At 35.9% G+C, this 72,089-nt stretch overlaps 3 protein-coding genes and 2 pseudogenes across 4 annotated transcripts; 2 read left to right on the top strand and 3 right to left on the bottom strand.

Annotated features, from left to right (window-relative positions):
* Window positions 1–2,275: 2,275 nt before the first annotated feature.
* Window positions 2,276–3,170, bottom strand: LOC116137545. The gene is made up of 2 exons (XM_031423241.1): window positions 2,856–3,170; window positions 2,276–2,545 (listed from the first exon to the last, which is right to left on the bottom strand). Exons 1-2 carry the CDS (start codon window positions 3,168–3,170, stop codon window positions 2,276–2,278), a joined length of 585 nt encoding a protein of 194 aa, XP_031279101.1.
* Window positions 3,171–23,865: 20,695 nt separating this feature from the next.
* On the top strand, window positions 23,866–33,589 carry LOC116137549 (DExH-box ATP-dependent RNA helicase DExH1). Of its 2 annotated transcripts, XM_031423245.1 has the most exons (16): window positions 23,866–24,253; window positions 25,290–25,435; window positions 25,855–25,954; window positions 26,043–26,258; window positions 26,391–26,486; window positions 27,256–27,531; window positions 27,743–27,946; window positions 28,101–28,256; window positions 29,131–29,223; window positions 29,589–29,803; window positions 31,053–31,212; window positions 31,335–31,608; window positions 31,692–31,884; window positions 32,013–32,199; window positions 32,458–32,826; window positions 33,169–33,589. In XM_031423245.1, exons 1-16 carry the CDS (start codon window positions 23,939–23,941, stop codon window positions 33,298–33,300), a joined length of 3,132 nt encoding a protein of 1,043 aa, XP_031279105.1. In that variant the 5' UTR covers window positions 23,866–23,938; the 3' UTR covers window positions 33,301–33,589. The 2 variants fall into 2 exon arrangements, with proteins under 2 accessions (XP_031279105.1, XP_031279106.1); XM_031423246.1 differs by lacking the exon at window positions 23,866–24,253 and having other exon boundaries at window positions 25,297–25,435; window positions 25,851–25,954.
* A 297-nt stretch (window positions 33,590–33,886) lies between these two features.
* Window positions 33,887–34,720, bottom strand: LOC116137544 (L-type lectin-domain containing receptor kinase IX.1-like). Its single transcript, XM_031423240.1, has one exon. It carries the CDS (start codon window positions 34,718–34,720, stop codon window positions 33,887–33,889), a length of 834 nt encoding a protein of 277 aa, XP_031279100.1.
* A 318-nt stretch (window positions 34,721–35,038) lies between these two features.
* LOC116137543 lies at window positions 35,039–42,793 on the top strand (annotated as a pseudogene).
* On the bottom strand, window positions 42,666–51,097 carry LOC116137542 (annotated as a pseudogene).
* Between the last annotated feature and the right edge of the window lie 20,992 nt (window positions 51,098–72,089).

The following is a 72,089-nucleotide window of genomic DNA, read 5'->3' as shown; positions in this document are numbered from 1 at the left end:
CTATCTGCGTTTGATTGATCTTTTTCAGACAAAATATCTTTCAAAGTTCTGTCAAGAGCTTCAAAGCAATACCTGTTTGTCATGGGTGCTTCATCCCAAATGATCAAAGCTGTTTGCGCAAGTAGTTTTGCCAATTGTATCCCCCTTTTTGATATCACATGTACTTTTCTCAATGATATCTAAAGGAATTTGAAAACGTGAATGTGCTATTCTTCCACTGGATAGCAGCAATGTAGCAATTCTTGATGTAGCTACGGCCAGTATAATTTTACCTTCGGATCTTAATTTGGCCATGATTGTTGACCATAGGAAGGTTTTGCCTGTTCCACCATGTCTGTAAACGAAAAATGGTGTTCCACTTTGATTGTTGACGGAATCAAGGATCGAATCATATACACGTCTCTGGCCATTGTTGAGACCCTTGTATAAATTACTGTGCACTGTTTTCATGTTGTCGATATCATAATCTAATTCTTCGGTAATTAATCTATTCTGTGAATTCTCAAAAACAAAACAGTCCGGAATTGGCATTCTAGGGAAATCAGCCAAGGATTTTTCTCCCTTTTTCATGAGCTCATCAATCTCGAACAATGCATGATTGTGAATCTGTTCCTCAGTGCATCTCAATTCTGTCATCCGCATTTTCTATTTAAGAATGTAGGAAATTTCTTCAGATAGACATTCTGCATTTGCTCTCCAGAAGCCTCTTGGACTCACCACTTCATTATATACAAGAATAGTTACAAAGAGTTGTCTTAACTGTCTTCCGGTAGCCCATGTTGATGCTTCATCCAAGCAATCATTCCACTCTTTATCATCATCGAGCAATCCTAATGCATAACATGCATCTTTGAATGTAACGAATATTTCTCCGTTGACAGTTAGAATATCCTCAAATGATGTTGCTCCTCTTACTAAGTTCAGAAGCATTCACAAATAATATTTCTCACTACTACTTGGAAATGCAAAATACACCTTGATTTTTGTCGTGGGGACCATTGTCTTTTTGTATCCTTCCAAACCCATTCACTCGAAAAATCAGGATAAGTTAATGATCTTACAGAATGGTATCGTTGATTACACTTCATCCATTTAGTCAATTTCATTTGTGTAACAACCTTGCTTTCCAAAAGTTGAACCAAACAGTTACTTGGATCGAAAATAATTGTTTGTTCATTCTCTAAGTGGAATGGCAATCTTTCAACAGCTGGTTCTTTGTAATACATATCAAACTTAAATATCCTCCAGCAAGCTTCCATAGAAGAGATATATCTGTAATGTTTTATATTGAATTACTTAATATCTTATTTATAACAAATATCAACAAACAATATAAAAACATTATATTTGATGTATTTTGTAAATACTTGCAGTCCAGATATGCCTTTATTTCGTCTTTGTCCTGTAAAATCTCGCATTGATTGTTCTATTGACCATTGTTTTCAATTTCCATAGAAACTCTCGTTCTGTCTGGCCTTTTGTTGACATACTTGAATAGATACTTGATTGATCTATGTTGACTACATACCTCAATATTTATGTGAGCATCAAACTTAAGCAAAAGATTCCTATTATAAGAAACAACAAAACGGTTATCCAGTTTGATACCCTTTTTCTCAACAAATGCTTCATTATTTTGTCTTCTATACATTAGGTATCCGTTGTCATCCATAGATGTTTCATTGACAAATTTATTCGAAAAATGTTTTTTACATCTTCCTCTTTCCATACATAGTGAATTCTTGTTAACATCATCGCACGGACCTTGGATCATGTGATTCTCCACAGCTACAAAGGCAAAGGCAACACCATCAGTTTCCTTATTTGGAATTTCAGTAGAAACTATTTTCATCTATTTTGGATGCTAAAGGATTCTTATATTGGGAATGTAGAAAAACCAATATATGAGCATGTAAGAGGCTCTCTTTTGGAACTCGATAGTGTAGATAACTGATAGAAACAATTATAACGTGTTCAGCAATAGTTGGTATAACATAATTTCATATCATAAATTATCAACGAACTACAATTTGTAAAAAAAAGTAGAAATATTATTCGTTGGAATACTTACTTGCCATGGTTTCACCAAAATATTCACCTTTTTTTATCTCTCGCATTAGCTTAAGCAATTTGATCTCAAAAACTCTGCAAACTGCTATTATTCTACTTTCTTGATCACATTGTCCAATACAATTCTATAGATATTGTATCTCGAGCCACTTGGGATTACAGGTGAACGTCAGAAAAATATTTGGATATCCATAACATCTGCAAATCACCATTGCATCTTGATAATTCTGAACACGATACCGGAGACTGCTAGTGTGAGACGAAGGGGCAACGCAGATTTCCCTAAATGTTGTGCATTAACATCAACCTTTGAAATGGCATCCATCAGCCCATTGTACAAATCACTCCTCAATTTTTTCTGATTGTTTCTAATCCAACAAAATCCTTCATCTTCAATAGCCATATATGCATCCACAGTATATTGCTGCAATAATCTACCTGATTTCAACAGAGTATGCCCTTCACATAATCTATACTGCAATCGAAATGCATAATATTCTCTCATGCTTAACATATTTCTCTTTGAAGACTTTTTTTCAAGAAAGTCTTTATGGTTAATGTCAATTATGTATCCATCTTCTCCATATGAAAATAATATTGGATAACTTAATGCCATAAAGCTTGGATGCAAGTCAAAAGTTCTTTGAAGACCCTTTTTCGAATGATGAACAATAACATCTTTTCCAGTTTTTGAAATTCCAATATCACCGACAATTAAACCCGCAATTTCAAATTCAATAGGCAAATTGTATTGTCTTCCATCCTTTTCCCTTTTCATTTTTAACCGCTCTAATATCATTCCAATGGATATGTTTCCTAACAGAATGAAAACTTTTAACAAATTCATTGTTCTCATCAAACATCAATTGCAATTCTTGTACTAATTCCCTATCAACGGTAGCATCGGCTGTATCACCTCGTATAGAATTTAATCTATGACTGGTTTCATACTCTGTGTCATGAATATAAAGCTGCACAAACTGAGGTTTCCTTCCTTCAGGTGGAAGTAACGATCTTATTTGGTGGTAATTCTGTCTGCAGAGTTTGAAAACGTATGGACCACCCCTTTGGTTCATCTCATTGTCAACATGCCCTCCCATTGATGTAAATGAGAACAATGAATTTTATATTCTTATTTTACTCCTGAAACTAATCCTTTTGTTACCACTAGACACATCCAATAAACTTTTTAATGGTTCTGGCGGTTCTTTCAATAACAACAACTGAACTTTGCCATCCATACAACATAATGAAAACAAAGGGATGGTTGGCTCTTGGTTCTTGACAGTTCGCTCTTCATACCACATGACTGATCCACAATGAATGCACTTGTAGAATGGTTTACCAAAGTTCCAGGACTCTTTTCCCACTGTGCAAAGAAATAATGTGTTATTTTTAGAAAGTAATTGACGCGTTATGTTAATTTAGAAACTCAGAATGACATTTTTTTTACTAATATTAATACTTGAGTTAACATTTAAATATGTATAACTAACAATGTGACACTTGTTACCTCTTTCTGTCGAGCGAGATTTTGAACCTCTATTTGTCTTCGATAAAGATTTCTTTTGTTTTTTCATTGTCTGACTTGAGAATGAAAATAACTAAAAAAAAATCATCTCAATTTTCAACAACCCTTGCAATGTCAAAATTGTTCGGCAAAGTTCTGCACCTTTATTTTTACAAAATAATGAAATAACATTATGTTTTTAAGATATAACAAACTGAATGTTTAACATGTTGTTAGATTCAGGGCTCACGATTGTATTGTTCTACATTAGTAATTGAAATATTAGAGTCAGGCTCTACACACGGAGAAGCACTTGAAAAACATAGATTTAGTTAGTCAATTTAAGTTATCATAATATAAAAAATATAGGTAACCACTAATATAATATTTTTTACCTCTCTTTCTTTTTAATACGGACATTCTCTCTGTTATATTTTCCTCACGTAACTCATTTACATTTACAGAAGCATTTGAAGAACTTGTAGAACACTTCTCTGTGTTTGATACACATTGTTTCCATTCTTTAGATCTCTCATCTGAATTTCAAAATAATAATAACAGAATTAATACTATACCATGCAACAAATTATATAATTGAAAAGCTTAACCAAAAGCAAAAACAGTAATTAAATATCTCATTTATATTTACAGAAGCATTTAAAGAAATTCTTGGATCTTTCTTTGTCTTCGATACACAAGTTTTATGATTGAGACTATGTTACACAACAAATTATATCATTAAAGAAAACAAAAACTGATTTACTCAACCATGTAATATACAAAATGTTTGTATGACTATAACAAAATAAATAAGGTAGTTACGTTTATTGGATACTTTATTATGGATCATTTTGCTGTGAAATTCATACATCAAAACACCGATTTATAGTTCATGAATAACTAAAAGAACAAAGATATAGACTGAACTCGTTTACTTTTTACATAATAATTATACGAAGTGCTAATATTAAATATACCTTTTTTCTTTTTGGAGATTGACTTTCTGACTCGCTTTGGAAATCTAGGCCTTTTTTTGTTCCATATAAACATTCTCAATTTTCTATTCTCCTTGCATACTTTTGTTCTGAAATCAACAATACTTATTTGTCCAGAATCATATGCCAATCTATAGTTTTCAATCGCTTGCAAATATAATTCCTGAATGTATGACTGTATAGCTGCTGCATCTTCATCTGTAAGAACCATTTTATAATCTTGCACCTGACCAAAACAAAAAATATATTGTGTTAATTGCATTCTTTTTTTCACCTCTGTCGAGTCCAGATATTTATAATTGTATGCAAAAATTGATAACAAATGATTTACTACAGTTTATTTATGTAAATTTATGGATGGACAAATATTTTATTAAAACTTTATAGCATAGAATATTATGATCTTGCAGCAAGATTTGAACTGAAACAGAGCTTCATCTGTTACAGCCACACATTAAAATAGTTCGGCAACATAGAGATCTTTGAACAAAGGAAGCATTTATTATTATAAATATGAATAAGTTGTTGGTTCGGCAATGGTCCATCAAAAGTATATCATCCATTTGTTTGTTTGACAACTGAGAATATGATCGACTCTGACATTAAAACGAAAAACATACTAGCATTTATTACAATTATACTTATGTTATGGTATTCTTCTTAACTTGTCACAATTCTACAGGCCAATTCTATATAAATAAATGGTTCATCAATTAAATTTTGATCTCATGGAAATCTTAATTGATTACAATTCTAATGAAAAATTATGATTAACCATGAAGTTTTGAGTTTGTTCTTTATTGGTTTTCCAAGAATTTATATGAATATTTTCACAAATTAGGATCGTCAAATTCACTTGTATAAAAAACTTGAGTTATTTGAATCTGATATCATAATCAATATTCAATTTAACAATTGTGAAAAAATAGTTCATAGAAAGAATATATTCATTACCTTTAATAGGAATCACATTGTAACTATAAGGAGCAATCGTTTCATCCAACTGTATATATCTACATTAACAAACAATAAATTAAAGATGTAAGAGGAATACAATGGTAAGAAAGATGTAAATATTATTATGCATAAATTATTTAAGAAACAAAAGCAGTACAATATAAAGAAAAAAGAAAATGTAAACCTTGAAGTAGATCAAACACATCATACATAAAATAATATCAGTCTAACATTCAGATGAATGTCTCTCTCTCTCTCTCTCTCTCTCTCTCTCTCTCTCTCTCTCTCTCTCTCTATATATATATATATATATATATATATAAATAGCAATGTTATTAATATCAATAACTAGTTAAACACGATATTCTATAACATTTACAATGTATGAGTCTATTGAAATTTACATAACTATTTATATATTTATTTATAAATGCCTTGTATTATACCTCATCATTTATTTATAGGATCAGATTCATCTCACTTGCAGTTTATTAAGAGCAATACATTAATGAGCAAATTAAATTTTACAAAATAAATCATTAGGAAATTAATAGTTCGATATATCTTTATATTTTTTTTTTAAAACAATAATGAAACCATGAAGTTCATAATTAATTATATTTTTATCAGGTGTAATTATATTTGGAGTTGGACATCTTCTGCTTGGTTAAAACATCATCGTTTAACGTGTTCATCGTCTTTAAAGGCAAATTAGGGAATAAGGGCATTTTATCGTTGACTTTGTAATCACAGCTGCACTTCAAAATTGATTGTTTTTATCGACTCATATAATTGTTCAACTTTGTTTTTACTTGCATCAACCAACAATTTGTGGGTAATTTTAGTCTTTCCTACTGGGTTTTATCTATATCTCATTTTTTTGTCTGACAATGTCGCACATAGAAATTCCTAGCACAGTTACCTGTACCGATCTTTTGCAATTTCGAAAACATTACAATATCGCCGACGATTTTGATCTATTACCATGTGATGGTTTTAAATCTTTTATAAATTCGGAGACCCCTCCTGGGTTTTTCACCTTTTTTGAAATTTTTCTCTAGTGTGGTCTTGTGCCTCCTTTCTCTTCGTTTGTGGAAGAAGTCATGATTTGTTATAACGTTGCATCCACTCAGCTCCATCCCAATGCCTGGAGATTAATTTTGAGTTTTGAAAGTCTATGTTTAATGCACGATATTCTACCCATGTTTTATATTTTTAACTATTTCTATGCATTGAAAAAGAGGCCGAATAGTCCATTTTATTTTATCGAGGGTATAAAAGGCCAAGTACTGTTAACAGGATTATCAAATAAAGTGCGAGGATGGAGTGATAGATATTTTTTGTTGGGTTGCAAAAAAGGTTGGGGTGGACTACCCACATAATGGACAAAAGCTACAATACCCCACCAGAATCTTGGTAAAATAGATGTGAAGGAACCTGGTATCTAGACATTAGAGAAGTTTATTCAAAATCAACAAACATTCGATGTTTTCAATATGTTGGAGAAATACTCAATTCTTCAATTCAAAAGAGGTATTACAGTTTTTTATATGACCACTTTTCATTTGTTTATTAACCGATTCTCATGTAACTTTTTTTTTTCGCTGGTTGTAGTGGATATCGACATTGAATCCCCAAATTTAAAAGCTTCAACATCAACTTCTACACCCAAATTGATGGACGGTATTTCTGTGGGACCATCTACATTCGAAAATGAAGATAAATATGAAGATATATAAGAGCTGCCACTAATAAGATGAACCAAGCATATAAAGGTGTGTGATGAGGCAGTTCAAGTTACAGCCCCTCCCAATAGGTTAAAAACAATGTCTAAAAAAGATCTTGAAGAACTTACATCGGAAGAGGTGAATTCTGTGATTTAAAATTGATGAATTTGATTTACTTTTAATTTATTAAAAAAAATTATATTATTGTTATTGTTGTTGACATGTTTGCGGCACAAAGAGTTATGGCTTATTTGGAAATCAGAAGGCGATGACTGGCCTCCGATAAGATCATTGAAGATTTGGAAAGAAACAAAAAAAAGATTTATTATTTAGAGGGACAAAATCACAAAGGAAATAATGGATTTAGAGAAGCAGATGGCAGAAGCTATGAATGAATTGGAGTTTCATAGGAATAAATGATCAGTGATTGAAAAATCATGTTCAAATGCAAAGTTAGAAAATGATGTTCTTGAAAGAAAGGAGAAAGAATTGTTGGATTGCAACAGCAAGCTAAAATCTAGCCTTGTTGTAGTTGAAAAGTAAAGAGATAGAGCTTCTGATATTGTCTCACACATGTTCTTGAACACTCGAGAAGTATGTTGTGATGCATTTAAGTCCAGATTTCTTGATGAAGATTTCAGTTTCTAAGAGAATTTTGTTCTGCAAGAGGAAGAGACAAATCTAGTAAAAGAGGATTGAAACACAGACGTTCCTTGAAGTTTGCTGTTACTTATAGTTTGTCTACGGATCTGATTCTTATAGTACTTCCATCAAATTTTTTTGTTCAGATCTGGATTTTTTGTTTTGGAAATATCAATTTTCCCAAAGGGCGATTCGATTTGCATTTGAGGGGTGTTGAATGATAATCTCTAAGAGAAATTTGCTTAAGTTCGTGAAATTGTTGATAAGTAGGATTACGTAGCCATGGGTATCGAGTTTGCTAGTGTTGTTCTGTGTTTGTCTGGGAGTTTCAAGAATATAAATATGAGCGATTATAAGTACCAGACGTTGAAAGTTATGTTGAAATTCATTTGATTGGGGCTAATGTTTTTGGACGACAATGGAAATTTACCTACTTGTGGTTTGCAAGTGATTCAGTGGAGATGTTGCAGCAAAGCAGGATTGACTTTAAGAAGAATATTGAAAAGCGTATTGATGTGAATCCATCTGGTGAGCTTTTGATGTCATCAAGGATTTTGTTGAATAATGGTGTTTACTGGGTTACGTTTCATAGTGGTTTATGTTTGTATCTGTAAAAATATTCCTTGATATATTATTACTAAACTATGAGCTATTGTAATTGCTATACAACCTATACTTGGTTAATCACTAGTACAATCTTAAGAATATTAACTTGGATTGTATCAACAAATATCGAAATATTGGTATTACAATATTGCAATCCTATTGTTTAACCAATGGAAAATAATTTCAAAGAGTAAACAAAAAAAAAAAAAAAAAATTATACGAGAACAGAGATTTGTTTAATATATTTTAATATCAAAATACATGTGTACATTGCCTTATATATTTATCAAGGTTCGAAAAATGATGTAGATTCAAGTTTTGTAGTCATCTGACCAGAGCATTCCGATTCTTCTTTTTTGAGATCAATCGAATACTCCAGTGTATTAAGACCAGTAACGATAAGCTTAACATTGTCCACGATTTCAAATAAAGCATCAATCATATCGTTGCATTTTTCTCTTGTATCATTTAGATTTTCAATGTTGCTGCGAACATTTGGTAGTATCTGTTTGAACTCTTTTTGTTTGTAACCCATTGCCGCACCAACAGGTTTAAAAAAAACAATGAATTTCAATAAATATTTAAACATGCTAGAAATACAAATTGCATTATAACTGTATATATATGAAAATAATAGCATAATATAAAATTGAATTCCAAATAAATAAGTCACTGAAATGTTTAAAGTTTATAATATTTTTTGTTTAGTTTTATATTACATAACATTCGTATTACCTTCTCTCTTGACGTCTTCCCATTCCAAGTTGTTCCTCATCTGCAGAAAGCAAAGTATCCTTTGCTTTTAGATCCGAAACAACAGTGACTATATAATTCATGACCTGCACCAGCAAATGCGTGCCTTCTTTTATTTTTGTTTTCGCAGTATTTATATCGGTAACATTCTGGTCGATGTCGCTCAAAATCTATTGTATGTCTCCCTTTTCTCCAGCCATTATTGAACCAATTAAAGCTAAAACAAATAAAGAGAGTGTGCAAACGTATAAAAGTTATATGAATAGAAGTTGAGATTGATACGTATACATACATATAGTTTCAAGAATTACTTAAATAAGAAGAGAAAACAAACAGATATGTCCTATTAAATGAATACGACGATTGAAGAACCCCAAAACATCAAAAACCCAACCGAGGTAACATGCACTGACTTAAAACATTTCATCAATTTAATAAATTATTACATCTGGAAAACCAACAAAAGAAATAGTAATAAAAAATTATAATAGTACATGTCCGATTGTTTTCCATACGTTCGTTTTCTCTTCTTATTTAAGCTCTTCTTTATAAGTTATTATTAATTGTTTAGTAGACCAATGGTAAGAATGTTATAGTTCAATGAAGGATATAATGTTTATAAACATTATCAAACTCAATTAATATGAAACCGTATATTAAAGTAATTTGTTATTTTAATTTGATTCATGGTTTTATAATAATTAGGTAAATAGTTTATTAAATTAGTAATGACATTTTAGTTTTTCTTTCCAGTTATATTTTGCCGGTTGACTTATTCGAATTAAATATATTTCACATAATTTTTGCAATATCTAACAATAATGTTGTTCAGAGTATTCGTAAAAAAATTAAATATTATTTTATTAAAACGTGCACCTGCTATTTCAAAAACATCGGTCCAACCGGTTTTCCACAGTCGGCGGATTAGCAGTCGTTTATGTTTCATTATTATATTTATTTATTTGGTGTTTCTTTATCTAATGCATTTTCTATTTCTTTAAGCCGTGTTCACGCCCATTGTTTGTCAAACACGCTTTCAGTGTAATCGTTTTGGCTTTCTCTTCTGTAAGTGTCGATTTTCTCTCAAAAGGTTTGAAGCTTTCGTGTCGAGATTTTCTACATTGCCGAATTAGTTATTGTATATCTCATCCCTCTTTTCAATACTATTCTTTGTTTTTGGTAGTAGTTTCATATGTTTGTTTCTGTAATCTATCGTGAAATTTTGTTTAATGTTATAGTATACAGTTGTATTTGATAGGCATTCCTACCAATTGAAGTTATTTCTATGCAATTATAATACCTGTACAAAAATTTGAATTAAGCGTTATCAAAAATGAAAACCTAGGTTTACCATTCATAAGAAATCAATACTTGAAGGGTCACAAAAAGGGAAGAAACAAAAAATAACTTGTTACAACAATTTTTAGAGAGAAATTTCTTGTTTCAGAATTTACATGTTTGAGATAACAATGCTTTTCTTTGTTTTTTTTTTACCGGTTGTTTTTCTCGTTAATATATTTCAGTTTCGTATTTGATTGCTTTATTATGCAATCTTAATAGAATGGAAAAGGCGACTCACAAAATGATGACAAGACTTCAAGGAATAGTTGCGGAAACTAAACGTAAGAAAGTTGGTAGGCGCTCTGCAAGACTTTAAGGAACAGTTGTGGAAACTCACAATGATAACATTCAGCGTGTGATAGAATCGGTGGTTTTCACTGACAACGACCAAGAGATCGAACTGCAATCACCTTAGCAGATAAAAGAGCCTAACACAAGTAATACAACTAAAAATTTGAAAGCAAAGGTTGAGCATTTGATACACGTAATCAAAAATCAGCAAACCAGATATAGAGATTTGTACTTCAAATCCTAGAAAAAGGTATAGAGATTCTGGTAGAATATCATTTGCTCTTTTAGATGATTTAAAATGCTATATCTATTTAAGTGCTGTTAATCTTAATGATTTTCTTTTCACTCAAATTCAACTCAAATTCAGGTGTTAATTTTTTTATGTGGACAGCTGTAATTCTTATTTAAATCGCATATGATACAAACGTATACTATTATATGACATAAGCAATACCATATATTTCATCAACACTTTAATAAAAACAAAATATTAAGAACCACATTAAATATAAGAATACTAAACATCATCGTAATACCGAACACATCAATAAAAAAGAAAGTACATTAACCCATAATTAAAGCAAAATTCTGATATCCTAACCATTAATACTAATATCACATTGAAAGTATCACATAACAGTACACTGTACCACAATCTTATTTACTATCACATTACCTGTAATAGGAACTATATCTAAACTATGCCAGCAATTTGTTTGTTTGTTTTTTTTTTTTTTTTTTTTTTTTTTTTGAAACAATGATCTGATGATTACTTTCAATTACCTTACTATTCCTCTTAATCGTGTATGACAACATAAACAACCACATATATATAACAACACATTAATTTCAAAAGTTAGTATAAAATCTTTCACATTCAGATAAACACTCTTCACATTTCTCATTCATTATCATGATATAATTAATTACACTTATAATTTCTTATAACTTTTCTAGGAATAGTGCAAATCGTGGATTTGGATATTACCCATGATTTAAGTATTGACAAAATTTGGATAGCTTGATATACGAACTAATGATGTACAAACTCATTAATTTCAAGAGTTATGTATAAAACCCTTCACATTCAGATAAACACTCTTCACAATTCACATTAATTTCGCGTTAACAATAATACATAGCAAATACAATATATCAATCTCTTCCAGATAAATATCTATCCACAAAATTGCATCAACTTCAATAACACTTAATAAACAACATAACAATAAAAAAAAAAAAAAATTAAATAACGACTAGGATGTTTTTATTTTTTAAATTTTTTATGTGGACAGCTATAATTCTTATTTAAATTGCATTTTACACAAACTTATACTATTATATGACATAAACAATACCATTTATTTCATCAACACTTTAACGAGAACACTACATTACGAACGACATCAAATAGCAGAATACCAAACATCATCATAATACCAAACACATCAATAAAAAAAGGAAGTACATTAACCAATAATTAAACCAAAATTCTGATATCCTGACTATTAACAGTAATATCACATTGAAAGTATCACATAACAATACAATGCATCAATCAATTTTGAATAAATATATATCTATAAGTATTTGCAGCGTCAACAGAATGCACCTATAAAATTATTAATAGTACAAATCCAACACATCAAAGAGGAACAATTGTAAAGCTACAAAACACGATATCAACAGACTAACACTATTAAGAATAGTATTAAAAATCAGAACACCAAACATGATCAAAATATCGAACATATCAATGAAAAAGTAAGTGTATTATCCCATCGGGCTGCATGATTAGTTTGGTAGCTTGTTTGATACAATTTATCTGCATAAAATACCATGATTTAAAAACCACGGCTTTGACATATTGAATAAATTACAGCATAGCAAATGGTTTATTACAATGCAAATGATAAACATTATTGTTTATAGACTGATACTGAAAATTTCATCTAGGATAGACATCGAGCCACTTCAATTTTTTCACTAATATTATAGTTCGGCAACTTTGCTGATATAAACTCAAAGAGAAATTAAGTCACTCCATGTTTTATTAATATTATAGTTCGGCATCATTAAAAATTTGTCTAACGAATTGTATGGAATTCGTTGCCTAACCATTGTCCATAATTATAATTGTTCAAGGCCTGCTATGATCAATAATTTCACTGTCAAACCATCGATTTGACTATAGAATGGTAATAGCGCAAATACCGATCCATAATTTATCCATCATTTAAGAATGCTTAGAATTTCATCGAGACCCAGATTCCATCGCTGAACCATAATCATGATATAATTAATTACATTTATAATTTCTTATAACTTTTCTAGGAACAGTGCTAAACCATGGATTTGGATACTTACCCATGATTTAAGGATGTACGAAATTTGGATAGCTTGATATACGAACAAATGATGTACAAACACATTAATTTCAAGAGTTATGTATAAAACCCTTCACATTCAGATAAACACTCTACACAATTCACATTAATTTCATCTTAACAATAATACATAGCAAATACAATGTATCGATTTCTTTCAGATAAATATATATCCACAAAATTGCATCAACTTCAATAACACTTAATAAACAACAAAACAATAATAACAAAATTAAATAACAACTGGAAGTTTTTTATTTTTTTTATTTTTTTATGTGGGCAACTGTAATTCTTATTTAAATCGCATATGACACAAACTTATACTATTATGTGCATAAACAATACCATCTATTTCATCAACACTTTAATAAAAACACAATATTAAGAACCACATTAAATATCAGAAAACCAAACACATCAATCAAAAAGAAAGTACATTAACCCATAATTAAACCAAAATTCTGATATCCTAACCATTAATACTAATATCACATTGAAAGTATCACATAACAGTACACTGTACCTATCAATTTTGGATAAATATATATCTTACAGCAAATGGTTTATTACAATGCAAATCATAAACTTTATCGTTCACATACTGATACTGAAATTTTCAACTGAAAGAGACTTCAAGCCACTTCAATTTTTTTATTAATATTATAGTTCGACAGTTATAAAAAAAATGTCTAACAAATTGTATGAAATTCATTGCCTAAACATCGTCCATAATTATGATTGCTCAAAGCCTGCTGTGGTTGATAACTTCACTGTCAAACCATCAATTTGGCTATAGAATGGTAATAAGGTAAACACCGATATATAATTCATCCATCATTTAAGAATGCTTAAAATTTCAACAGATGAAGGTATCATCGAGGTCTACATTGCATTGTTGAACCATAACCATGATGTAATTAATTGCCTTTATAATTTGTTTAAAAAACTCGATTTGTTTGTTATAATTCATTCCCATAATATATCACGATCCAAAAAGCACACCTTTGATATATTGCCTGAGTATTAATAAATACATAGATGTTTGGAACACACAGTTGAATATCTCAAAATCACCTTATATTGAATACAACCAACAAATCTTTACATCATTAAATTCCAAACTACAAATGTTCATGCAGGTAAAATAACTTGCACAAAAGCAACTATCACAATCCAGCAACACTGAACCGGAATAACCAAATCTTATGTCGCGGACTTTCCCATTGACTAGGACGAATCGTTGACATCCACAATGACCAACTCCGATACAAAAAGATTCCATTCATAAATCACAAAATTGAACCTCAACTACTATCGGATAATGTTACTTTGTGACAACAGTGCACCGAGCAGCACAAATCGATAATAGTTGAGGGCCGATTGTGTCACCTAAAAACAGAGCCAACAAAAACAATCCTCATACAAGCCTTGTTAACATAAAAAGTTCAGTCCCAAAACAAATACTCACATATCGACTGGGACAAATAGATAGCATGATAGAAAAAACAGTAAAAAAATATTTAAACAAAATACAAACTATCAACGCTTAATGTTACTCAGCGTCAACAATACAGGGAAAAACTAATTGCCCATAGTATGAATATACCGACAACAAATACTCACTGTTCGGTCGAAACTGGAAGCCGATCTATCATGTTATTTCATGTAGTTCACACCGATCGGCTGCAACCACAGACATACCAAATCAATAACCTCACTGAAGACTTAATAAACATAACTTGATACATAACACACTGACCATTGTATGAACACGTCAAGTTTTTTCCCTATAACTTGAAAACGAAATCAACAAATTAACATCTCATGCCGGTTGATCGGCAGAATGGACGTAACGTAAAAATGACTCTACAAACGAAATAACAAATGCATATCCTCATCCCTTTGAAAACAAACACAATAAAACATAATCGACCTTTATATCAACATCGATAACGAACAATTATCCATTCATATAAAAACTGGTACCTAGAAATGACAACAACAAAATTTAATTAATCTTCATATTAAAATTATCAAGGAACAGACTCACCGTTCGGAAGGAATACAATTAATCAATCAAATAAATTGACCGAACAAAAATAATCATTCAATCTAACAATAACCTTTAAAATAGATAGGAGACATACTTACAATTTCACATTAAAATAGTTAGAAGATATACTTACAGTTCAGAAGAACAAATCAAAATAACAACTCATTTGACAGTGTCAATCATACATCATGCCTTTATTCCGTGCCGATTCATGATCTTTGACCTATAAACAACAACAAAAACATAAATAGTAAAAAAAAACATGAAGAGCAGACATATTATTGACACAAACTAACATGACCTATAAACAATTAGCAAAAGACCAGACGTATTGTTGACACCAATTAACAAATTGTGATGATCCACAATTGAACATGCGCCTCTTTTATAACCCCTTATTTAGACCTTCCGAATACCAATGCAATTAAATACGAATTCAATACGAAGAGAGTTTTCCAATGTCAATACAATGCAATAAGTAATAGCAATCTAATACACCTGTATACTTGTTATTAATTCACATCTTTGGAATGCTAATGCAATACACCTGTATTATCATCATCATTATTAATTATTAATTATAGATGACATAATAAATACCAACCCAGCGTGTCAAGATAGAGCAATTTGACTGTCCAATGTGTCAAAATTGAGCAATTCTAGATCTTCCAAAATGTGCCACATGGCGAACAATCCGCATGGGTATTCATGGCGAACAACTAGCATGGGTATTCATAAATCTTAGAGTTAAAAATATCTCATTAAACCACACATCCAACGTGGCAAGAGAGAGCAATTCTAGAGCTCCAAAATAAACCAATTTTAGAGCTAAAAAACAGAAAAGAAAAGAAAAAAGTGTCATACGTGTCACTCAAATAGCTATGCTTTTACCTTTGGACTTGGAATACCAATTCAGCAATTAATATCTCTCTACAACATCACCAATAAAAATTCAACCACATAGCAACCACAAATCCTATGTGTCAAAATGAAACAATTATATGAGTTCCGAAACGTGCCACATGGCGAACAACTCGCATGGGTATTCAGCTTTATATATATATGTTGTGTGTGGTTTTCCTGCCAAGCTCGGGTCGACGCGAGGATATATCTCGGCCTAGAATGATCTCGGCAACTATGATTGATCGACCCAACATAAGCTCATCGAGCCATAGCTCGACCCAGCACAAGCTAGTCACAGACAATCCCAGGAATTAATCAATCAATCCCCAGATTACTTTAGATCCCAGATATCGCGGGAATGACTGGATCAACAGTTATCGTTGCACGATCAAAGCACTCAATCACAAGGATATCAGAATTGTGATTCAAATCATTTGTAATCCCCTTAATTTCGCTCTTTCCTTTATGTGAATCATGTATATAAACCCCCTAAAATGATAGGGAGGGGGATACGAATTCTGGATTAAAACTACTCACAACATATACACAAAACATAGTAGACGTAGGCAGTTAACTTTGCCGAACCACTTTAAAAGTTCACTTTGTCATTTACTTTCTAGCATTATCATCCACTCATCGCTGATTACCCATAATCATGCACACATCAGTTCTGATCCTAACAAGGTTGTTCGGATCTCACAGGTTGGTACATATTTATGTATCAACATTTTGGCGCTAGAAGGAGGGCTTCCGCCACTATTTCAAAGATCCCGACAAACGTTCACCACGATTTACCTATCCTAGGACCAAAATGGTGTTCACCAGATCAAGAACTACCGCCAAAAATCAAGAGACCACCCACCAGGAGGTGTAACAGGAAAATGTTGAACGCTGACCACCTGTGCCACCAACTCAGCATGCTGCATATAATTAGGGGGCAGGGACATCAAATCCTGAGAACGGCCAGCTGATGGAGATGATCAGAACAATGGTTGCACAGGCGATGCAACAGAACGTGGCTGAGCTGAAGAACCAACAACCAGTCGCCCAAAACTTCGACCAGCTGCACTTCACGAACGTTACCTCAACAGGTATGAATTCTGCAAGTTGACAGTCCATTTCGTCGCCGCTAGGGGGCGAACCTCACAGGCAACTCCTCACATATGAGCAAGAGTCCCACGGGCAAACAAACCTCGGGAGGCGACTAGGGAAGGAGCTGTTAAGAGAAAGCAAAAAGGACGGACACCACTGAGAAGCTCGACGGTATCCCCAGCATCAGCATGCCGGTTTTAACCCACGCCCAAGATAAGATTGATCTTCGCAGGCTCGCGAAGCGAGCCCTGTGTGTTGATCTGCCAATAACCGACGTTCCGGCTATGACTGACGTCAGGAGCAATGCACCGACGAGCATGATAGAACCTACCAACCCAATCATCATGACTCGACATCGCATATCAATGTGCGCATTAGAGGACCTTCGCAAGCGACAGACTTGCGAACCCACTTGCTCGAGGTACAACTTAACAGAGCCAACCAGGGGAACCAAAATGAAGACTTGGATCGCATGCAAATGATGCTCGACGATCTAAAAGCTTGCCAGAACAACTTGGTGGAAGTTCGCCAAGCCTTGCTTCCACAAGGATTCAAGGCACCAGAAAGCAAGTTTGGTGGGAGGAGGGACCTTAGAGATCATCTCAACAACTTTAATGACCTAATGGAGCTACATCAAGTCAGTGACTTAGTGAAATGCTAGTGCTTCACAGTCACGTTAGTTGAAGATGCCAAGAGGTGGTAAAAACGGCTCAAGGCGAACTCCATCAACTCCTCATAACAATTCTCTATGCTATATCTATAGTAGTTTTAGGCAAGGAGATAGTTCGCAATACTGCTTAGCTACTTGAGCAACATTCGCCAAGAGTGAGACAAATCGCTAACCTCATATTTAACGAGGTTCCAGAACGGGCAAGCAAAAGTTGCTGATGCCCCCCGAAGAATCCATTCAGACTCTTCTGATCGCAGAGATCAGACCAACATGAAGTTGTGGAAAGAGCTCCAGAATGAAGACCATGTGAGCCTGACCAAATTCTACCGGATAGCCGAAAAATACCAACGAGTAAAGAGCTTGTTAGCGGCACTAGCCAGGAGCTCGAGGCAGGGGGCCTCGGACAGGAGACAAGATTGCCCCTAGGATAATTGTGGGGGCCAAGACTGCAGTGATAGGGATCGTAATAGATTCCCAAAGAAATAGAAAGTAGATAACCGCGGAGACAAGTAGCATTTCCCACGGTATGCGAAGTACACCCTCTTACTCAAGACATCGCCCACATCTATAAGGTATCCAGAGAGGCGAAGAGGCTGCCCACTCAGGAAAGAATGAGGGGGGCTCTAGGAAGAAGAGACTGGCTTAACAGGCTCCGCCAAACCCTAGTGAGGTCTTTATGAATATAATCTACGGAGGACCGGATATAGCGGGAAGCTCGAGAAGAGCCCGCCAGCAATACGCTCGGGAGGCCAGAATGAACTCAATCCCTCAAATAATGAGTTGCAAACAAAAGCCGCCCAAGTGGCCTAAATAGGAAAGTGAGGTAATGGGTTCACAGTAGACGAGTGTGAAACATCCCCTCGTCACAATCATGACGCGATTGTAATCGTAGCTAGGATTGGCAACGTAAGAGTATTAAGGGTTATGGTTGACAATGGGAGTGCGACAAACATTATTTTCTTAGGAGTCTTCCGAGGAATGGGATTCACAGAAAGGAACCTACAAATGTGCCCTTCGCCGCTCTATGGGTTCACCGGGGACAGCCTGGTTCCCAAAGGTACTATTGACCTTCCCGTAACACTAGGGGCTAAACCAAAGGACAGAACTGTGATGGGCGAATTCCTGGTGGTGGACTGCCTGACCACACATAATGTCATCCTTGAAAGGCCAATCTTGGATGATTTAAGCGTGGTCACGTCGATGCGCTGCCAAGCAATGGGATTTTCGACTCCCGGGGGAGTTGCGACAATCAGGAGCTACACCAAAGAATCACGAGAATGTTATAATCGGGTTATAAATGCCACACAGAAATGGCTGCACCTAAAGACCATGATCATCGCAGAATCCAAGCCAAACCCCGGATCGCTAGAAGACACCATAGATCCTCGTAGCCACAAAGAGGAGTCCACTATGGGACAAACTAAGGAGCTGAAAGGAGTAAGTGTTAGTAAGAAGGATCCAACTCGCATACTGAAGATCGGCAACAGCTTGAGCAGAGTGATGGTCGATAATCTGGTCGAGTTCTTGAAGAAAAACCTAGACGTATTCGCGTGAGTGCATGCTGATATGGTTGGGATCAGCCTCGAGGTGATATGCTATGGGTTAAACCTCGACCCACAAGCTTGGCCCATAAGACATAAAAGAAGGGCCATGGATGTAGAGCGCTCTCAAGCGCTCAAAGATGAAGTCGACAAACTCCTAGAAATCAACTTCATTAGAAAAGTCAGATACCCAGACTTGCGTTGACTTTACGGACCTAAATAAAGCCTATCCGAAAGACAACTTTCCGCTACCACGGATCGACTAGCTTGTAGATGCGACAGCAAAAAATACACTACTTAGATTTATGGATGCGTGCTTGGGATATAATCTGATCCCGATGTACCAGCCCGACGAAGAGCATACTTCTTTTATTACTAACCGTGGAATTTATTGTTACAGGGTTATGCCGTTTGGCCTCAAGAACGCTGGCGCGACCTACCGGCACGACCTACCAACACTTGGTGAACAAGATATTCGCCAATCAAATCAGCCATTCCATGGAAGTATACATCGATGATATGCTTGTCAAATCAAAGGTCGTCGAAAGTCATATTGAGCATCTAGGGGAAATGTTTGACATCCTTAGAAAGTATTGAATGAAGCTCAATCCATTGAAATGAGCTTTCGGAGTGAGCTCCAGGAAGTTCCTAAGCTTCCTCGTAAACCAACAGGGTATAGAATCTAACCTGGAGAAGATTCAGGTCTTGCTTGACATGAAAAGCCCAACTAACATTAAACAGGTATAGAGTCTAACTAGACGTGTGGCTGCGCTCAGCAGGTTCGTTTCCCGAGCCACGGACAGGTGTTTACCATTTTTTTAGACCTTAAAAGGGAAGAAAGGTTTCAAGTGGACAAAAGAGTGTGAAAGAGCCTTCCAAGAGCTGAAGAAACACCTCAGACAACCTCTCTTATTGTCAAAGCCCATCTAGGGTGAGCCGCTACTATTGTATTTGTCGGTATCCAAATTTGCTGTCAGCGCGGTGTTGGTACGCGAAGAGGGAGGAATACAAAAGTCTGTGTACTATGTGAGCAAGAGACTGCTCAACACAAGGTACCTAGAGATGGAAAAGCTTGCCTACGCCCTTATTGTTGTCGCCAGGAAGCTGCGACCCTATTTCCAAGCACACTCCATCCATGTGCTGACGAACTTCTCTTTGAAAAAAATAATACAGAAGCCTAAGGCATTGGGTAGACTGATCCAGTGGATAATAGAGATGAGTCAGCATGACATCAAGTACATCCCGAAGACATTGACCAAAGGCTAAGCCGTGGTAGATTTTATATATGAGTTCTCCTATCAACCATACATCGAATCAAGCTCGCAAGAGGTAGATACCTTGGAAGAGATCGAGCAACAGAAACCAAAGAGCGACAACTTATGGCTATAGACTCTATATATAAATGGCTCCTCGAATGAGAAGGGACCAGGAGCGGGCCTCTTGCTTGAAAGTCCGGAGGGAGATCCAATCAGAGCAGCGGTAAGATTCGGGTTCAACACCTCCAATAAAGAAGCTAAATATAAGGCATTGCTCGTAAGTCTTCGTCTCGCTAGGGAAATGGGGGCAGAGTCCATCAAGACCTATAATGACTCACAACTCGTGGTCCATCAAGTTATCAGGGAATACTAGGCAAAGGCAGACTACCTCCAGCAAGTGGACACCGAGCTCAGACAATTTAGGTTTTTTACCATCCACTAGATCCCAAAGGAGAGAAACTCGCAGGCAGATGCACTAGCTCACCTAGCCTCTACAATGAACAATGAGAATGTCGATTCAATCACAGTTAAATTCCTCCCAAAACCAAGCATCTCCGCTTTACAAAATCCGGTGTTAGCCACAAGTCAAAGTTATAGCTAGATGCAATCATCGCCTACTTGAAGGACGACACACTACTAGAGGACAAGACCAAAGCTAAAAAACTCCACACAAAAGCAGCTTGGTACACACTCGTCAACGATAAACTGTACAAGCGAGGCTTCAATGTACCATTGCTGCGATGTACTGACCACGAAGATGCAAATTACGTTCTAAGAGAGATACATGAGTGCATTTACGGAAACCACGCAAGGGGTGGATCTTTAGCCTACAAGGTGCTCCGCCAGGGATACTATTGGCCAACGGTTTATGATGATACGGCAGACTACGTCCGTAGATGTGATAGATGCCAGAGATTTGCAGACATTCTGCGAGCTCCCCCACAAGAATTGACCACTCTGACAAGCCCTTGCCCATTCACGATCTGGGGCATTGACTACCTCAGGGAAAAAGGGGCGTTAAGTTCGCAGTTGTTATCGTAGATTTCTTTACCAAGGGGCGTTATGCCTCGGTCTCGTCGAGATAGCGGATGATGAAAGGATCGAATTGTACGGTAACCATATCGTTGATAAGTAGTTACTTTGCTGAATATGAATCTATCGGGTGGCCATGATGCCTTGCTAGGGGCCAATCTTTGTCTGTGTTTAGTGAGACGATTAATTGGTGTTAATCGCGATACTATACACTATCGGTAAGATGAGGAGCCTATAGATCACACACATAGAAGATAATTTAAGACTTAGAAAGAAAGAAGGGCGTTTTCATCTTTTTAGGCGAAAGAGTATTTTGGTAATTTCACAGTGCAATTAAATTAGCTAAGGTCGTAGCCTTTATTTAATTTGTTAGAAAAATTAAATAAGTAAAATTACGTTTAAATATGTGTTCGCATATATTTAAATATATTATCATTATTGTTAAATGTTAATATAGATATTAAATATATATTAATTGATTTTAATTAAGATAATGATGGACTAAAATAAATACCTAATTGGGAGTGTTTGGAAACAAAGGGTGTTTGGGTTGAAACCCAAGCCTATTCCATATGGGAATAGGGCAATTAAAGTATCACTATAAAAGAAAAGTTTTAATTGAAAAAGAAGTGAGATATTATTCATTCATTCTTTTCATTGAAAAGAAAAACCCACAACCCCAAAACACTCTCTCCCACACCAGTTTTAATTTTGATTGAAAATCAAATACTCTTCATTTCCTTCTTGTTTCTTAAGACTAAAGAGGATCTAGCAAATCCCTCTTTAGTTCCTTACGATTATCTTCGTGTGGACTATATCGGTTCGATCCTACACTTGGGTCAGTAGCAAAACCCATTCCGAGACAAGTTGGAGGAGCCTCCAAACATGGGTATGGTTTCTAAACCTTTAAATTGATTTTCTGCAAATTCCTGTTTAATATATATATATTGTAATTTTGTACCTAGATCTTGGTTCTATGTAACGATCCATGTCGTAAATATTTTTGTTTTTCGCTACGTAACTGGATCGTTTACTAACAGAAGCATCGAACACTAGGGGGCAAATGTTGTCTGTTGTTTTTTCGCCAAGCTCAGGCCAATGTGAGGATATAGTCGGCCCAAAATGATCTCGGCAACTATGATTGATCGACCCAACATAAGCTCGTCGAGCCATAGCTCGACCCAACACAAGCTAGTCGCAGACAATCCTAGGAATTAATCAATCAATCCCTAGATTACTTCAGATCCCGGATATCGCGAGAATGACTAGATCAACAGTTATCGTTACGCGATCATAGCGTTCAATCGCAAGGATATCAGAATTGTGACTCAAATCATTTGTAATCCCCTTAATTTCGCTCTTTTCTTTATGTAAATCTTGTATATAAACCCCTTAAAACGATGAGGAGGGGGATACAAATTCTGGATTAAAACTACATTGTAAACTCTCACAACATATACACAAAACATAGTGGACGTAGGAAGTTAACTTTGCCGAACCACTTTAAAAGTTCACTTTGTCATTTACTTTCTAGCATTATCATCAACTCATCGCTGATTACTCGTAATCATGCACACATCAGTTCCGATCCTGACAAGGTCTTTCGGATCTTACTGGTTAGTGCAGATTTCTGTATCAACTATATATATATATATATATTAGCAAATTACATTAAATAATAAGTATATATCAATGTGTAATAATGAAAAAAATTATTATTATTAATTCTATTATCCAATATATCATAAAATAAATACAATATAATATTGTTTTTTCACATAAAATTAATATGTAATTAAAATAAAATATTATTCATTAATACAATATGAAAAACTTTTATTCAGTGTATCAAACAATGCCTTCAATAAAATTTGCTTTTTAACATAAAATTGAGAGGGAAATAAACAATTCAAAAGATAAACAATATATCAAAAAAAAAAAAAATTCAAAAGCAATCCGCGCAACGCGCGTGGCCTTAAACTAGTAATATTATAACAACAGAAACCCCACTCGCGCTCCTCCATTTCGACTCAGTGCACAGTGCGGTCCAGTTATGTCAACACAGCGCTATGACAAATATATAAATAGAATAAAATAAAAATTAATAAATAAATGTCTCAGCGGTTTCTCGGAGCGAACTTCACTTTCTTTTCTTCCAAACATTTCTTCTCGTTTTTAGCCGCGCCAACAACAGTACAAAGACTTTCGATCCCAACCTCAATAACCTTTGCCATGTCGTACCGCCCTAACAACCAAGGCGGTCGCCGCGGCGCGTCCTCATCGTCCTCCGGTCGCCGCGGAGGCGGCGGCGGAGGCAGACGTGGAGGCGGCGGACGCGGTGGAGGTCGTGGTGGAGGTCGCGGCGGCGAGCAGCGATGGTGGGACCCGGTATGGCGTGCCGAGCGCTTGCGCCAGCAAGCAGCCGAGGTATTTGGATACAGTGCTCATGTAGTGTTGTTTAGCATGAAAATTTCTTTGGATGGGCGAGTGGGGACCACGCGCTGACGTGTTCTGTACTCTATGTGCTCGCATTGTAGTATTATTGAGGGTTTATGAGTATAAACTTTTGAGTTATTGATTAAATCGATACATTTTTTACTTGATGCGGATGTGAAAATGAGTTGGAAGGAAATCGAAACCTAGAATTTGAGGCCTAATTTAGACATTTTTTGGTTCGGACGTTTATTTGCTTATTTTTGAACCTTTTGGTGCGTACAAAGTGGTATTTTATGCTCTGGTATAAATTGTTTTTGATAGTTATTGTATGGGGAATGTGTTGTTTGTAACTAGAGCATGATGTGGTAAGGCGTAAATTTTTAATTTTGTACCATTTAGCTTGCATTTTGTTGTAAAATTAACAATGGAATATGATTATATCACATGGTAGTTTTAGCAAGTCACCACTCCACTTCGGATTAGTAAATATCGCTATCTTTTGCATTTTCATTGCCCACTTGTCTTCTCCTGCTTTAGCTTTTGTTTGCTGCTTCTGAAACAATCATATTGTTTTCAATATGGCTTTTGTTTACTGCTTCTGAAATATTATGTTGCGTTGATATACTGAAAGCACTCCAGAGTAGCTTGTAAAAGAGGGTGAGGTTTGAAACTTTTGAAAGCAATAAGATTTGGCTTTGAGCAAGCAGAGAAAGTTTCTTCTTTTTCCCTAAAAATGTCCCTTTGTTTTTTTTTTTTTTTTTTTTTTTTTTTTTTTTTTTTTTTCTGGGAAACGTTTTTTTTGCTCATCAAAGCAAAAAAAAACAAAAAAAAGAAGAAGTGCTTTTAGGTGCAAACCAAGTGGTAACTTATCTTTAATTTGTTTGCGATAAAATTCATAATCAGTTGCTTGTGTTTGCTTTGTTTCTGTTAAATATATTAGTTATGCCTCTCCTCCTTGATGAGGTTTTGCATAAATGGTCTAATCATTTTATTGTAGTTCTTATAAACACATCTGTATTTTTTTCAGATGGAAACTCTTGATGAGAATGAATGGTGGGGTAAGATGGAGCAAATGAAAAGTGCAGAAGAGCAAGAGATGATAATAAAGCATAACTTCAGTCGTGCAGACCAGCAAACCTTGTCTATTATGGCTTATCAATTAGGTCTTTACTTGTAAGTAGTATAACTTGGCATCATACTGTAGTTAATGGAATTGGCAAACTGTTATAAAGCTGTATTTTACTAATAGTCTTTCAAGGAATAGTGCATAAGGTATTAAGGAATAATTTGATTTATATTGGTCAAGATAGAACTAGAGATTGAAAATGCTTTTGCAAGTTTGTTGAGAATTTTGACTCATAAACTCCTCATATTTGGAAGGTCCACGTCTATGATGTTATTGCCACATAAATATATATATTTTTTATTTTTAATCTTTATACAAGCCTGTATCTTTATGGTTTAATTAGGGGTTCTTGTAAATGTAAAGGAGTTGATCTGCACAAAATTTTTTAACGCTACATGCTTATTTTAGCATCATGAAGCTTCATCTCACAATTGCTTTTCATGATTTTGTGCTTGTGGAAAGAAAGTCATGCATATAATAAAGGGAAGGCACTTGTGGTTAGCAAAGTTCCTTTACCAATGTATCGGGCAGATCTTGATGAACGTCATGGATCCACACAGAAAGAGGTAAAAACAAATGCAAGTTATGTAAGTTTAATATCATCATTGGCTGTTGAGTGTATCTGAATTTATATATTTTTTGACCTTTTTGCAGATTAAGATGTCTACAGAAATTGAAAGGAGAGTTGGAAACCTTTTGAATAGCTCACAGGGGACAGTAACTGTTAATAATTCTGGTGTGGCATCTGACCAGGGAGGCAAACAAGTGTCACTCAATGTAAAAATAGCTAATCCTGTCTCTGTGGCAGATACTGATGCTAACAAGGAGAAACTTAATTTTGAACTTAAGGAGAGGCAGGAGAAACTGATGGTACATGTGCTATTCTGGTGTTCTCTTCAGATGATTTTTTCTTACCATCTTCATGCCATATAAGGCTGAATCTATGAATGTGGAAAGGTAGAATGTTGGAAATTTCCCATGCTGTTTGTTCTTTACTTGCAGGCTAGTAACAGTGTGAAGGCCATGCAATCTCTCCGAGAAAATCTTCCTGCATTCAAAATGAAAGCTGAGTTTCTGAAGGCTGTTGCAGAAAATCAGGTTCTATGATATTGTACTGGAAGCTCTTGTCTACTAATTGTTTTAAATTACACTAAAGAAACTTTAATGACCATTAATGCTCACAGAATTATTCCAGTGGCTTTGTAAACTGTAAATCTCTTTCAATAAATAGAAAATTTTCTATATTCTTTGGCTAGGGAATTCAATACCTAAATGTTCACCATTTAGCATGATAAATCAAATGTGTTTACATCCCTAGGTAATCACAGATATTGCAATGTGCTGTGCAGTATGTTTTAGCATGGTGAGTGGCAAATTCCTATCTGTATGGTAAAGTCACGTGCTTTTTGCTTTCTGTAGTTTGTGTCTAGAGGTTGGTCTATGATTGATGCCCTTTGAATTATGAAAATTTCATTTAAGCTTTTAAATTTAGCTGCATTTATCTCTGGATGAATGAAAAAATTAGGATAAGGTGAGAGGAAGGGACTATTATTATATGATTGATGGATAACTATTCTAATTAAATATTTCAACAACATTTCAGCTTCTAGGCAGTATCATCTCCACACGTTAATACCTGTTGCCAGATTATCTATATGGGGTTTTAATACGTTTTCCTTGTATTGTGTCTGCCATTTTTCCCTCTTAATTTCTTATTTCTAATGAATCATTTGGTAAAATGTTTCTTTTTTCCCCCTCAAATGCTCGGCTAATGATCAATCTAATTATTTTCCTTCTAAATTAATTTGTTTATTGTAGTGCTTAACCAGTTTTCCTGAATTCCAGTATTTTTTATTTGGTGATACAGGTATTAGTAGTTTCAGGAGAGACAGGTTGCGGTAAAACAACGCAGCTTCCTCAGTTTATTTTGGAAGAGGAGATATCAGGTCTGCGTGGTGCTAATTGCAACATAATTTGCACTCAACCTCGTCGTATATCTGCCATATCTGTTGCAGCTCGAATATCCTCAGAAAGAGGAGAGAATCTTGGTGACACTGTTGGTTATCAGATTCGCCTGGAGTCGAAGCGTTCTGCTCAAACAAGGCTACTCTTTTGCACCACTGGAGTATTACTTCGGCAATTGGTAACATGTTTTTCTTACTTTATGTCCTTTGTAAAGATTGTCTTTTTTTTTTTTTTTTTTTTTTTTAATAGGAAACAAAATTGTCTATTGTAAATTACCTCCCAGGTTCCCCTCCCCCCAAATTTCTGTTATTGTATTTGTGGAAATCCTTGCAGAACCTTTAACTTTTTGACATTTTGTATTCTTTCTATCCCAAATTTGATGTGAACAGGTTGAGGACCCAGATTTAAACCATGTGAGCCATTTGCTAGTTGATGAAATTCATGAAAGAGGAATGAATGAAGACTTTTTGTTAATAATTTTGTGTGACCTTCTTCCCCGGCGTCCAGATCTCCGTCTCATCCTGATGAGTGCTACCATTAATGCTGACTTGTTCTCCAAATATTTTGGAAATGCCCCAATTATACACATTCCGGTATAATAATCATTTCAATTTTATTGAAGCGGAACTTGTATTTATGAACTTTTTGAATGCATGTACCTTACTTGCATATCAAACTCATTATTATTGTCATTATAGTTATTGCTATATTTACTTTTTATTCATTTATATTTAAATGTATTGGCAGGGATTGACTTTTCCTGTGGCAGATTTATTTCTAGAAGATGTTTTGCAGAAAACCCATTACAACATAAAGTCAGAGTTTGACAGCTTCCAGGGAAACTCAAGAAGAAAAAGGAGAGAGCAAGATTCAAAGAAAGATCATTTAACTGCTTTATTTGAGGCATGTTTAGAACTATGAATCTAACCAACCTAATTTACATTTGCTTGAGTAAATTCTGAAAAGGTTTTATGATGATCGCCAGTTATCGAATTTTACTTCATGTCATTTTTTGTTGATATACTTTTCTGAACTAATCCTTACTAAATATAGCATATGCATATAGGGACAATTTTGAAGAAAACAGGGGTCCCTGATTCCTTCATCTGGATTGATCTTTAATTTAATTATTTTCAGCCAATAGGAGAGACAAAATGATCTCACTCTGCAGGAAATATTGAAACATATTATGTGCCTGCTAACCAATGGCTATTATTGAAAATGATGGTTAGTATTTTGTTGGGTTTCCTGCAGCTTCATGCTTAGCTGCTTGGTAGTTAGAAATGCAGATGTTTGCATGAATCTGGGTTTGACACATCTATATTTCTTCAGGAGTATAGGTTCAAATATCCATACACTTTCTCATGTAGCTGCGCTTATTGTAGGTCAACTTTGATGTAAATAGAGTTTTGCTTATTTTAATTCACTGACTTAGGTCTGGAAACATGCAGAATTTTTTACAGAATTCATAATCTAAAATACTTTTGTACTTGTTTGGACCTTTCTTGTAAATGACATTCTGTAGTTTATGGCTTTTTGCTAATTTTAATTGTTGATACTGTGTAAGGATGGTTTCAAAGATCATGTGGCTTCCCTCTCAAATTTGTTGCTGAATCTTTATATTGATGCCTAGGTTTTTATCTTGTAGGTGCAGATGTAATGCTTTCTTAGTGAACAGACAAAATATGCATTTTTCCTCAACATTCGCTTTGCAGCTAAGAAGTCGTTCTCTGATTACATTAAATACTTATTTCAAACAACTGCTTTGTTTATGTAGGATGTTGATATTGATTCTACCTATAAAAATTACAGTGCATCTACTCGAGCATCTCTTGAAGCTTGGTCAGGTTCACAGCTTGATTTGGGTTTGGTATGTACTTTGATCTGAGAAATGTCTACTGTGGTAATTGACTTGCTTAATTGCCATTATGAAACTTTATGGTGTTGAGGAAATGTGTGTAGAATATGCAACTCTCTGATGATGTTTTAGTGGTTGCTTGCTTACTAAAGTATTTTGCTCCTTTTGATGGTTAATGTTGCAAGGCAGCATCTTATTCTGAAATATTGCAATTTATTTCCACTACTTTTTTTTTTTCACTGTGTCTTGTATTTATAAGAACAGGAATTCACTTCTTACTTCCTGTATTGTTGATTACTATTGACTATTGTTTCCTGCACCTCCACTCAACTGAGAGTCTGTATAACCATATACCTTTTGTTGAACATTATTTTTAGGTGGAGTCAACAGTTGAATATATCTGTCGCCATGAAGGTGATGGAGCAATTCTTGTATTCCTCTCGGGTTGGGATGAGATTTGTAAGCTACTTGACAAGATTAAAGTAAACAGATTTCTTGGAGATCCGAGCAAGTTTCTAGTCCTTCCTGTACATGGTTCAATGCCAACCATCAATCAACGTGAAATATTTGACCTTCCGCCCCCTAACAAGAGGTTAATACCTTGATGTTAATTCTGTTACTCTAGTGGCATTTAATATATGTATATAGTCCTCTCCTCAACTCATGTATGCAGGAGTTAATTATCATATGTAAAGAGTTTATTTTTGTGTATGAGAGTTGATGGAAGTTCTAATAATTTTGACTTTTAGTGAGCTCAGTTGGCAGAACATGACAGTTACCTGAAACTCTGATCACTTCTTCCATAGAGTTAACTCATGCATGCATAAGTTTAAGTCCAGATTTCTAGTTTACATTTTTTATTTGCACTTTGAGAATATGATTCTGCTGATAATCATATCCTGTTTTCAAAATTTTGAATGATTTCTTCTGCCCTGTGTGATATTTTGTTAGTACAGGACCGGGGTTGTTAATTTCTTAGTTATTAATGGTGTGCCAGTGAGAATATTCATATGTGGACTTTACAGACATATGATTGTGCCACTCACTGTTTGGAATTACTCACTTTAATAAATACCTGACTAACTTTGCTATCATAATTTAGATTTCATTGCACTTCCATATTGGTCAGTATAAATTCATACGAATTCCTTATTTTCTGCAACCCGACTTTGTGAAGAATGGGGTTTGTGATTTTTGAAAACTATTGGAATGGAAAATTCACATCGAGATAACCTTGTTCCCCATGCCAATATGGCCTTTGTGCTTACAATATTTTGCTATGCTATGATGTTGCCATTCTTTTTTTAATTAATGTGTACGAAACTGAGAAGATATATTAAAAAACCTATAAGAAGAATTTTATATAGAATTCCTTGAAGATTTAGGTCCATTCTTTTTGGTTCTTTAATATAATGTGTCATTGATCATCATGAACTTGCTGGAGAACACAAGCTTGTAGATGGGTTACCGCATTTACTTGTCAGTTGTTAACTCTTATTGGTTAAATAGGTTTCCTAGGGTGAGATCAGATTCTATTATCATGTTTGTTTTGCACTTTCTGTGCAATGAATATCATTAAATTGGAAAAGATTGTTTGTCTGTTACTTTGGCATAGCAGTCCAGCTGGATTTTACTAATCTATTGGCTATCAGCTTGTCACTTTTTGTGTTATTTGTTTGTTGAAAACATTTCTCTTTTTGTGCTCCTTTATCGTGAAATGTCAGTCAGATGTTGTAGGCCTCTCATAGTTATAATCATTTAAAGCACCTTTAATCTCGTCACCTTAATTTTTTGGTACTTTTTTGTTTTTTCTAATTTTTATTTTCTCTGTGTCTTTGTAGAAAAATTGTTCTGGCGACAAATATTGCAGAGAGTAGTATCACCATAGATGATGTTGTGTATGTTGTAGACTGTGGAAAGGCAAAGGAAACCAGCTATGATGCTCTAAACAAGTTGGCTTGCCTGTTGCCATCATGGATTTCAAAGGCTTCAGCACGTCAGGTATTTACTTGGTACCATGGCAGTGACATGGGAATTTAAGGTTCTCTCTTCATTTTAGCTGTTGTTGCTAAGTCTATCTCTTACTGAAAAGCTCTGTGTGTTTTTATGGTGAGAAATTTCAGAGAAGAGGTCGTGCTGGCCGTGTTCAACCTGGGGTTTGTTATAAATTGTATCCAAGAATAATCCACGATTCAATGCTTGAATATCAGCTGCCTGAAATTCTTCGTACACCTTTGCAAGAGCTGTGCCTCCATATCAAAAGCTTGCAGCTTGGAACTGTTGGGTCTTTTTTGGCAAAGGCACTTCAGCCTCCAGATGCCCTGTCTGTTCAAAATGCAATTGAACTTCTTAAAACAATTGGAGCTTTAGATGATATGGAAGACCTTACTCCACTTGGTATGTAGCATGATATTTGTCTTCTTTCTCTATTGTTAATTTGCCATAGTTGATTTACTGTAATCCTAATTAATGCCTTGTAGGACGCCATCTCTGCACACTGCCTGTGGATCCAAATATCGGAAAGATGCTTCTAATGGGAGCCATCTTTCAATGCCTCAATCCCGCTTTAACAATTGCGGCTGCCCTTGCACACCGTGATCCATTTGTCCTTCCAATAAATAGGAAAGAGGAAGCTGATGCAGCAAAAAGATCATTTGCCGGTGATTCTTGCAGGTGAGCTGTTGAGCTCAGCCATCCTACTCTTAGGCTTTTGCAGATTTTTCCCCCAAAATGGTTCATTTTGTTGGTGTATGGAAAATCTAAATATCTTTTTTTTCTTTTTTCTTTTTTTAATAATTCAGTGACCACATAGCACTTCTCAAAGCATTTGAAGGTTATAAGGATGCAAAATGCAATAGAAGGGAAAGAGATTTCTGTTGGGAAAATTATCTATCTCCAGTAACCTTGCAGATGATGGAGGATATGAGAAACCAGTTTCTGGATCTACTATCAGATATAGGCTTTGTGAACAAATCCAAGGGTGCTAATGTGAGCTCTCATTTTTTCAAGTTCAATAGCAAGCTTTCTTTTCTCTCTCCCTCTCATCTTTCCTTTTAGGAGGTGGTTAATTGACTGTTGTTTTATTAATATGCATGATTAATCTTTAGATTTTTGCTATTACATAGTGGTTGTATTTTTACCATGGTCTTCTATTCCCATCTTCTGAGGTTGTGTTACATGATTCATATGCATCTGAAGTTGATGTTGGAGGAGTACTAGACTCATATATGTGCATGTGTCATGTAGGCTTACAACCAGTATAGCCATGATTTGGAGATGGTATGTGCAATCTTGTGTGCTGGGCTCTACCCAAATGTTGTACAATGCAAAAGAAGAGGAAAGCGTACGGCATTCTACACAAAAGAAGTTGGGAAAGTGGACATCCATCCCGCTTCCGTTAATGCTGGGATTCATACTTTCCCTCTGCCTTACATGGTTTACAGTGAAAAGGTGAAGACAACTAGTATCTTTATCCGAGATTCGACAAACATATCAGAATATGCTTTGTTACTATTTGGTGGCAATCTCATTCCAAGCAAAACTGGGGAGGGTATTGAAATGCTTGGTGGTTACCTTCATTTCTCTGCATCAAAGAGTGTGTTAGAGTTGATACGGGTAATTGCTTCTTTAGTCTTTTTAATATGTATGTTCTTTTAGGAAATTGTGTATAGAAGTGTGTTTTTTTAATTAAAAAAAAACACCCTCATCTAAAGAATGCATGTATAATTTGGTCATCTTTTAATTGGTCGGACAAAAATACTCTTTTTTGTTAATAACACACTTTATCTCATGTTATTATGATGCTTAACAGCTGCATGATGAACTTCAAACTAATTTCTACTTATATTGGATTTTTCTTGACATGCTAAGATTTTAATGCAATGGGTTTTTAGTAAATCTTAGTTAAAACAACATTACAAAGAATTTTGCGGTTGATCATGTTAATGAATTTTGCAGAAATTGCGAGGGGAGCTTGACAAGCTTTTGAATAGGAAGATTGAGGAACCAGGGTTCGACCTTTCTGTGGAGGGAAAGGGAGTGGTTTCTGCTGTGGTTGAGTTACTGCATAGTCAAAATGTACACTACTAATCTTCTATGTTTTTTCGGGACCAACAACCAACAACCATAAGATAATAGGAATCTTGCTATTCTTTTTCCCCCAAATATAGTAATCTAAATTTTGAAGATTTGCTTATTATTTTTTCCCCTCTTTTGGTAGAAATCAATTTATAAGTTGGGTGAATGTATTATTAAATGACACTTCTAGATATCTCAGGGTTAGCAATGATATGGAAGAACTCGTTAGATTTTGCAACCTGTGAAGATTTTGTTTAGACAGTAAAGTAAAATTCTCGCCATCTTCTCTTTTTTGATAACATTGCTGTCTCTTTTTGTGCCATTTTCTTTATCTCATCTCATCTCTCTTCCGCATACATGCACTGCTTTGCTGGTGAAATAGATTTTTCTTGTGCTTAGATAATTTGTGCTTGTAATTATCATCTTATCCCCAGGGCGATGTTACTATACATGGTCTATTGTATTACGAATAATTTTTCTGTAATATAAATGTCGCACTTATAATAATTTGAACTTGTAACAGAATATTGTTCGTAGTATAATTTCTCAAAACACCACCTATTTTATCTGCTGCTAATACTAACATGACAGATTAGAATCATGCTTCTGATGAGTCATCTGAATCTGGAGACAGTGGCCTTGGAACAAATGCAGGATCATGCAACTCCTGAGGAAGCTCTGGCAGTGTTGCTTCAAAATTGAGAAGTTGAATTACTTGTCCTGCAGATGGCCTCTCCATGTCGACTGGGTGTGTGCACCATAATCCCACAATTAGTAAGCATTCCAATTCTCTGCTCTCAAACTTCATTTCTAGTCTCGTATCTGCTGCTTGGATAATGTTTCCTGCTTTATAGAGTTCCCAAACTGACTTTATCAATGGCTCCCTGTCTGCTCGCCTCCCGCATGCAATTTCTAAACTTACAATTCCAAAACTAAACATGTCTGATTCCTTAGTGGCGCGGCCATCTCTTAGATATTCAGGGGCCAAGTAGCCGACTGTCCCCACTACGTTGGTTGCTTGATTTTGTGACCAAGAATTCACAACCTTTGCCACCCCAAAGTCACCCAGCTTGGTACTGAAATCCGTGTTCAGTAATACATTTGCTGATTTTATATCCCTATGCAGAACATATGGCTCGGCCTCTTCATGGAGATATCGTAGGGCTGAAGGCAAGCCTAATGCTATTTTGTATCTGATACTCCATGGCAGAGGTTTTTGATTACCAAATGGATGATAATCAAGGCTGCCATTTTGCATATACTCATACACAAGTAGAAGCTCATCTTTTTCATGACACCACCCCATTAATTGCACCAGATTTCGGTGTTTTAATCGACTGATAATCTTCACTTCATTGACAAAAAGTGACTCATACAGTTCGGATTCAGCCAGTATTCTCTTTACAGCAACTAGGCCGCCTAACCTGCTCATGGATAATCACTACCTGTTTTCAAATTTGAATGATTTCTTCTGCCCTGTGTGATATTTTGTTAGTACAGGACCGGGGTTGTTAATTTCTTAGTTATTAATGGTGTGCCAGTGAGAATATTCATATGTGGACTTTACAGACATATGATTGTGCCACTCACTTTTTGGAATTACTCACTTTAATAAATACCTGACTAACTTTGCTATCATAATTTGATTTCATTGCACTTCCATATTGGTCAGTATAAATTCATACAATTCCTTATTTTCTGCAACCCGACTTTGTGAAGAAGGGGTTTGTGATTTTTGACAACTATTGGAATGGAAAATTCACATCGAGATAGCCTTGTTCCCCATGCCAATATGGCCTTGTGCTTACAATATTTTGCTATGCTATGAGTTGCCATTCTTTTTTTAATTAATGTTCAAACTGAGAAGCTATATTAAAAAACCTATAAGAAGAATTTTATATAGAATTCCTTGAAGATTTAGGTCCATTCTTTTTGGTTCTTTAATATAATGTGTCATTGATCATCATGACTTGCTGAGAACACAAGCTTGTAGAGTGGGGTACCGCATTTACTTGTAGTTATTAACTCTTATTGGTTAAATAGGTTTCCTAGGGTGGATCAGATTCTATTATCATGTTTGTTTTGCACTTTCTGTGCAATGAATATCATTAAATTGGAAAAGATTGTTTGTCTGTTCTTTGGCATAGCAGTCCAGCTGGATTTTACTAATCTATTGGCTATCAGCTTGTCCACTTTTTGTGTTATTTGTTTTGTTGAAAACATTTCTCTTTTGTGCTCCTTTATCGTGAAATGTCAGTCAGTGTTGTAGGCCTCTCATAGTTTAATATCATTAAAGCACCTTTAATCTCGTCACCTTAATTTTTTGGTACTTTTTTGTTTTTTCTAATTTTATTTTCTCTCTGTGTCTTTGTAGAAAAATTGTTCTGGCGACAAATATTGCAGAGAGTAGTATCACCATAGATGATGTTGTGTTTGTTAGACTGTGGAAAGGCAAAGGAACCCAGCTATGATCTCTAAACAAGTTGGCTTGCCTGTTGCCATCATGGATTTCAAAGGCTTCGCACACGTCAGGTATTTACTTGGTACCTGCGCAGTGACATGGGAATTTAAGGTTCTCTCTTCATTTTAGCTGTTGTTGCTAAGTCTATCTCTTGCTGAAAAGCTCTGTTGTTTTTTATGGTGAGAGATTTCAGAGAAGAGGTCGTGCTGGCCTGTTCAACCTGGGGTTTGTTATAAATTGTATCCAAGATAATCCATGATTCAAGCTTGAATATCAGCTGCCTGAAATTCTTCGTACACCTTTGCAGAGCTGTGCCTCCATATCAAAAGCTTGCAGCTTGGAACTTTGGTCTTTTTTGGCAAAGGCACTTCAGCCTCCAGATGCCCTGTCTGTTCAAAATGCAATTGAACTTCTTAAAACATTGGAGCTTTAGATGATATGGAAGACCTTACTCCACTTGGTTTGTAGCATGATATTTGTCTTCTTCTCTATTGTTAATTTGCCATAGTTGATTTACTGTAATCCTAATTAATGCCTTGTAGGACGCCATCTCTGCACACTGCCTGTGATCCAAATATCGAAAGATGCTTCTAATGGGCCATCTTTCAATGCCTCAATCCCGCTTTAACAATTGCGGCTGCCCTTGCCACCGTGATCCATTTGTCCTTCCAATAATAGGAAAGAGAAGCTGATGCAGCAAAAAGATCATTTGCCGGTGATTCTTGCAGGTAGCTGTTGAGCTCAGCCATCCTACTCTTAGCTTTTGCAGATTTTTCCCCAAAATGGTTCATTTTTTTGGTGTATGGAAAATCTAAATTCTTTTTTTTCTTTTTTCTTTTTTAATAATTCAGTGACCACATAGCACTTCTCAAAGCATTTGAAGGTTATAAGGATGCAAAATGCAATAGAAGGAAAGAGATTTCTGTTGGGAAAATTATCTATCTCCATAACCTTGCAGATGATGAGGATATGAGAAACCAGTTTCTGGATCTACTATCGATATAGGCTTTGTGAACAAATCCAAGGGTGCTAATGTGAGCTCTCATTTTTTCAGTTCAAAACAAAATTGTCTATTGTAAATTACCTCCCAGGTTCCCCTCCCCCCAAATTTCTGTTATTGTATTTGTGGAAATCCTTGCAGAACCTTTAACTTTTTGACATTTTGTATTCTTTCTATCCCAAATTTGATGTGAACAGGTTGAGGACCCAGATTTAAACCATGTGAGCCATTTGCTAGTTGATGAAATTCATGAAAGAGGAATGAATGAAGACTTTTTGTTAATAATTTTGTGTGACCTTCTTCCCCGGCGTCCAGATCTCCGTCTCATCCTGATTAGTGCTACCATTAATGCTGACTTGTTCTCCAAATATTTTGGAAATGCCCCAACTATACACATTCCGGTATAATAATCATTTCAATTTTATTGAAGCGGAACTTGTATTTATGAACTTTTTGAATGCATGTACCTTACTTGCATATCAAACTCATTATTATTGTCATTATAGTTATTGCTATATTTACTTTTTATTCATTTATATTTAAATGTATTGGCAGGGATTGACTTTTCCTGTGGCAGATTTATTTCTAGAAGATGTTTTGCAGAAAACCCATTACAACATAAAGTCAGAGTTTGACAGCTTCCAGGGAAACTCAAGAAGAAAAAGGAGAGAGCAAGATTCAAAGAAAGATCATTTAACTGCTTTATTTGAGGCATGTTTAGAACTATGAATCTAACCAACCTAATTTACATTTGCTTGAGTAAATTCTGAAAAGGTTTTATGATGATCGCCAGTTATCGAATTTTACTTCATGTCATTTTTTGTTGATATACTTTTCTGAACTAATCCTTACTAAATATAGCATATGCATATAGGGACAATTTTGAAGAAAACAGGGGTCCCTGATTCCTTCATCTGGATTGATCTTTAATTTAATTATTTTCAGCCAATAGGAGAGACAAAATGATCTCACTCTGCAGGAAATATTGAAACATATTATGTGCCTGCTAACCAATGGCTATTATTGAAAATGATGGTTAGTATTTTGTTGGGTTTCCTGCAGCTTCATGCTTAGCTGCTTGGTAGTTAGAAATGCAGATGTTTGCATGAATCTGGGTTTGACACATCTATATTTCTTCAGGAGTATAGGTTCAAATATCCATACACTTTCTCATGTAGCTGCGCTTTTTGTAGGTCAACTTTGATGTAAATAGAGTTTTGCTTATTTTAATTCACTGACTTAGGTCTGGAAACATGCAGAATTTTTTACAGAATTCATAATCTAAAATACTTTTGTACTTGTTTGGACCTTTCTTGTAAATGACATTCTGTAGTTTATGGCTTTTTGCTAATTTTAATTGTTGATACTGTGTAAGGATGGTTTCAAAGATCATGTGGCTTCCCTCTCAAATTTGTTGCTGAATCTTTATATTGATGCCTAGGTTTTTATCTTGTAGGTGCAGATGTAATGCTTTCTTAGTGAACAGACAAAATATGCATTTTTCCTCAACATTCGCTTTGCAGCTAAGAAGTCGTTCTCTGATTACATTAAATACTTATTTCAAACAACTGCTTTGTTTATGTAGGATGTTGATATTGATTCTACCTATAAAAATTACAGTGCATCTACTCGAGCATCTCTTGAAGCTTGGTCAGGTTCACAGCTTGATTTGGGTTTGGTATGTACTTTGATCTGAGAAATGTCTACTGTGGTAATTGACTTGCTTAATTGCCATTATGAAACTTTATGGTGTTGAGGAAATGTGCCTAGAATATGCAACTCTCTGATGATGTTTTAGTGGTTGCTTGCTTACTAAAGTATTTTGCTCCTTTTGATGGTTAATGTTGCAAGGCAGCATCTTATTCTGAAATATTGCAATTTATTTCCACTACTTTTTTTTTTTCACTGTGTCTTGTATTTATAAGAACAGGAATTTTCTTCTTACTTCCTGTATTGTTGATTACTATTGACTATTGTTTCCTGCACCTCCACTCAACTGAGAGTCTGTATAACCATATACCTTTTGTTGAACATTATTTTTAGGTGGAGTCAACAGTTGAATATATCTGTCGCCATGAAGGTGATGGAGCAATTCTTGTATTCCTCTCGGGTTGGGATGAGATTTGTAAGCTACTTGACAAGATTAAAGTAAACAGATTTCTTGGAGATCCGAGCAAGTTTCTAGTCCTTCCTGTACATGGTTCAATGCCAACCATCAATCAACGTGAAATATTTGACCGTCCGCCCCCTAACAAGAGGTTAATACCTTGATGTTAATTCTGTTACTCTAGTGGCATTTAATATATGTATATAGTCCTCTCCTCAACTCATGTATGCAGGAGTTAATTATCATATGTAAAGAGTTTATTTTTGTGTATGAGAGTTGATGGAAGTTCTAATAATTTTGACTTTTAGTGAGCTCAGTTGGCACAACATGACAGTTACCTGAAACTCTGATCAGTTCTTCCATAGAGTTAACTCATGCATGCATAAGTTTAAGTCCAGATTTCTAGTTTCCATTTTTTATTTGCACTTTGAGAATATGATTCTGCTGATAATCACATCCTGTTTTCAAAATTTTGAATGATTTCTTCTGCCCTGTGTGATATTTTGTTAGTACAGGACCGGGGTTGTTAATTTCTTAGTTATTAATGGTGTGCCAGTGAGAATATTCATATGTGGACTTTACAGACATATGATTGTGCCACTCACTGTTTGGAATTACTCACTTTAATAAATACCTGACTAACTTTGCTATCATAATTTAGATTTCATTGCACTTCCATATTGGTCAGTATAAATTCATACGAATTCCTTATTTTCTGCAACCCGACTTTGTGAAGAATGGGGTTTGTGATTTTTGAAAACTATTGGAATGGAAAATTCACATCGAGATAACCTTGTTCCCCATGCCAATATGGCCTTTGTGCTTACAATATTTTGCTATGCTATGATGTTGCCATTCTTTTTTTAATTAATGTGTACGAAACTGAGAAGATATATTAAAAAACCTATAAGAAGAATTTTATATAGAATTCCTTGAAGATTTAGGTCCATTCTTTTTGGTTCTTTAATATAATGTGTCATTGATCATCATGAACTTGCTGGAGAACACAAGCTTGTAGATGGGTTACCGCATTTACTTGTCAGTTGTTAACTCTTATTGGTTAAATAGGTTTCCTAGGGTGAGATCAGATTCTATTATCATGTTTGTTTTGCACTTTCTGTGCAATGAATATCATTAAATTGGAAAAGATTGTTTGTCTGTTACTTTGGCATAGCAGTCCAGCTGGATTTTACTAATCTATTGGCTATCAGCTTGTCACTTTTTGTGTTATTTGTTTGTTGAAAACATTTCTCTTTTTGTGCTCCTTTATCGTGAAATGTCAGTCAGATGTTGTAGGCCTCTCATAGTTATAATCATTTAAAGCACCTTTAATCTCGTCACCTTAATTTTTTGGTACTTTTTTGTTTTTTCTAATTTTTATTTTCTCTGTGTCTTTGTAGAAAAATTGTTCTGGCGACAAATATTGCAGAGAGTAGTATCACCATAGATGATGTTGTGTATGTTGTAGACTGTGGAAAGGCAAAGGAAACCAGCTATGATGCTCTAAACAAGTTGGCTTGCCTGTTGCCATCATGGATTTCAAAGGCTTCAGCACGTCAGGTATTTACTTGGTACCATGGCAGTGACATGGGAATTTAAGGTTCTCTCTTCATTTTAGCTGTTGTTGCTAAGTCTATCTCTTACTGAAAAGCTCTGTGTGTTTTTATGGTGAGAAATTTCAGAGAAGAGGTCGTGCTGGCCGTGTTCAACCTGGGGTTTGTTATAAATTGTATCCAAGAATAATCCACGATTCAATGCTTGAATATCAGCTGCCTGAAATTCTTCGTACACCTTTGCAAGAGCTGTGCCTCCATATCAAAAGCTTGCAGCTTGGAACTGTTGGGTCTTTTTTGGCAAAGGCACTTCAGCCTCCAGATGCCCTGTCTGTTCAAAATGCAATTGAACTTCTTAAAACAATTGGAGCTTTAGATGATATGGAAGACCTTACTCCACTTGGTATGTAGCATGATATTTGTCTTCTTTCTCTATTGTTAATTTGCCATAGTTGATTTACTGTAATCCTAATTAATGCCTTGTAGGACGCCATCTCTGCACACTGCCTGTGGATCCAAATATCGGAAAGATGCTTCTAATGGGAGCCATCTTTCAATGCCTCAATCCCGCTTTAACAATTGCGGCTGCCCTTGCACACCGTGATCCATTTGTCCTTCCAATAAATAGGAAAGAGGAAGCTGATGCAGCAAAAAGATCATTTGCCGGTGATTCTTGCAGGTGAGCTGTTGAGCTCAGCCATCCTACTCTTAGGCTTTTGCAGATTTTTCCCCCAAAATGGTTCATTTTGTTGGTGTATGGAAAATCTAAATATCTTTTTTTTCTTTTTTCTTTTTTTAATAATTCAGTGACCACATAGCACTTCTCAAAGCATTTGAAGGTTATAAGGATGCAAAATGCAATAGAAGGGAAAGAGATTTCTGTTGGGAAAATTATCTATCTCCAGTAACCTTGCAGATGATGGAGGATATGAGAAACCAGTTTCTGGATCTACTATCAGATATAGGCTTTGTGAACAAATCCAAGGGTGCTAATGTGAGCTCTCATTTTTTCAAGTTCAATAGCAAGCTTTCTTTTCTCTCTCCCTCTCATCTTTCCTTTTAGGAGGTGGTTAATTGACTGTTGTTTTATTAATATGCATGATTAATCTTTAGATTTTTGCTATTACATAGTGGTTGTATTTTTACCATGGTCTTCTATTCCCATCTTCTGAGGTTGTGTTACATGATTCATATGCATCTGAAGTTGATGTTGGAGGAGTACTAGACTCATATATGTGCATGTGTCATGTAGGCTTACAACCAGTATAGCCATGATTTGGAGATGGTATGTGCAATCTTGTGTGCTGGGCTCTACCCAAATGTTGTACAATGCAAAAGAAGAGGAAAGCGTACGGCATTCTACACAAAAGAAGTTGGGAAAGTGGACATCCATCCCGCTTCCGTTAATGCTGGGATTCATACTTTCCCTCTGCCTTACATGGTTTACAGTGAAAAGGTGAAGACAACTAGTATCTTTATCCGAGATTCGACAAACATATCAGAATATGCTTTGTTACTATTTGGTGGCAATCTCATTCCAAGCAAAACTGGGGAGGGTATTGAAATGCTTGGTGGTTACCTTCATTTCTCTGCATCAAAGAGTGTGTTAGAGTTGATACGGGTAATTGCTTCTTTAGTCTTTTTAATATGTATGTTCTTTTAGGAAATTGTGTATAGAAGTGTGTTTTTTTAATTAAAAAAAAACACCCTCATCTAAAGAATGCATGTATAATTTGGTCATCTTTTAATTGGTCGGACAAAAATACTCTTTTTTGTTAATAACACACTTTATCTCATGTTATTATGATGCTTAACAGCTGCATGATGAACTTCAAACTAATTTCTACTTATATTGGATTTTTCTTGACATGCTAAGATTTTAATGCAATGGGTTTTTAGTAAATCTTAGTTAAAACAACATTACAAAGAATTTTGCGGTTGATCATGTTAATGAATTTTGCAGAAATTGCGAGGGGAGCTTGACAAGCTTTTGAATAGGAAGATTGAGGAACCAGGGTTCGACCTTTCTGTGGAGGGAAAGGGAGTGGTTTCTGCTGTGGTTGAGTTACTGCATAGTCAAAATGTACACTACTAATCTTCTATGTTTTTTCGGGACCAACAACCAACAACCATAAGATAATAGGAATCTTGCTATTCTTTTTCCCCCAAATATAGTAATCTAAATTTTGAAGATTTGCTTATTATTTTTTCCCCTCTTTTGGTAGAAATCAATTTATAAGTTGGGTGAATGTATTATTAAATGACACTTCTAGATATCTCAGGGTTAGCAATGATATGGAAGAACTCGTTAGATTTTGCAACCTGTGAAGATTTTGTTTAGACAGTAAAGTAAAATTCTCGCCATCTTCTCTTTTTTGATAACATTGCTGTCTCTTTTTGTGCCATTTTCTTTATCTCATCTCATCTCTCTTCCGCATACATGCACTGCTTTGCTGGTGAAATAGATTTTTCTTGTGCTTAGATAATTTGTGCTTGTAATTATCATCTTATCCCCAGGGCGATGTTACTATACATGGTCTATTGTATTACGAATAATTTTTCTGTAATATAAATGTCGCACTTATAATAATTTGAACTTGTAACAGAATATTGTTCGTAGTATAATTTCTCAAAACACCACCTATTTTATCTGCTGCTAATACTAACATGACAGATTAGAATCATGCTTCTGATGAGTCATCTGAATCTGGAGACAGTGGCCTTGGAACAAATGCAGGATCATGCAACTCCTGAGGAAGCTCTGGCAGTGTTGCTTCAAAATTGAGAAGTTGAATTACTTGTCCTGCAGATGGCCTCTCCATGTCGACTGGGTGTGTGCACCATAATCCCACAATTAGTAAGCATTCCAATTCTCTGCTCTCAAACTTCATTTCTAGTCTCGTATCTGCTGCTTGGATAATGTTTCCTGCTTTATAGAGTTCCCAAACTGACTTTATCAATGGCTCCCTGTCTGCTCGCCTCCCGCATGCAATTTCTAAACTTACAATTCCAAAACTAAACATGTCTGATTCCTTAGTGGCGCGGCCATCTCTTAGATATTCAGGGGCCAAGTAGCCGACTGTCCCCACTACGTTGGTTGCTTGATTTTGTGACCAAGAATTCACAACCTTTGCCACCCCAAAGTCACCCAGCTTGGTACTGAAATCCGTGTTCAGTAATACATTTGCTGATTTTATATCCCTATGCAGAACATATGGCTCGGCCTCTTCATGGAGATATCGTAGGGCTGAAGGCAAGCCTAATGCTATTTTGTATCTGATACTCCATGGCAGAGGTTTTTGATTACCAAATGGATGATAATCAAGGCTGCCATTTTGCATATACTCATACACAAGTAGAAGCTCATCTTTTTCATGACACCACCCCATTAATTGCACCAGATTTCGGTGTTTTAATCGACTGATAATCTTCACTTCATTGACAAAAAGTGACTCATACAGTTCGGATTCAGCCAGTATTCTCTTTACAGCAACTAGGCCGCCTAACCTGCTCATGTTTCCCCTGTAGACTTGTCCAGAACTACCTTGACCCAACTGCTTGGTAATTGAGAAATTATCAGTGGCTGTTACGAGTTCTTGGTAACAAAATCTTTTCGGAAAGGCATCTTTTTCGAGATCTTCAATTATAGATATTCTTGATTCAATTTTGTCCACCTTTTGCTTTCTTTTCTCAATTGCAAATATCCCACCAATGAAAATCCCAACTGTCAAGAAGCAGAAGCAACATGCAGCAACGAGAATCCAAAATTTACCCCCTGTTTTCGCTCTCTCTTCCAGAGATGAGGAAAATTCCCATGAATTGATGGTATGTCGCTCGATATGCCCACCTGTGGATGCTGAAAACCCGATTACGACTCTCTCGGGGACAGCTTTCCTAAGATCAATCTGGTAAGAGAGAGAAGAGTTTGCATCAGAAGTTGGTTCTTCATCATATGACCAGAACACATTAAGTTTCTTAGAAGTGGCACTGTATGTAACCAAAACATTGGTTTTGTTCCCAATGTGTGAGAGATTATCCCATTCAGTATAGTTTGATGAAGATATTGAGTTGTTATTGATGCCAACATGCATCATATTCGGATCCCACTGGTTTACTTAGGAATCGAATTCAACTGTGACAAGTGTATATTGTGAGTAAGTTCTTGTTCCGTTATTGCTATATAATCCAAAACATCCTCCGGCAGAGTTGGGGGGAAGCGGATAATTAACAGAAGCAAGGAAGAAGGCAAGTCCACTGCCAGGACTGTGATGAAGAACCCGGTTGATGGTGAAGGAGAAGCGGGTTGTGAAGTTTGTGAGTAAACCTGTTGAAGATTCCCAGATAGGCACTGGGTACGCGTAAGAGGCACGACCAACACAACTCTGACGATCTACTTCATTGAGTTCAATGACTCCGCTTATAGGTTTTGCATCACCCTCATAGACAATGTTGCTGGCTCCAGGATCAAAGCTAGTGAAATTGAAGGAAATAGTATTTGCAGATGGAGCACGAAAAAGGAATAGAATGAACATGATATATAGAAAGTGAAAATGGCGTGATGCCATTAACGACATTCACAAAGTAATCTTGCGAACAAAGTTACACAAGTTTATGCAAGAATACTTAGAAGAGGTTATAGATTGTTCGAAAAGCAAAATGAAGAGAATTCAACGAGGAAAGGATGAATGATAATTAGCCTGATATGTTTAGCAGTAGTATATAGCACTTGCCAATGAGTAAGAAAAATTGTCCATATCAGTGATGGCTAAAAGGATGGAAAAGCATATAGAAATGGCTTGTAGCTGAGATTGGCGACTTCTACAAGACGAAGGACAAGCAATATGTCAAATAATAGATGGGTATATTTTTATATGATCTTCCTAAGATTCATCAACATCAAGTTGGTTCATTGGGAGTGTGAAAGTTGGAACATATACAGTCAATAACTTTGTTCTAAGTTCTATGCATAGATATTTAAAACACAATCCAGCGGGGCCGGATTTTGGCTTTTTGTTTGTTTTTGTTTCTCTGGCTCTTCAAATCTTGATTTTCTCACTTGCAGTTTACAATTTTGGAGTATTGTTACTGTTACTGTTATTTTACCTTTCTCGTGGATTTTAGAGTTGCGTTAGTAGTCTGGGTACTCATTCATCAACTCTTGCATATCCAGAGTTTGATATTTAATGGTAGTGGCCGCAATCCAAAATCATTCTTGGCTTGCGTCGGAGAAGCTTTAAAAATGGTGCTTCAAGCTTTGAAAAACTAACTACTTGTCATGAGGAAGGCCTCCTATTATCAACTGGGGAGTCTCTGCCTACCTGGCCGTTCAGCACAACTTTTAGACTAGACCCATGTTACTTGGAAAATATATCACAGATTATCTCTCGAGTTTACGAAATTATTAATCGGATGATAATATTTGCATTTTTTTTATTAAATGGACTCAAATTTTATTGTAACTCCCGTCGTGTTAATATTGTTAGAGCATCTCCGATAAACATATTTTATATAAATAAAGAATAATTTTATTAATTTTTAATTATAAAAAATAAATTTTTTATTTAAATTTAATAGATTTTTTAAATTTTAGAAAAAAAGAATATATTTTTTTAATAAAAAAATTTAATAAAAGAGATAAATAACAAATAAAATGTATAAAAACTGACCCGATCTAAACAAATAATCAGGTTCTGCGTTGATGCGTCGATCGAACCTGTTGCATCATTTTCTTGATCCCATCACCCCATCAATGTTTTATGTCTATTTCTCCTTCTTTATCTTATTAGCTCATGAATCTCTCACCTAAACGTGTTCACCAACAAACAACTTTTTATTGTTTTTTTCACTAAATGCAATACAGTACACTCTTCATCTTTTTCAAGAATATTTAATATTTGTTTTTATTTTCAATGAAAGCTTATTAAATGCAATATAAGTACACCTTTATTTATTAAATTAAATTATTTATTTTCAAACTCTTCTATCTTAAGGTTGCGGGAACGAACAAGAGTAGAGAGAGAAAGCTGAAACAACTTCTTTCTCCAACTCTCTTTGTTGTTCTTTTCTCTTTCATTTCTTCTGTTCTAATTATTAAAGCTCTTCCGGATTCTTCAGCTTTCCTCTAATCAAAAGGTGTATGCCTTCTACACCAAAACACACAAACACATTCATTCTTCCTTTTTGACAAAATCCTCATTTTCTTCTCTCTTATTAGCTATGTGCCGCCACTGTTATATGCACCTCCACCATTCTCCACCACCGCAGCAGCAACGGCCTAGGGTTTCAACTCCTCTCACTTGTTTTTTCTCCTCTTCTTCGAGTTGGATTCTCTCTTCTTCTAGTGGCTTCATGATTAGTATTTATTTTTTTGGGTTGATTAGCCTCATGTCTTTAATTGAAAATTGTAAAAGGGATTCGAATCTCATAACTTAGGAATTTGAGTTGACAAAACTGGTTGGACCGGTGTTTTGCTACAGTAAAACCGGTCCAACCACGGGTCAAAACGGGTTAATTCTCATTCCGGGTTTTCTACCTTGATCGGCCTGGTTAAGCTACTAATTCCCGGTCGAACCGGTTAAACTGGCCAGGCCGATCCGGGTTTTAAAACTTTGATAGAAACGTGTAATTTATTATTTAAAATTAGGATGGAGTGCAATTTGACTCTTCATATGTGGAGAATTAAATTCACTCTTAATTTATATTTAAAAAATAAAGAGTTTGTTGAATTTTTTTTTTTATGGATAAACTCTTTATAATAAAGAGTTTAAATTATATAAAGAGTTATTTAGAGATGATCTGATATAAAATAATAACTTTGGTTTTATAAGAAGTTTTATGAATTTTTTTTTCTTTTAAAAAGGAAAGGGTTTTTCAATAAATAGTTTGTTTTAATTTTTTGTAGTAAACACCCACTAGATTAAGAAATGCTATCCTAACCCTAGTGTGTTTTGTTTTTTTTTTTTTTTTCTTAGTGACCACTCGTTGGTTTTGGAAATGTGACCCTAAACCCTCGTGTGGTTAGTCTTTTTTATAGTAAGCACATATTGGTTTTGGAAAGATCATCAATTCAACCTTCAAATTTATCAACAATTTAGCTTTAAAAATATATATTAACCTCTTAACATTGTTTACAGGTTTTGAATGTTAGATTGATTAAACTTAGATGAATAATAAAAACGTCTCTTTCTCACAAACTTAAACATAATAACCTAACGGTACGTAAAAAATGGAGGTTAGAATCGCATTTCTGAAATCAATGGGTGCCACTACAAAAAAGGCCAAACTCATGAGTTTGGGTGTTAACTATAAAAAAGAACAAACACACTAGGGTTAAGTTTGTATTTTTGAAACTAGTAGATGCTTACTACAGAAAAGGCCAAACACACGAGAGTTAAGGTTGCAATTGTAAAACCAATAAGTGCTCACTACGAAAAGGCCAAACACATAATAAGGGTTAAGATTGCATTTCTAAAACCAACAAATGCTCACTACAATAAAAGGTAAACACATGGGGTTTTACTATTAAAAAAAAACTCATAAAAGAAAAGGGTATAAATTTTGAAACTCAACCTTTCAATGAGAAGGATGGATGTATATTTCAAAAATCATATTTTAAGAGAGATAATTAGATGATTACTTATTTAATCCTAACAATAAGTTAAGAGTTAATGGCAAAGGGTCTCAATGATAAAGTTTTCAAACTTAGAGAATGCAGTTAATACTAATAAGGCAAAGAGGTATTAGTAATACGGTTTCAAACTTTGAAGGTCGTCTAAGACGGTAGTCCAGTGTTCTCTCTACTCGACAAACTATAAGAAGGTAAAGCAATGAAATAAGAGACTGGTCTGGGTGACTTTAACGGCTCTGGTAAGATTACCGGGACAGGTAAACCATTGAATTGATGGTCAACTCTCATTTGACCATCAACAACACTGCCTAAACAGAAGCTAACAAACGCAAACTAAATGCAACAATAGCCATGCTAACAAAATTGTCTATTTCAGCCAGTGAATTCAAAATCTTTACTCAAACTCATACAGCAGGCTAATGCGACAGTAAATGAAATACAGACCATTGTTTATCAATTTTATACACCAGACAGAATCAGCACACACAAAAAAAAAAAAATACACTGGATAAACATCGTTAAAAAAGTGAGGTTGTAGTATCTAACATCCTGATTCTTCAGCCTTGTATACCAAGAAAGTTTCAGTATCGAAATAATTGACGCCAACGCCGTCCCGGATACACTAGGTTGAGAGAATGCTAATTAGATTTTTCAAGAATAAATCCCGTGCAAAAACTTCTCCTGCATTTATAAGAAAGAAATAAGATAAATCCAAAGTAAACCAAATTGTATTGACTAAGAAAAAGCAACCAAATCAAGCTTTCATTCAACCACAAAGTATAGGCATCAAGTGCACTCTTGATGCAAGAAATTCTGAGGTCTTTTAAAAGTTCACGATCAAATTTATTAATACTATGTTATAGGTGGCTAATATTCTCGCTTTTTTGCTTTAAGTGGTATCATTAAAATTTTAACTTGAGGTGGCAAGATTGACCTCGTATGGATGACAATAAGGCTTTATATAAATATTCATAAATATCAATCAGCTTTACTAGGAGAAGAGTTCCCCAAATAACCAAAGATATATCAAGAACAAGGAGAAATGATTGACAAAAGAATGTTTGGATTTACCTGACAGCATCCAGCAATTGAGTAGCAATGCCTTTTCTTCTGTTAGAAGGAGTGACCCATATGGCTCTGATGCCACAAACAGCAGGTATGGCTTCTTTTCACAGACAATTGTCCATTGTGATTTCCATTTATGAATCAGGAAATAACAGAAAGGGTTCTTTTCATGACTTCCTTGTATATAATTTTCCCAAATGGAGGGTGGTTGAGTTTGATCTCGTTTCTCTGTGTTGTGTCATCATTCTTCGCCGACAGAGCATGATAGAACTTTGAATGCTCTCTTATTGGTTCGGCAATTAGACAACCGGCAACCCTCTGAGAGGAAATAAACAGATCACCTGCAAAGAAAATTTATCAGAATGGTGTCAAAAAATCAATTTAACCCAAGCAAAAGAACTGAACTCCAGAAGTTATCAACTCTTAAACTGAAGAATTTGGATTATATAGTAGCACTTTACTTGAAAGCCATAACAGCAACAAAATTTAGAAAAGGAATAGTGTCAGTCAGTTAATAAGGAATTAATAAGGAATGCTATTGGAAACCAACTTTGTGGAGACCAAAAGCCTATATTATACAGTATTCAAATATTATAAAGAACCATTTACAAAATTTTGGAGAAACTTTGGGTTATGGATAACTAGTTCATAAAATATTTCAACTGTGAATATAATCAGGATAACTTGCAGAGCTTATGAAAGATCCTCCTTCACCTAGCTCAATCTCCATCATCTTCACAACCTCCTGAACCTGCAATCCAGTGGAATACTATTAATATCCCAACATATCAGCTGTACCACTTGTAAATCAATAAGAGCAGCTCCACCCATTAACCATGAATTAAAAATATTAAAATCAAAATGAAAAACTTAACCTTATTCCTCTGAAGGAGAGTCACAATCTAGCACCAAAACGAGTGCCCCCATTTCAACACTAGGCTATGAACTACCCGTTCGTTGCGCCAACCCTGATAAAATACAACAACAATTTGATCAAACAGACATTAACAAATGAAACAAACAGAAGTGAGCACAAAGGATTCTAAAAATGAACCTTGAAATGAACCCATGTGTGTAATTCTTGTGAAGTCTTGTGATCCTTTCATCTTCTTCATCACCAGCAGCATACTGGATTCCACATGTGGAACATATGTGAAGAAAAAAATCAGATGGGCTAATTCTAGATGGAACTGTGCATAGCTTCTCTTCTTGTAGTGTTCTTCCACAAGTATCAACTGCGGTTTCAAACTCAATCCAGTGATTCAGGCTCCTTCGATATATCAAAATTTGACCTCATTTACCTCACTTCTTCCACCCTCATGGAGCCCTAAAATGAAAAACCCCGAAAAAGTAAGTAATCCCAAGTCTATAGTAATATAAACAGTAAATCTCTAGAGCCGAGAACAATCCAAACCGGAAAGTATTGATTCTAAAAAATCATATTTGACATTTCAATATTACAAGGTTTATGTTCTATATTAAAATTTATGTGTTTCAAGTTCACATTTAACGCTATCAAAAATGCCCATCTATATAAATTCACTTCTTTTTTATTTTTTTCTTTCAAAAAAAAAATTCAGAATCAATCCAAAACATGTCAACAAATCAGAATGACTCCATTATTGAAGGTAAAAGGAAAAACCACTAAACAAACATAGAATATCATTATTTAGAATTAGATCATACAAACAATTGAAATTGCCACTCAAGTGAGCCAATATAATTTATGAGACACTTAAAACCAAAAGCATAAAAAAAATTATAATGACAACATTAAATTTCTTTATTTAACTAAAATAAAGTATAATTCCAGTTTCTCAATTTCCTCAATTCTATGAAACCAACAAAACCCAACTCACACCTACTAAACCAAGACAAAAACCCACAAGTAAACTACCGTAAAAAGTAAAATAAAATCCATACCCATCAAACTTTTAGCTCTACGCTTGTAAGTATTGACAAATACATGCTTTCTTCTCCCAAATCGCCAATTCATCGTCTTCTTCCTCCGGAATCGGGTCGGGTCTTGAGATTTTGGCTCAGGCAAACTAGAAGAAGAAGAAGAGGCTTGAAGAAGGAATGATTTGGGTTGCATCAATGCATGGTTTCGTGATTGATCCTCGTTTTTTTTTTTTTTTTGATTTTCGAATTTTTAGGGTTTTAAGTGTTTTGTTTTTACTTTCTTGGCGCCAATTATATTAAAAATATAAAAGTTTAAATAGTTTTCCCGCTAAATCTTACATTGAAACCCGGTAATTTAGTTGAACCGGACTGGTTTTTGGACCGGTCTGTTTAAAGCTCATCCCAGTAATATATTATAGTTGGGCGCGTTTGGATCAGGGTGGTTGAAGTTCTTGATGGGATAAGAGTTTTTAAACTCAGATTTATCCTATTTTTATCTATTAAATAAAGGGATAATCCTGGACCTAAGAGCATCAAGATATCCTAATAAAGTCTATATAACTAGACTGCTGTAACCTATGCTAAAGTAGAATATAATAACAAAAATTATCAGGTGTTTTCATCCTGATTTCATGGTATCAGAATCAGGTTCCTCTAGCTATACTAATGGCAAAAACTACCATGACTGGTGAGAGAAACGGCAGAAGCCAAAGTCCTCCACCTGTTCGAGATTCATCCTCCAGTCCTTCATCCCATGAAATTCCAGCCTCCTCAAATATGAGATATGGACAACCAAAAATCCTATTTTCTTTAGGTAATAATGGTAATAATTCAATCCAGATCAGTGTTCACAAACTGAATGGAAAGAATTATGTATCATGGTCTCAAGCGGTGAAGTTGATGGTTCGAGGAAGAGGTAAACTAGGCTACTTGACTGGCACGATTAAAGCCCCACAAGAAGATGATCCAGCATACCAAAAATGGGATGTTGAGAATAGTACAGTGATGCGATGGTTAATCAATTCCATGGAAGAGGAGATTGGTCAATTGTACCTGTTTCTTCCCACTACAAAGGATATTTGGAAAGTTGCAAAAGAAACATACTCTGAAGTTGCAAAAGAAACATACTCTGATGTAGGGAACTCAACATAGATATTTGTGTTGAAGTCTTGATTGAGAGAGACCAAACAAGGGAACATGACTGTAACTCAATACTAGAGTGTTTTGGCTAAATTATGGCAGGAGCTAGACTTGTTCTTTGAAGCAAATTGGAGTTGTTTTTTGGATACTGCCAAATACACAAAAATGTTAGAAAAAGAGAGGGTGTTTTAGTTCCTTGTAGGTTTGAATAAGGAATTAGATGAAGCAAGGAGTAGGGTCTTGGGAAAAGAATCTCTACCTTTTATAAGGGAAGTATTTGCACAGGTTAGAAGAGAAGAAAGTAGGAGGAAAGTGAAGATGGGTGAATCAGTAGGATCCAGCAGTTTAAGCACACCATCAAAGTCTTCAGCTTTGGTTTCAAAGGGTTGGGACAATCATACCAGGTCTGATGGAGAGTAGAGGATGCAAAAAAGAGGAGAAAAAGAGAAAATCTGGTGTAAGTATTGTCATCGACCAAAGCATACCAAGGCTACCTGCTGGAAACTACATGGCAGGCCAACCAATTGGAAGATTAATAAAGCTGGAGGCAAGGGGTTTCATGTTGGGATAGAGGAATCTAGAGATCATCCAAGGTCTATACCATTCAACAAAGAACAATTGGAACACTTATAGGAAATATTCAATCAGTCCAATTCTGGTTCTTTTGATCACTCATATTCATTTGCTGAGACTAGTAATTCCCTCACAACTTTGCATACCAATGAAGGAACAACCAGTTCCTGGGTTATAGATTCAAGGGCCTCAGATTATATGTCAGGTAACTCAAGTGTGTTCATAACCTATAGCCCATGTTATGGTAATCTAAGGGTTAGAACAACTAATGGTTCTTTATCAAAAGTATATGGTAAAGGGATTGTCAAATTGTCTGAAAATCTTTGTCTACAATCTGTACTTCATGAGCCTAATCTGGTTTGTAATATCCTCTCTATTAGCAAATTGACTAAGGACTTAAACTGTGTAGTTAATTTTTCATCTTCTCACTGTGAATTTCAAGACTCTCTCTCGGGCAAGATGATTGGCAATGCTAGAGAAAAAGGAGGATTCTACTATTTTGATGCCAAGGATTCTGAGAATAATCAAGCTATAACATCTAGGTGTAATTCTATCTTTATGTCCTGTAATTTAGAAATAATGTTGTGGCATCACCAATTAGGTCACCCTAGTTTCCCTTATTTACAAAGATTGTTTCCTGTGTTATTCAGAAATAAAAATCCAGTATTATTTGAGTGTGAAATCTACCAAATTACAAAACATACTAGATCAATGTTTCCAGCTAAACAATACAAGAGTTCTAGGCCTTTTTCTATAATTTATAGTGATATTTGGGGACCATCTAGAGTTAAAAATATTGCTGAATCAAAATGGTTTATTACTTTCGCTAATGATCACACTAGACTATGTTGGGTTTACCTTATGAAAGAAAAAATTGAAACAGGTAGAGTCTTCCAAAATATCCATTCCATGGTTAAGAATCAGTTTCACACACATATTCAAGTCCTAAGAACAGATAATGGTAGGGAGTACTTCCATTCTAGCCTAGGAAACTATCTGCTCAGTCATGAAATAATACACCAAAGTTCTTGTGTAGATACCCCACAACAGAATGGTATTGCAGAAAGGAAAAATAGGCACCTTTTAGAGGTTGCCCGAGCACTTATGTTCACCATTAACATGCCTAATTATTTGTGGGGGGAAGACAGTCCTAATAGCAACTTATTTGATAAATCGATTGCCTACTAAGATTTTAAAGTTTCGTACTCCTCTCTCTATGTTTCTTTAGACATTTCCTGATTTTAGAGCCTTAAACTCTCTACCTTTGAAAATCTTTAGCTGTACTACCTTTGTTCATGTTCACTCTCATAACAGAGGCAAGTTAGATCCTAAGGCCATTAATTGTGTGTTTGTAAGGTACTCTCTTAGTCAACAAGGATATAAGTGTTATTGCCCTATAAGGAAGAAATTGTTTGTCTCTAAAGATGTGACCTTTTTTTAGTCACAGCCTTATTTTCCCGAACCCTCTCTTTAGGGGGAGAAATCATGGATTGATAATGAAGATAGTGTTTGGGAAATAACATTTCCCACAAGTCAGACTCCTACATCTATTCAGAATCCTACATCCACTCCAAGACCTCTGAATCAAAACTCACCTTTAACTCAAATTCAGCCTCTTACTGGTCCTAATTCCATCAGAATAGAAAATACCAGTCCTAATTCAATCAGAACATAAAATCTTGAAAACCCTACAGCAGAAGAGAATTTTGACACTTTGACTAAAGAGCATATGAAAACAAGGGGAGGTTTGACTAGGCTAAATCAACCAGACCTTAAAGTTTATTCTCGGAAACCTGGTTATCAAGACAGTGAGAATCCTTCTGAAGATCTACATGGCTAGTCATCCCAACCAAAAGAAGTCAATGAATCACAGCTTTAAGGTAAGAAAATTTTGCCTCCTAGTGAGTCTAAGTCGAATGCTGATCTTCCTATAGCTTTTAGGAAAGGGGTTAGGTCTTGTATTCTGCATCCTATTTCTCATTTTGTGTCCTATGACAATTTATTTTCTAATTTTTGAGTATTTGCTACTAATCTCTCAACCATAGAGGTTCCTAAGTCAATATAGGAAGCATTAGATGATCCTAAATGGAGAGAAGTTGTAATGGAAGAGATGAAGGCCTTTAAAGAAATGGAACATGGGAATTGGTGAGCTTGCCTGAGAGGAAGACTAGCTATAAATGGGTGTTTACTGTTTACAATAAAATATAAGGTAGATGGTTCAGTTGAGATATAAAGGCAAGGTTGGTAGCTAAGGGATTCACACAGACCTATGGAGTAGATTACCAGGAAACCTTTGCTCATGTAGCCAAGTTGAATACTATTTGAGTTCTCATTTCCCTGGCTGCAAACTTAGACTGACCCTTGCAATAGCTGGATGTAAAGAATGCTTTCTTGAATGGTGACTTGGCAAAAGAGGTGTATATGGAGTTGCCACCAGGTTTTGAAGGTAATCAGATAGGGAGGAAGGTTTGTAAGCTAAAGAAATCCTTGTATGGCTTAAAACAGTCTCTTGGGGCCTGGTTTGAAACATTTACCAAGGCTATTAGAAGTTAAGGGTTCACACAAGGTCAGACTGCTCACACTTTGTTTTTCAAGAATAATGGGGGTTAGATTACTGTTTCAATAGTATATGTAGATGATATTATTCTTACAAGAAACAATTTGGAAGAAATGGATGGTAAAAAAGGTTCTTGCCAAGGAGTTTGAGATAAAGGATCTGGGACAATTGAGATATTTTTTAGGGATGGAGGTTGCCAAGAGTAAGAAGGGAATCTCTGTTTCTCAAAGAAAATATGTTTTGGATTTGTTAAAAGATACTAGAATACTAGGGTGTAGGCCTACTGAGACTCCTATTGAGCCAAATGTGAAGTTTGACCAAGATAGTGGAGATACACTAGTTGAAAAAGGCAGGTATCAAAGACTAGTTGGGAGGCTGATATACTTGGCTCATACAAGGCCTGACATAACATTCTCTGTAAGTGTTGTAAGCCAACACATGCACAACCCATAGGAGAAACATCTTGAAGCTGTAAATAGAATCTTAAGGTACCTGAAGATGACACTTGGGAAATGACTGTTTTTTGAGAAAACTAATGAAAGAAAGGTGGAGGCATTCACGGATGCAAACTGGGTAGGTTCAATAAGTGATAGCAGGTCAACTTCAGGGTATTATACCTTCGTTTGGGGAAATTTGGTGACCTGGAGAAGCAAGAAGCAAACTGTGGTTTCAAGGCTAAATTCGAGCAATGGCACAAGGTATTTGTGAGCTAATATGGTTAAAAAGACTCTTGGCAGAACTAGGAATCAAGAGTGAAGATCCTGTGAAGCTCTACTGTGATAAAAAGGCTGCGATTGGGATTGCGCATAATACAATACATCATGATAGAACCAAGCATGTGGAGATTGATAGGCACTTTATTAAAGAGACAATTGACGACAAGCTGCTATGTGTTATCTATCTACCTACTAGCCAACAAACTGTGGACATTCTTACAAAAGGATTGTCTAGAAAGAGTTTTGACAATCTAGTTTCGAAGTTGGGAATGCTAAATATTTTCTCACCAGCTTGAGGGGGAGTGTAGAAGTTCTTAATAAGGATAGTAAGGGTTTTTTAAACTTAGGATTTATCTTATTTTTATCTGTTTGAATAAAGGGATAATCTTAGACCTAAGAGTTATTAGGATATCCTAATAAAGTCTATATAACTAGCTGCTGTAACCTATGCTAAAGTAGAATATAATAATAAAAATTATCAGGTGTATTCTTTATGATTTCAGGAGTCATATAAGATAACGAGGGTAATCTTCGTTTATTTTGCAAGATTCTGTTATTTGGTTTGTGATAGAAGTTATGTGTATAGAGTTAGGGGTAAATGTGTAAATGTAAGGTAGAGAAAATATATATATAGGGTGTAATATTATTTTATTATGATTATTGAATAAACTACAGTAGAATATTTTATCACATGGTATCAAAGTACCGGTCTTAGGGTTTTGTTCTGGTGGCTGATTACGTTGTTCATGGTGGCACTGTTCACGCAATACTATTCGTGAGACACTGTTCACAGTTGTTACTTTTCTCGACGACTAAGTCTGTCACGTCTCTTGTTTTTTGGTTGGTGATATGTGGTAGCGTGCCGAATGCACCAAATTAATTAACCTTACTAACCTAACTACTAAATTGTATATAGGGTGAGCAAGGGTCGATCCCACAGGGAATGATTCGATTAAATCCTATATTCTATGCCAATAGCCACAATGAAAACAACACAATAAAATCCTAAACAGTGAACAGAACAACACAACAGAGTAATGAAAGGGGTTTGTAATCAAGGCAAACTAAAGTAAAACATAGAAGTCTCTAATGGAAGAAAAAAAATCAGGTTAAAAACAATCAGTTCTCGGTTCAAGATCCACCTAAACTAGGACTGTAAATGAGCTGAGCCAACTCACGAGCCGGCTTGGCTCGGCTAGATAAAAGCTAGTTTAGAGCTCGGCTCGATAAGGCTCGGTTCGACTCGACTCGAACTCGGTTTGTTAACCAAGATGAGTTTGAACACAATGAAGCTCGGCTCGTGGGCTCGCGAGCCTGGTCCAGCTCGATTAAGCACTGTACACTTACATAGGGTGTTTTGATAATTTTTTAAACTATTAGGTATTAAATTAAAGTTTTCCAGTGAAAAGTTTTAAAAAATGACAGTTTCCCCCCTAAAGTGCAAATTTGAAATAACACGAAACACCAAAACAAAGCGTCAATTTCAGTTCCCCATCCCAGTTGCCCTAAATCCCAAAGACCCCCAAATCCCAAATCGCGAACCAGACACTTTGAAATCAGTAATCTCCGTTGCCATCTCCGATCTCCGCAACCGAAAAAGGAGGCCCTGTGATGGCAGCTTTGACTCTGTTGTGACATTTTCATACCTGTTGTGGTGTTGTCGGTGATTCTGTTCATCTTCTAGCCCGTTGCACAGAATCTGAAGTTTCTCTATATACACACATTGAAAGTTTTGATTTTCCTCGTTTTACCATTTGAGATGTGAACTTTGTCGATCCGCCTAGGTACTTTAGCATCCAAATATGAAAAGCTTGGAGGTGAAGTGAGATGGATGGGCAAGCCTGATAAGGTCACTTGATCTCTTAGTTCTTGTTGTTCTTATTAGTAAAATTGTCTAGTTCTTTATATTTGTGGATGTATATCATCCTATGGGTGCAGTTGACTTTCCTTTTACGCTTTTCTAATATTTCATCAGATAATATATAAATCAGCAATGAACATGGTTGGTGTGGATGCTTCTAATTCTGTTGCCGTGGGTGATTCTCTTCACCATGATATTAAGGGAGCCAATGCAGTGGGAATCCAGTCAGTATTTACCACTGGAGGGATCCATGCAAATGAACTCGGACTCAACGGTTTTAGAGAAGTTGCAGATTTATCTTCTGTCCAAACTCTTGCATCGAAATATGATGCATATCCATCATACGTGTTACCAGCATTCATATGGTAAAATCTTGTCATGGTAAGCACTCGAAAACTCAAGATTTCATCATCTCTTAAATTCTTATTTTCATGTTTAACTTTACTTCTTCGACTTTGAGATGATGGTTAAAATCATTGCTAAATCTCAGTGGTAATTGATTTTCAGGAATGCATGAGTTAATTCTTTTCCCAACTGCGGCAATTTTTCTGGAAATGGTGGTTTGATCGAGCCTTATCGAGCTCGAGCTTGAAATCGAGCTCGCAAGCCGGCTCGAGCTCGATCGAGCTCGAGTTCGAGTCTTAATTTTGAGGCTTGCCAGGCTCGAGCTCGAACTCAACACTGTTGCAAACGAGCCAGGCTCGATAAGCCAAAAGCTCGGCTCGGCTCGGCTCGGATCGTTTACAGCCCTAACCTAAACATGCATTGGACACGAACTAACCGTAATACTATTCTATCTCGTTATTATGGAACTACTGACCCTAGGAAACAATAAGCTCTGTTACCCGAATTCTCCCTTAACCGTCACTACTGAAATAAGCTCTTTAAGTAGATCCTAACCCTCGAACAACCTAGAATAAGCTCTCTAAGTTTAATTCAATGGTAGCTTTAAGAATTAGGAAAATAGATCAATTTAAGCAACAATCACACAAGCTCGGATGATTTAACTTAGGTTACGTTATTCAAGATGACAGACTGAAAACTTGTCCATAATCATCTATCATCATGTGTTACCCATTGAATAGAAAAAGGACAATTACGGATCACAATTCCTAATTCTAACAGATAAAATTCCGATAAAATAATTCAGTAGGCCATTACTAAATCACCCAAATAGAAAATTATAAACAATTAAAACAGAATAACATAAACAATTCCAATAAAAACGAGATTAAGAATAATGTTACTGAAGTTTGGTTACACCAATGACATGAATTTAGGCTTCAAAATCCCCTTGAACTGAAAAAGAAAGATCAGCCGCACATCTTCACCTAGAAAGTAAAAACTCTAAAAAATAAAACTCTACTGTCTTTCCCCCTGTTTAACCTAACAACTTCTAATTAAATAACGTGTGTTTTCCTTAATTCTACCCAGGAATCACGGAAAATCTTTCCTAGATCCTTCCTAAAAGATAAGCCTTCCAGATTTGTCAAAATCTTATCAGATATGGAAAGCAGAATTCATCTCCAGCTTGCACCAGGATTCTCGCTATGTAAAAGGTCTTTTCTGGGCTTGGTCACTTCATTAAAATTGTATTCTTGGATGTGTAGATGAATCTGGGCTTTTGAATCACCCGTTTTCGATATCTAACGCTCCAGTTAGGGCCGTTCGAAGATTCAAAACTTAGCTAAGGAATCCTTCTGCGACCAGGATTCCAGGTCCGGTTTTGCAACAACTACTGAGAACACTTTTGCAATCGAGGGATCTAGCTCCCTAAAAAACCTGAAAAACGCAGCACTGGTCAGAATAACAAAAATTCTGGAATTTCCTAATCTTTTATCACTTATTTCCTTAAGTCTATTCAACTATGCCAAACTCACAAAATAAACTCTAATCAACTCAAATAGGCATAAAACATAACAAAAAAACATAATATGGAAGGAATAAAAATATATAAATTACACTCTTATCAATATGTTTCTATTATTCTGCAGTTTCCAGTTATTGTGTTTCTTTTTTTTATGTTTATTTTATGTTGTTCTGGTTGTGGTGTTGGATTTGAGTCATGAATTTGTTGTGAATTGGTGATTTGGGTTTGCTGGACATTGGTGATTGGAGGTGATCTTGTCTGTGAGCTTAGTAGAGAATTCATTATTGGTTTGATTAAGCTATGGCAGTGGAAGGTAAACAAGCGGTGATTGAAATTTCAGTCCACTCATCTGCAAAGATTACTGATAGGAAGATACTGAGAAAGCAGAATTATGCTCAATGGAGATGAACTATTAGGAGATATGTTTCTAGCATTGACACGGGGGATCATTTGACTAAGGATCCACCTACGAATTCAGTTCCACAAACAGAGATTGATAAGTAACCAAAGGGTAGTGATAAGAAATTAGAGTGTTAGGAGAATTCGGAAGAAATGGCTCATGGAGGATGATAAATTGTTTAATCAGATCCAGAATACTCTGGATTCCATAGTGGATGATGTTACTAATCATTGTGATATTTATCAAGCAAATATGCAAGAGAAGACATTACTTGAATAGTGTACAGAGGTGAAGCAAGCCTTTCAGGAAAAATGAGTTATATTCCCTGTGACTATAGATGTTGTGCAAATGAAAGAACAAGAAGAGCAAGTGGTGGTGCAATGTTTTCTAGTTGGGTTGAGACCAAAATATGAGATAGTTCAGACACAACTACTTACCAGTGATTATAGGTATCTACTTCCAGTCGTAACTGGTCATTGATTCTAGTGCTACGCACCATATGACAGGTGATATAGGTATTCTCTCCTCATTTACACCTTCTTCTGATTTGTCTTCTGTTACTTTTGCTAATGGGTTTACTATACTGATTATGGGTTGTGGTATTGCTAATCCCACCAAATCTATGTCTCTTTCCTCTGTTCTGTGTCTTCCTCACTTTCCCTTTAATCATGTATCTGTTAGTCAAATCACTACTGCGTTTAATTGTGGTGTTTAATTTTTCCCTACTCATTGTATCTTTCAGGATCTTAAGACAAAGTAGATTATTAGTAAGGGTCGTGTCTCAGGTGGCTTGTACGTGCTTGATGGCATCTCTACTCCAGTACTGCCACATGTTGCATGTACTAGTGATTTATCCTCCTCTTTCTTCCATGGTTGTTTTGGTCATCCTCCTCTTCCAATCTTGACGAAGTTATGTCCTAGTTTACAGTCAATGTCACAGCTTAACTGTGAACCATGTCAATTTGGGAAATACCATCAAGTGTCTTTTAGTCCTAGAAAAAATAAACGAGGTATTGCTCCTTTTGATGTTACACATTCTGACATTTGGGGTTGTTGTCCTGTTTTATCTAAATCTGGTTATACATATTTTGTTACTTTTGTGGATAATTTTTCACGTGTTACGTGACTATATTTTATAAAAAATTGTTCTGGATTATTCTCTATATTTTGTGCCTTTTATGCTGAGATACAAAACCAATTTGCTTCATCTATCAAAATTTTGCGAAGTGATAATGCCAAAGAATATTTTTCTGCTTCTCTCACTTCTTTTTTGTCCACCAGGGGTATTATTCATCGTCTTGTGTGTATACGCCTCAGCAAAATGGAGTTGCTGAACGAAAAAATCATCATTTGTTAGAGGTCGCTGATACATTTCTTTCATATGAAAGTCTCTAAAGAGTTTTGGGCAGATGTTATTTCTACTGCTTGTTACTTAATTAATCGTATGCCTTCATCTATTCTATCTAGCCAAATACCTTATTCCATTCTTTTTCCTTCTCAACCTTTGTTCCCTCTCACTCCCAAAATCTTTTGGTGTACTTGCTTTGTTCAAGACGTTCGCCCTCATCTTTCCAAATTAGACCTTAGATCCCTCAAGTGTAGATTCTTAGGTTACCCATTGTATCAAAAGCGCTATCATTGTTTTTCTCCTACTTCAGGTAAGTATATTGTCTCGGCTGATGTTTCATTCTTCGAAACTACTCCTTATGTTGACAATTCCATTCCATCTTTTTCTTTGGTCACTGATGATTTTCTTATTTATACCATTACTCACTATAGTTCTCCACCCCTGTCTTGTCCTCCTGTCACTCAGATTTACTCTTATCGCCCTCCACCACAACAAATGGCACCAATACTAGCACCAATATCGGCATCTGAGACACTCGAGACATTGCCCCTACTACCTGCCTTACCCCCGAATCTGAATCTCCCTCCTTCAGACCTAGATCTTCCCATTTCTCTATGTAAAGGTAAGCGCTCTTGTACTTATCCTATTTCCTCTTTTATTTCTTATAACTCATTGTCTCTATCTTCCAAGTCGTTTGTTGCCTCTTTAGATTTTGTGTCCGTTCCCCATTCAATGTCTGATGTAGTTGCTCATGATGGATGGCGAAGGGCTATGGAAGAATATGTTAAAGCAGGTACCCTAGAGCCAATCAATTATTGTAGAATTGACTCTTTGTAATAATGTTCATTGATCAATAAAAGGCATTTTATTCTATATCGCGTAAATCATTATTATATGTATTGATATATGTCCTTAGAATGGTAGAACCATGACGAGGGTATCAAGTGTTTCAAATCTTAATAGTGAGAACCTTATGAGCACATATGGTGGTCATTCTAGAAGCGTTTGTAGCCCCAGTATTATTTTAAAGTAAGAGCACATATAATACGGTAAGGCTATCATAGTGTTGAACGACCTTGTCGAAAGGCAGTGACTGATCTCACTTGTCAAGGTTGTTTGGTGACAACCTAGTACAACATATGGGTGCTTGTTGTAGGCAAGTTCATTGGACTGACCCACCAGAGGATTCCATATGGATGGTAGCCCTAGTGTTTATGGAAAAAATCCTCTAACGAATGGTGGTGCATGTGATCCTTAGACTTGAGATCACCGGAGTGCCTTGTGCACCGATTGGTGTAGTTTGACATGAACCCAACGTAGTTTTATCTAGAGCTATCAATACAGTAGTGATTGGCTGCATCAAGGAGTGTATCAAGACTATGGTGGATCGACAGAGGATTCATCACTCTCATGTACGGGGGAAGTTATCTCACAGCGCAATTCAGTAAATGACAATGACACTAAAACTGTGGCCACAGTGGGATTGAGTTGCTGCTCCATCTAGTTTATAATTTCGGTCATTGGTCTAGTAACTGAATACATACATATCGAGAGTAACTAAGGTTGACACTATTTCTATGCCTCGGTCTCGTTGAGATAACGGATGATGAAATCATTGAATTGTACGGTAACCATATCGTTGACAGGTAGCTGCCTCGCTGAATCTGAATCTATTGGGTGGCCATGATGCCTTACTAGGGGCCAATCTTGGTCTATGTGTAGAGAGACGATTAATTGGTGTTAATTGCGATACTACACACTATTAGTATGATAAGGAACCTACGAGTCACACAAATATAAGATAATTTAAGAGCCAGTTTATAAGAATGACATTTTCATATTTTTAGACGAAAGGGTATTTTTGTAATTTCAAAGTGCCATTAAATTTGCTGAGGTCGTAACCTTTATTTAATTTGTTAATAAAATTAAATAAGTGAAATTATATTTAAATATGTGTTCGCATATATTTAAATGAATTATTGTTATTGTTAAATGTTAATATATATATATATATATTAATTGAATTTAATTGATATTATAATAATAATAATAATAATAATAATAATAATAATAATAATTAAAATATCTAAATGGGGCTGTTTGGACATAGAGGTTGTTTGGGTTGGTGTCCAAGCCCATTCCATAATGGAATAGGCCATAATGTGCACTATATAAATGCAACACTTTGTGAAATTATTTAATTAATTTCATTTCATTCAAAAGAAAAACCTCCAGCCCCCTTTTCTCTCCTACGCCAGATTGCCTTTTTGCTTGAAACAAAATTTGCTTGATTTGTTCTTGGTTCTTAAGCTAAAGAAGATCTAGCAAATCCCTCTTTAGTTCCTTGGGGTTATCTTCGTGTGGATTACATTAGTTTGATCTTACTCTTGGATCGGTAGTGAAACCTGTTCAAAGACAAGTTGGAGGAGCCTCCAAACGTGCGTATGATTTCTTAACTCTAAATTGAATTTTTCTGCAGATTCTAATATAATGTATAAACTGTAAGTTTGTGCCCTGATCTTGGTTCTAAGGAACGATCCATGTTGTAAATAATTTTTGTTTTCCGCTGCCACGACTTGATCGTTTCCTAACAGTGGTATCAGAGCCTAGGGTACCAGATTTTACAGTTTTTGTGAATGGTTGATTACATCTATCTGATTGATAACATGTTGCCTTGATGAATCTGCACAAAATTTGCCATGAAAGCATGTTTTAAGAAATCAGTTAATTGATTAATTTAATTTGTTGATGATCTGCAATTTTGGAATATATTAGGTTATGGATTTTTGTTGAAATCAGTAGCTAAGATTGATTACAAAATCCGTTTGGCAAATTTTTGGTGGCTGGTTGAACTGATCTGGTGCTAAAGATTAGTGTACGCTCGCCGCGGTGACATAACCCATCACCGCGGCATGCGTTGTTTGGTGTCCTCGTTGATTGCAAAAATCAGCACTCGTTGCAGTGATATAACCCATCGCCGCTGTGATCGTCCTTAGCGTAATCGCTAATTGAATATCAACACTTGCCGCGACGATATAACTAATCGTCGTGGCAATCGCAGTCTAAGGTGTGCGCTGACGAAAATTAGCGCTCGCCGTGGTCATATAACCTATCGTTGTGGCAGTCACACGCGGTGCATGTACGTGACGCAAATCAACCCACGCTGCGGCGATCTAATCCATCGCCACAGCGAGCGCACTTTTGAGTGCGTAGGGGCCAAAGTGAAAAGTTTCAAAACTTTTAGACCAAATGTAGATTTGTAAATTGTCAGGGGGTAATTAATAATTCACCCACCCAATTCAAACAAAAAAAATTGATTGTTTTTTAAATGTATGCCATGTACTTGTTTGTATATTGCATGGTGCCCGGTACATAAGCCTTAGACTTATGGTGAATGTCTTAAAATTTTTGGGTATGTATGGTTGTAATTTATTAAATAGGGTCTGCGTGTCCTGCCTTTCTCCCCTTCTCGATGTACATTCTTTTCTCATCTCATTCCCCTCGAATGTAAATCAAGGTTTCTAAATTTATTGATGTAAAGAATTTTGTATAATTATTCTCACTATAAATTTAGAATGATGTTTTTGTAATGTACTTGAAGATGGATCAAGGAAGAGACGATCATACTTGAAGACTCAAGATTTTATTACAGGACCCCTAGGTTACCTACCGATTCCTCTAGGCTCGAGGAAATCGGTTTTAGTTGGGCCATGTACTGGCACGTTTTAATATTTTGTTTAGAATGCATGCTAAGGTTGAATGTTCAATAACATGCCAAACAATGTCATTCTAACAAAGATAATAAACTGGTGAGACATTAAATAATAACCCCTCAATTAAAAGTATATTAAGTCACGTATGCCTTCCATCACCATGGTCTTAATCAAATCACTGTTCATCGAAACCTTGTTCGCCAAAGCGACGGGTACACTTCTACCAGTGGGAGGTTAAAATTCATTGGAGTTTTCCTTGATGGTGATGGGTCGACTTAAAATGATTGTTTTGCTTGTTCGCCAAAGCCAAGGTTGATAAACGCATCATAGGCATAGTAGAGAAGTACACATATTGTGTGTACGTGGTGGCATGTAGTGTCCACTCTACTGATATTGAGAATCACACTTGAGGACAATGGTTGGGGCCATTGGATTGTGTGATTGGCTTGTTGGCTTCTTCACATTTGAGGTTGATAGTAGTAGCTATCAGCTGGTGTGAATTAAGTTTGTTGGCCTACCTAATCAACCCATTTTGGCTTGTTCACCAAAGCGAAGGTTTTAAATGGGCCGGATGGGATCTCAGTCCACTAGAGGAGCCAACGGGCTTTCCCGAGTTAATAATGAGGGCTATTGACTTGAGGAAAATTGTGGGAGCATCATTTTATAAAAGACCATATTAAATAATAATGAACTTTATAATGATTTTATCTTTTCCACAATTGTAGATTCACCAAAATGAGCATTATGAACCTGCGACTAATAATCGAGAAAGAAAACAGGTTGGATGGATCCAATTTCTCAGAATGGTATCGTAATCTTTGGATTATACTTAAGTCAGAAAAGAAATTGTATATCCTTGAAAAGTCATACATGGCTGAGCTTGATCCTGATGCCATTCAAGAAGTAAATGACACTTATCAAAAGTTCCTTGATAATGCTAATGGCGTTCAATGCTTGATGTTAGCATCGATGATACTAGTGCTACAAAAGCAGCATGAGAATATGGACGCTGCTACCATTATTCTACACCTCAAGAACCTTTTCGAAAGGAATGCTCGATATGAGAGGTATAAGGTGTCAAAAGCACTGTTTGGAAGTCGTCTGACTGAGGGAGCCCAAGTTGGTCCTCATGTGCTCAAGATGATCGAGCACATAGAGAGGCTTGAGATTTTGGGATTTGAGTTGGATGCAGAATCACAAATGGATTTGATTCTGCAATCCTTGCCTGACTCTTATGCACCGTTCATAATGAACTTCAATATGAACACGATGGTGAAAACCCTGTCAGAGCTTTTGAACATGCTAAGGACTGCAGAGTAGGACTTGAAGAAGTCCAAGCCTGTTTTACTGGTTGCTGCTAGTAAAGGAAAGGGTAACGGCAAGGGTAAGGCTAAGGCCAAACCCAAGCCTAAGCCCAAAGGACAACGTGCTCTTGGGCTTGAGAGTGGCATAGGGAAAGGCAAATTAGTCTGCTTCTACTGTGGCAAGCCTGGCCACTGGAGGAAACACTGGAAGGCTTTCCTCGCAAGCAAGAAAAATCCAGATGCTACGACTTCAGGTATATTTATGATTGAGATTAACTTCTCTCCCATAACATCTTGGGTCATTGACACAGGATGTGATACTCACATTTGTACTGATGTGCAGGGACTAAGGCAAAATAGAGTGCTCGCCAAGGGAGAGGTGGACCTACAAGTTGGAAATGGAGCACATGTGGCTGCATTGGCTGTAGGGACTTACTGTTTATCTTTGCCTATGGGCTTGTTGTTGGAACTACATAACTGTTATTACGTACCTTCTATTTCCAGAAATATTATTTCAGTATCCGCTTTGGATAATATAGGGTTTCATTTTGAGATATCTAATGGATTGTTGTCCTTTAGTTTGAATGGTATTTTATTTGGAATTGCAAGGTTATATAACAGGTTATATGTTCTTGATTTAAACAATAAAGATATTCTCAATGTTAAAACCAAGAAAGCTAAACATCAAAACCAAACATATCTCTGGCACTGTAGATTGGGTCATGTTAATAAGACCTGCATTGCAAAACTTCAAAGGGATGAAGTTTTGGACCCTTTTGACTTTCAATCATTTGAGTTATGCGAGTCCTACTGAATTGTTAGGCATCATCCATAGTAATGTATGTGGTCCACTAACAGTTGAAGCTAGAGGTGGATATTCATATTTCATCACATTTACTGATGATTTCAGTAGATATGGTTATGTTTACCTTATGAGACATAAATTTGAAGCCTTTGATAAGTTCAAAGAATTCAAGAATGAAGTACAGAATATGTTAGGCAAAAGTATTAAAGCCTTTCGGTCGGATCGAGGAGGTGAATACTTAAGCTTAGGGTTTTCTCAATACCTGAAAGAATGTGGGATAGTATCACAACTCAACCCTCTGCATACACCCCAACACAATGGAGTGTCTGAAATGAGGAATAGGACCTTACTTGACATGGTTAAGTCCATGATCAGTTTTAGTGATCTACTTGCATCATTCTGGGGTTATGCCTTAGAAACTGAGACTCACACTTTGAACCATGTGCCATCAAAGTCTGTAGATAAGACTCCATATGAACTATGGAGTGGGTAAAAGCCTAACTTGTCTTATCTAAGGATTTGGGGTTGCAAAGCTTATGTTAAGAAATTAACCCCAAAGCTTATGTTAAGAAATTGACTTTGAACAAGCTGGGCCCAAAATCCTGTAAATGTATATTTATGGGGTATCCAAAGGAGACCAAAGGATACTGTTTCTAGCACCCAAAAGAGCGAAAATTGTTGTTGCTCATTCTGGTGTTTTCCTAGAAAAGGAATTTTTTCTAAGAAGTATTGGTGGGAGAAAAGTAGAACTCGATGAAGTTCTAGAACCACAAAATATACTAGACGAAGGACGGGATGATGTAGCACAGAAGGTGGTTGAACATTATGAGGAGCTTACTCTACAACTTGTGGATCAAAGTGAACCACCTCAGGTAGCACAAGAGCTACACAGATCTGGGAGAGTAAGCCATGAGCCCGAGAGATACGGTTATCTCATGACTCAACATGGTGACGTACTAGTTTACCAAGACGACAAACCCATAAGCTACAAAGACGCTATATCGGATCTAGATTTTGTTAAATGGCTTGAAGCCATGAAATTTGAGATGGACTCTATGTACCAGAACCAAGTATGATCTCTGGTGGAACTGCCTGAAGGGGTAAAACCCATACGGTGTAAATGGGTCTTCAAGAAGAAGACTGACATGGATGGCAAGGTGCATACTTATAAGGCACGACTGGTTGCCAAAGGTTTCAAACAAATTCATGGTATTGACTATGAAGAAACCTTTTCACCAGTTGCCATGATTAAATCCATCCAGATTATGCTTGTGATTGTTGCATATCATGACTATGAGATTTGGCAAATGGATGTCAAAACAACTTTCTTGAACGGAAACCTTGAAGATGATGTGTATATGACACAACCCGATGGTTTCATTCTTGATGGGCAAGTTGATAGGGTATGCAAGTTCCAGAGATCCATATATGGACTCAAGCAAGCTTCTAGGAGCTGGAACATTCATTTTGATGAAGCCGTAAAAGAATTCGATTTTATCAAAAATGAAAATGAGTCCTGTGTTTACACGAAAGTAAGTAGGAGCGCAGTGGCATTCTTAGTGTTGTATGTCGATGACATACTTCTGATCGGGAATGATACACCGAACTTGCAGTTGGTAAAGACTTGGTTATCCAAGTGTTTCTCCATGAATGACTTAGGGGAAGCAGCCTACATCCTTGGAATAAAGATCTATCGTGATAGATCGCGGATGTTGCTTGGCCTAAGTCAGAGTGCATATATTGACAAAGTACTGAAAAGATTCAGTATGGAAGAATCCAAGAAAGGATTTCTTCTGATGTCACATGGTGTTTATCTCTCTAAGGAAAATGTGGCCTAGAACACAGAGAGAGAGATAGGATGAAGAGGATCCCATATGCATCAGCAATTGGATCCATCATGTATGTATGCTATGTCTCGGATTGATGTCTCATGTGCTTTGAGCACTTGCAGTAGATATCAATGGATCCAGGTGAGCGTCACTAGATGGCTGTCAAGAATATTCTAGTACCTGAAGGACTAAGGATATGTTTTGGTTTATGGAGGGGAAGATAAGCTCACAAAGATGATTATCGATCGTAATTAGGGTTTGTATTTTGTCTTAACGGAGGTACAGTGAGCTGGAAGAACTCAAGCAAAGCACCGTAGCAAACTCTACAATGGAGGTTGAGTATATTGCATTATGGATGCGGCCAAGGAGGCAATCAGATTAAGAGTTCGTTACCAAACTGGTATGGTTTCCAGATTGTTGATCCAATAGACATCTATTGACAACAATAGAGCAATCCCTCAAGCTAGGGAACCACGGTCTCATCAAAGTCCAGACACATACTCAGATGATTCCATCTCATCAGAGAAAAGTTGAGAGGAAAAGTGTGCAGATCAGTAAAGTGCATACTGACGAAAATCTCGCAGATCCACTGACAAAGCCTCTGTCGTAGCAGAAGCATGAAAGGCACTTAAGATTGTTTGGTATTAATACATGAATGGGCTATAGTGCAAGTGGGAGATTGTTAGAGTAGGTGCCCTAGAACCAATCAATTATGTAGAATTGACTTTTGTAATAATGTTCATTGATCATAAAAGGCATTTATTCTATATCGCATAAATCATTATTGTAGTATTGTATATGTCCTTAGAAAGGTAAAACCGTGACAAGGGTATCAAGTGTTTCAAATCTTGATAGTGAGAACCTTATGAGCAATATGGTGGCCTTCTAGAACGTTCGTAGCCCTAGTTTATTCTGAAGTAATGGCACAGATAATATAGTAAGGCTATCATAGTGTTGAACAACCTTGTCGAAAGGCAGTGACTAATCTCACTTGTCAAGGTTGTTTGGTGACAACCTTGTACACAACAGGGTGCTTACTGTAGGCAAATTCATTGGACGACCCACTAGAGGATTCCATATGGATGGTAACCCCAGTGTCTATGGAACAAATCCTCTAACGAATGATGGTGAATGTGATCCTTAGATTTGAGATCACAGAGCGCCTTGTGCACTGATTGGTGTGTTTGACACTAGCCCAACGCAGTTTTTTTCAGAGCTATCAATACAGTAGTGATTGGTTGCATCAAGGAGTGATCAAGACTATGGTGGATTAATAGAGAATTCATCACTCCGGGTACAAGGGAAGTTATCTCACCGACGCAATTCAAAATGACAATGACACTAAAACCGTGGCCATAGGGATTGAGTTGTTGCTCTATCCAGTTATAATTCCGGTCATTGGTCTAGTAACTGAATACATACATATCGAGAGTAACTGAGGTTGTCACTATTTCTATGCCTCGGTCTCGTTGAGATAACGATGATGAAATGATTGAATTGTACGGTAACCATATCGTTGACAGGTAGATGCTTGCTGAATCCGAATCTATCGGGTGGCCAGGATGCCTTGCTAAGGGCCAATCTTGGTCTGTGTGTTATGAGACGATAATGTGGTTAATCGCGATACTACACACTACTGGTATGATAGGAGCCTAGGGTCACACACTAGAAGATAATTTAAGAGCCAGTTTATAAGAGGACGTTTTCGTCTTTTTAGGCGAATGGTATTTTGGTAATTTCACAGTGCAATTAAATTTGCTGAGTTGTAGCATTTATTAATTTGTTAATAAAATTAAATAAGTGAAATTATATTTAAATTTGTGTTCGCATATAGTTAATGATTATTGTATTGTAAATTGTTATTATATATAGATATATATATTAATAATTTAATTGATATAATAAAAATAATTAAAATATCTAAATGGGGTGTTTGGACATAGGGGTTGTTTGGGTTGTGGCCCAAACCCATTCTATAATGGAATAGGGCATAGTGTGCAACACTTTGTGATTATTTAATTAATTTCATTTCATTCAAAAGAAAAACCTCCAACCCCCTTTTCTCTCCCACGCTAGATTGCCTTTTTGCTTGAAACAAAATTTGCTTGATTTGTTCTTGGTTCTTAAGGCTAAAGAGGATCTAGCAAATCCCTCTTTATCCTTGGGGTTATCTTTGTGTGGACTACATTGGTTTAATCCTATCTTGGGTCGGTAGCGAAAACCATTCAGAGACAAGTTGAAGGAGCCTTCAAACGTGCGTATGATTTCTTACTCTAGACTAAATTTTTATGCAGATTCTAATATAATGTATAATTGTAAGTTTGTGCCCTGATCTTGTTTCTAAGAATGATCCATGTTGTAACAATTTTTAGTTTCCGCTGCCATGACTTTCTCATTTCCTAACAGAATAGATGTTGGCTCTTAAGCATAACAGTACATGGGATCTCGTTGATTTACCTAGTGACAAAAAGGCCATTGGGTGTAAGTGGATTTTCAGGTGAAGGTTAATCTTAAGCCAAGATCGAGCTTTTGAGTGGCAAGATCTCGCACTTCTGAGGGCCATGATTGCGTTTCTAAGCGGACAGATATCTCCAAAACACTGAAGCATATTCAGATCGAAGCTATCAATCGTGGTATCATAAATCTAAGATCGCTCAGGTCGCGCGCTCAGATCACTCTTATCTTTAGCTTCAGATTACGCATCCAGATCGTTAGATTGCGTGCATTAAACTCTCATATCACCACACTATGTTAGAGTAGATGCCCGAGCCAATCAATTATTGTAGAATGACTCTTTGAATAATGTTCATTAATCAATAAAAGGCATTTTATTCTATATCGCGTAAATCATTATTATTGCAATATGTATGATATATGCCTTAGAATGGTAGAACCGTGACGAGGGTATCAAGTGTTTCAAATCTTGATAGTGAGAACCCTAGACATATGGTGGCCATTCTAAAAACGTCC

The sequence above is a fragment of the Pistacia vera genome, unplaced genomic scaffold (genome assembly GCF_008641045.1).
Source record: "Pistacia vera cultivar Batoury unplaced genomic scaffold, PisVer_v2 Contig33, whole genome shotgun sequence".
Taxonomy (NCBI): Eukaryota; Viridiplantae; Streptophyta; class Magnoliopsida; order Sapindales; family Anacardiaceae; genus Pistacia; species Pistacia vera.
Note: the sequence above shows the minus strand (reverse complement) of the source record. Positions and strands in the feature narration are given on the sequence as shown.

Bases quoted from the DNA above. Each gene is read 5' to 3' on its own strand.
- LOC116137545 (XM_031423241.1), bottom strand. From the start codon at position 3,170: ATGGGAGGGCATGTTGACAATGAGATGAACCAAAGGGGTGGTCCATAC. The intron at 2,546-2,855 runs GTTAAAAATGAA...TTTCGATTGCAG, and splicing joins ATTGGAATGATATTAGAGCG to TATAGATTATGTGAAGGGCA.
- LOC116137549 (XM_031423245.1), top strand. From the start codon at position 23,939: ATGTCTCAGCGGTTTCTCGGAGCGAACTTCACTTTCTTTTCTTCCAAA. The intron at 31,609-31,691 runs GTATGTAGCATG...AATGCCTTGTAG, and splicing joins GGAAGACCTTACTCCACTTG to GACGCCATCTCTGCACACTG. The intron at 32,827-33,168 runs GTAATTGCTTCT...TGAATTTTGCAG, and splicing joins GTGTGTTAGAGTTGATACGG to AAATTGCGAGGGGAGCTTGA.
- LOC116137544 (XM_031423240.1), bottom strand. From the start codon at position 34,720: ATGAGCAGGTTAGGCGGCCTAGTTGCTGTAAAGAGAATACTGGCTGAA.